The sequence below is a fragment of the Chenopodium quinoa genome, unplaced genomic scaffold, assembly GCF_001683475.1.
Source record: "Chenopodium quinoa cultivar QQ74 unplaced genomic scaffold, ASM168347v1, whole genome shotgun sequence".
Classification (NCBI taxonomy): Eukaryota; Viridiplantae; Streptophyta; class Magnoliopsida; order Caryophyllales; family Amaranthaceae; genus Chenopodium; species Chenopodium quinoa.
Window position 1 is genome coordinate 270,244 of NW_018742393.1, and position 71,395 is coordinate 341,638.

General features: G+C 38.1%; 6 protein-coding genes and 2 pseudogenes across 6 annotated transcripts; 2 read left to right on the top strand and 6 right to left on the bottom strand.

Moving 5' to 3' along the window:
• Positions 1 to 11,262: 11,262 nt before the first annotated feature.
• On the bottom strand, positions 11,263 to 13,651 carry LOC110702207 (pentatricopeptide repeat-containing protein At4g01570-like). The gene is made up of 2 exons (XM_021879904.1): positions 13,267 to 13,651; positions 11,263 to 12,899 (listed from the first exon to the last, which is right to left on the bottom strand). Exons 1-2 carry the CDS (start codon positions 13,534 to 13,536, stop codon positions 11,901 to 11,903), a joined length of 1,269 nt encoding a protein of 422 aa, XP_021735596.1. The 5' UTR covers positions 13,537 to 13,651; the 3' UTR covers positions 11,263 to 11,900.
• Positions 13,652 to 14,188: 537 nt separating this feature from the next.
• On the bottom strand, positions 14,189 to 23,735 carry LOC110702216 (beta-adaptin-like protein A). The gene is made up of 11 exons (XM_021879917.1): positions 23,343 to 23,735; positions 21,852 to 22,368; positions 21,175 to 21,299; positions 19,870 to 20,068; positions 18,969 to 19,197; positions 18,690 to 18,856; positions 18,126 to 18,335; positions 17,731 to 17,841; positions 17,454 to 17,630; positions 16,065 to 16,496; positions 14,189 to 14,821 (listed from the first exon to the last, which is right to left on the bottom strand). The coding sequence occupies exons 1-11, from the start codon at positions 23,405 to 23,407 to the stop codon at positions 14,531 to 14,533; spliced, it is 2,523 nt and encodes an 840-aa protein (XP_021735609.1). The 5' UTR covers positions 23,408 to 23,735; the 3' UTR covers positions 14,189 to 14,530.
• A 932-nt stretch (positions 23,736 to 24,667) lies between these two features.
• On the bottom strand, positions 24,668 to 27,824 carry LOC110702221 (annotated as a pseudogene).
• A 1,886-nt stretch (positions 27,825 to 29,710) lies between these two features.
• Positions 29,711 to 33,026, bottom strand: LOC110702230 (putative disease resistance protein RGA3). The gene is made up of 4 exons (XM_021879934.1): positions 31,667 to 33,026; positions 31,088 to 31,216; positions 30,888 to 30,974; positions 29,711 to 30,511 (listed from the first exon to the last, which is right to left on the bottom strand). The coding sequence occupies exons 1-2, from the start codon at positions 32,989 to 32,991 to the stop codon at positions 31,210 to 31,212; spliced, it is 1,332 nt and encodes a 443-aa protein (XP_021735626.1). The 5' UTR covers positions 32,992 to 33,026; the 3' UTR covers positions 29,711 to 30,511; positions 30,888 to 30,974; positions 31,088 to 31,209.
• A 35-nt stretch (positions 33,027 to 33,061) lies between these two features.
• LOC110701697 (putative disease resistance protein RGA3) lies at positions 33,062 to 35,030 on the bottom strand. The gene is made up of 2 exons (XM_021879327.1): positions 34,511 to 35,030; positions 33,062 to 34,413 (listed from the first exon to the last, which is right to left on the bottom strand). Exons 1-2 carry the CDS (start codon positions 35,028 to 35,030, stop codon positions 33,062 to 33,064), a joined length of 1,872 nt encoding a protein of 623 aa, XP_021735019.1.
• A 5,127-nt stretch (positions 35,031 to 40,157) lies between these two features.
• LOC110702238 (GTP-binding protein At2g22870-like) lies at positions 40,158 to 44,030 on the top strand. Its single transcript, XM_021879944.1, has 4 exons — positions 40,158 to 40,865; positions 41,984 to 42,053; positions 42,665 to 42,827; positions 43,274 to 44,030. Exons 1-4 carry the CDS (start codon positions 40,328 to 40,330, stop codon positions 43,490 to 43,492), a joined length of 990 nt encoding a protein of 329 aa, XP_021735636.1. The 5' UTR covers positions 40,158 to 40,327; the 3' UTR covers positions 43,493 to 44,030.
• LOC110701706 (60S ribosomal protein L37-3-like) lies at positions 44,026 to 46,278 on the top strand. The gene is made up of 4 exons (XM_021879333.1): positions 44,026 to 44,046; positions 44,539 to 44,674; positions 45,738 to 45,839; positions 45,934 to 46,278. The coding sequence occupies exons 1-4, from the start codon at positions 44,026 to 44,028 to the stop codon at positions 45,975 to 45,977; spliced, it is 303 nt and encodes a 100-aa protein (XP_021735025.1). The 3' UTR covers positions 45,978 to 46,278.
• Positions 46,279 to 46,365: 87 nt separating this feature from the next.
• On the bottom strand, positions 46,366 to 55,394 carry LOC110702244 (annotated as a pseudogene).
• Between the last annotated feature and the right edge of the window lie 16,001 nt (positions 55,395 to 71,395).

Genomic DNA, 71,395 nt, shown 5'->3' on the forward strand with positions numbered 1-71,395 from the left:
CACATTAAACACTCTCACCTAGAGAGACCCAATCACTTTAATTTCCGCATTAATTACTCCTTAATCAAGTACTAACTTGACCGTTGGAGGCGGAGCTCCCACCACCAGGAGTCTCCGTTGTTTTGCAGGTACAGGCGTCCGGTTCCAGTCTCGGAATTGTAACTCTCCCGCAGGACATCAGAAAACCCCGAAACATTTGGCGCCGTCTGTGGGGAGAGTACTTCTGAGATGGCATCCAAGTCTGTACCTACTCCTGAAGAGAGGCGTCCCCTAGACGACCCTCAAGTTCAGTCGGACCACGATACTGAGAGTGAATTTGAAGTTGAAGCTCACACAGCTTCAGACGGGACCCTAAGGGCCCGACGTACCCGTCATACCGAAATAAGGGAACGGGAACATCTTCAAACTGGAAGTGAGCCAGCAGGCGCACCGCCTGTTCGGCAGCAGCCGACTGATGGATCTGCTCCCATCACAAGGAACGAACTCATGACCTTCATGAGGGACTTCAAGGGAGAAATTCAAGAGTTGATCAACAAGAAGCCGCCTGCTCTGGACAAGGAGCAGTCGGCTAAGAAACCTTCCACTTCACTGAAGAGGAAGCCAGTTCAAGGGCGAGAGGCGACTCCTCATCCTAAATCTAGGAAGCGGGAGCCGACTGCCCTTGATTTCACAAAATACCGTTTTCCTACTCCAGGAAATAGGAAACCTGTTTGTCATATTCAGGCGGACGGGTCGAGGAAATCATACACAGACGCGGCTACTGCTAGAGCAGAAGAAGAGTGACCGATTGTCAGAGTCGGCCTCTACTTCAAACTTCCAAGACAGTCTGCGAAATACCTCAATGAGGCATACTCAGTCGTATCATGAGAGTCAGTCAGGCGGCACCTCCCGTCAGTCCGGCTTTCATAGCGACCAGGCGGTACCAAACTTACCGTTTGTACCGCAACAACAGTATTTTTTGCAGCCACCTCCGTTTGGTGGACATGCAGCAAAAAACGTCCAACCTATGGACTGGCAGCTACGGTTGCTTAGACTTGGTGAACAGCCGTCGGCCTTCTCCAAGGAAATTACTGAAGCCGCTCAGCCGGCCAAAGTGAAAAATGTATTAGTAAGCGCCTATGACGGCACTACTAACCCAGAAGACCATCTTATGGCCTTCACCAACCTGATGTACCTTCAAGGGTTGGATGATCCCACTTGGTGCAAGTGTTTCCCAGCGACTCTCAAAGGAATCGCACAACAATGGTTCGGCAACCTGCCGACTGGTCGTGTAAATAGCTTCAGGACGCTTGCTTACTTATTCACCTCCAACTTCGCCATGAACATCCCTGCGAAGAAGACGACCCTTGATTTAGGAACAATTCAGCAGGGCGAGAAGGAGGGGCTTCGTTCTTACATCAGGCGGTTTAACCTGATGAGAATACAGATTCAAGGGTTACCGGATGAAGTAGCCTATACTGACTTTTTCAGAGGTCTCAAGGACGGGCCGACCTTCAAATTTGATTTGGTCCGAAAGAGGGTGGCGACTCTTCAAGAGGCCTTGATTGAAGCGGAAGCCTATATACAGGCGACTGATCTTTGTACGGTAAAACAGTCGGACGGGAAAAGGTCCGACAAAAGAGAAGGACGACAGAAACAGTCGTCAAACAAAGACGAGAAGAGAAAAGAGGTCTGGGCGGCTGATCCCTCTAAACAGCCGGCTCAGAAAAAGAAAAAAGAATTCAAACCATACTCCCCAAAGTATGCGTTTAACAAGGATAACCAGTTTATCCTAAAAGAAATCAAGGGACGGATCTCAATTGAGAAGCCGGTCCCCATGAAGGGTTCTGCAAACAACCGGAACCAAGATAAATTCTGTGCTTATCATGAAGATGTTGGTCATCACACCAATGATTGCATCAGTCTCATGCGGTATCTGGACCGCCTGGCTGAGCAAGGTGATCTTGACACTTATGTCAAGAAATCTACGGGGAACACTTCCTCGATAAAGCAGTCGACCAAAAAGAATCAACAGGCCGACAGCTCCGATACAGATGATGCAGTCGTCTACACCATTGCAGACGGCTTCTCAGGAGGCGGCCCCACTATTAGGGGCAACAAAGACAATATCAGACGGTTAGATGTAAATTCCGTTCACCAAGAACGGCCCTCCAAATATTCATTTCCTGAGATTGTCATCACTAAAGAAGATCTAGGAGGGGTAAGAGGGCCGCATGACGACCCTATCGTTATTGAATGTAAAGTGGCCAACCAGAGAGTTGGCCGAATCCTCATAGATACCGGAAGCTCCTCAGATGTCATCAGTAGCAAATGTCTGTCGAAACTAAAATATCAGACTGATTGCATACATCCGGCCTCCCATCCTTTAGTAGGGTTTGGAGGAGGAGTCGTCCACCCAGTGGGACGAGTGGATTTACCTATCCGCCTGGGCGAAAAAGGGGAAGGACGACACATGGTAGTCCGGTTCCTGGTAGTAGAAGAACTCTCGGCCTACAACATGATTCTGGGACGACCAACCCTGAATAATTCCAAGGCTGTTATAATCCCATCTCTTATGTTGCTCAAGTTTGAGAGGGATAATGGAACAGTCGGCTCCCTAAGGGGAGATCAGAGGATGGCCCGAGAGTGTTATCTCTCGGATGTCAAGCCTACTGTTATGGCCACTGGGTCGACTGGTGGAAAAACAGACCTTGACAAAGTCAATGAAAGTGCGCCTATTCAGAAAGCAGGCGGCAAGAAGAGAAAGGCATCCCAGACAGGGGCCGCAAGAAAAGACAAAAAATAGCAATCATTGGCAGAGGAGCGGTCGGATGAATTCCGCCCTCAGCCGGCTGGTGAGCATACGGACTTGATCTTAGACGACTCACGTCCTGAGCGAACAGTCAAAGTTGGGACGACTGCTCTGAAAGACCTTGGTGACGACTTTCACAAACTATTGAAAGAATACAAGGACATCTTTGCATTCGAAGTCCATGAAATGCCAGGCATTAGTCCTGATCTGGCGGTACATAAATTAGCCGTGGATCCGAAAAAGAAGCCGGTACGGCAGAAGAAGCGGAACCATGGCGAAGAAAGAAGTCAAGCGGCAGCCGCCGAAGTTAAAAAATTACTTGATGCAGGGTTCATTCGGCAATGTTACTTCCCAGACTGGGTTGCAAATGTGGTGCTTGTTAAAAAGCCGAATGACACCTGGCGAATGTGTGTAGACTACACAGACTTAAACAAGGCGTGCCCCAAAGACAGTTACCCTCTGCCTAAAATTGATAACCTGGTCGACTCAACAGCCGGCCATGCTTTGATGAGCTTTATGGACGCCTACTCTAGTTTCCATCAAATTCCTTTGTGGAAGAAAGATCAGGAGAAGACGGCCTTCGTCACTGATCAGGGGTTATACTGTTACACGGTCATGCCGTTTGGTCTTAAGAATGCCCCGGCTACCTTCCAGCGAATGATAAACACTGTGTTCTTTGATCAGATTGGGAGAAATGTCGAGGCATACATTGATGATATGATTGTCAAGACTAAACTTCAGAAAGATCATCTGTCGGACCTCCGAGAAACTTTCGCCACACTCAGGCGGCACCATGTCATGCTCAATCCCAAGAAATGTGTATTTGGGGTTGAGTCTGGGAAATTTCTCGGATTCCTTATCAATCAGAGAGGAATAGAGGCGAACCTTGAGAAGGTGCAGGCGGTCATTGACATGCAGTCGCCTCGTACCATCCGAGAGGTTCAGAAGTTAACAGGTTCTCTGGCGGCCTTGGGAAGATTTCTAAGCCGATCAGGCGACAAATGCTTATACTTTTTCCAGGCAATTAAGAAAAAGGCAAGGTTTGAATGGGGGCCGGATGCTGAGGCCGCCTTCTAGAAATTGAAAGTTCACTTGCATTCCTTGCCGAGGCTGGTCAGCCCTTTGCCCAAAGAAGTACTCTACATGTACCTGGCCGTCTCTGATCATGCGTTAAGCGCTGTTCTCCTTGCTGAAAGAGACGGCTGTCAGCTCCCGGTCTACTTTGTCAGTCACGTGCTGAAAAATGCCAAGTTGAGGTATCCCTTAGTGGAGAAATTTGGTCTTGCACTCTTCATGGCTGTTAAAAAATTGAAGCCCTACTTTTTGGCACATGCAGTCGCCGTGTATACAGACCAACCTATCAAGCGGCCACTGACCATCATGGAGTCGTCAGGCCGAATGATCAAATGGGCCATAGAAATTCAGAGCCTCGAAGTTACTTTCGAGTCTAGAAAAGCAGTGAAGGGGCAAGCCTTTGCTGACTTTATTGTTGAGATGACTCGTCCCCCTGACTCTCAAGTTCCAGACCAAGTCTGGAAGGTATATGTGGACGGAAGCTCTACTTCAAATGGTTGTGGAGCAGGCGTCATATGTCAGTCGCCGGAGGGCGACAGGTACGAGTATGCTCTACGCTTCAGTTTTCAGGCCTCAAACAATGAGGCAGAATATGAAGCTTTACTAGCCGGAATCCGCATGTGCAAGGCGGCAGGGGCAAGAAAAATAGACGCCTGTTCCGATTCACAATTGATAGTGAGTCAGTACAATGGCGAATACGAAGCAACCCATCCGGCCATGATCAAATATTTACAGGCGGTCCGACAAGCAGTCGGCTCCCTTGAGGATTTCCAGCTGATCCAAGTGCCGAGATCAGAAAACAACCAGGCGGATGCACTGTCAAAATTAGCATCATCCGCCTCCTCTAATACTCCTCGAACTGTTTTTTGGGAAGTAATGGAGAAGAGAAGCATCGAGGAAGAACCTATTGCAATCCTAGACAGAAGCTCAACCTGGATGGATCCAATCAGGGCATATCTGACAAACGGTACCCTGCCGGATGATCATCAACAGGCGGCAGCACTGAAAAAACGAGCAACCAGTTTTGAAATAATAAAGGGAGAACTTCACAAAAAGGGGTACCTTCAACCCTTTTTAAAGTGTGTTACTCCAGAAAAGGGACGAGAGATACTAGACGATCTTCACTCTGGTTACTGTGCTTCTCATATAGGCGGTAGGACGCTTGCTCACCGGGCAAGGCGGCAGGGCTACTTTTGGCCTACTTTGGCAAGCTAATTCACCGTCCGGCTACTGACCTCACTACCATTCATAGCCCACTACCGTTTGCTAAGTGGGGCATGGATATTCTGGGTCCATATACGCCTGCTACAGGCGGAAGGAGGTACATACTTGTTGCCGTCGACTACTTCACTAAATGGGTAGAGGCGGAGGCTGTAAAGGGAATCAAGACGAAGGATGTAATTTCATTCATTTGGAAAAATGTCATCACTCGGTTCGGAGTTCCCATGTCTATGGTTTTTGATAATGGTCCCCAATTTGAGACGCCTGTTCTCAAAAGCTGGTTGGGTGACCAAGGTATTGCACACTACTATGCATCTGTCGGCCGTCCACAAGCAAACGGCCAGGTAGAAGCCTTTAATAAAATCATCTCAGACGGTCTCAAGAAAAAGATCGAACGAGCAGGCGGCCTATGGGCGGATGAATTACCACATGTTCTCTGGGCCATTAGGACGACTGAAAAAGGGGCGACTGGAGAAGCTCCATTCCTCCTAACTTATGGTGCGGAAGCTGTTCTTCCAATAGAACACTACGAGCCGACTATTCGAGTAATGCTATATGACGAAGAGGCAAACTGGGAAGCCATGCGCCTGACATTAGACTCACTTCCTGAAAGGAGGGGCAATGCTGTCTTGCGCCATGAAATTTACCGCCTGAGAATGACTAGATCATACAACAAAAAAGTACACAGGCGTCCACTCAAAGTGGGGGACTTTATACTTAGAAAAATGGAAGCAGTTGGTAGGGCTAATGAGTCTGGCAAACTAACTCCCAACTGGGAAGGACCCTACCGAATCTGTGAAGAGATCAGGGACGGTACCTACCGGCTGGAAACACCAGACGGACAACCGTTGCCTCGAACTTGGAATGTAGATAATCTTAAGAAATATTTCTTTTGAATGATGTAAATAATCAAGGGCTACTTAATAAAAGTTTGCACTTAATATTCAATTTTGTACTAAGAGGGGCACGCCTACTAACAAATAGTCGGCTACTCTCCATGTTTAATTTTTATTCTTACTTAAGAGGGGCATGCCGTCTGTACCTTTACAGTCGGCTACTCTCCATTGAGAATTTTACTCTTTCAGAGAGGCATGCCGTCTGTACCTTTACAGTCGGCTACTCTCCATTGAGTATTTCACTCTATCTTCAGAGGGGCATGCCGTCTGTACCTTTACAGTCGGCTACTCTCCATTGAGTATTTTACTCTATCTTCAGAGGGGCATGTCGTCTGTACCTTTACAGTCGGCTACTCTCCATTGAGTATTTTACTCTATCTTCAGAGGGTCATGCCGTCTGTACCTTTACAGTCGGCTACTCTCCATTGAGTATTTTACTCTATCTTCAGAACATATAGTCGGCTACTCTCCATAGAAGAGGGCCGACTGGTTCCAAACACACAGCCACCCCCCTTATACTTAGCTAAAAAAGATTAGGGCCTGACCGACCCTGTGCCTAACAGGCGGCTACCCTCCTTTTACTTAGCACCTACGTTCACCAAGAACTAACCAAGGCCACTGGCCGAATGATCAGACCAGGCGCCAAGCCAACTGATCCAATCTTCAAAACTAATACGACCTGTCCCAACATCATAGCAGGCGTCCGGCGGCATCCCTCCGGATGAAATTCGTCGCAGAGAGCAGCTCCCTTTTGGGTGGAACATTGCTCTATAAACTAATTACACGGCACCTATACGACTGCCCCCAAGGGCAACCACGTAGCCGTTTTTGAGACAAGGATAACTCTATCACTAACCAAACTAGTGGTAGCAGTTGACATCTGAGTCAGATGACCGCCTGTATTACTTAGGATAAATGCAGGGGGTACCTCTTGAGTTAATAGCCAACAAACATTGGCGAATCAAGGGGTCTAGCCAGCCTCTGCCGCCTGGTACCTTTACTACTAAAGCAGGAGTGACGGCGATTGAGTAACTCCAAAGTTAACTCATAGTCACTCCCTCAAACTTAGTATGGAGCCTAAAAGGTATGAGTCGTCCGCCTGTTTTTAGCAAACAGGGGCTCTCAACCAAGGGTTGCTGCTAAGTTAACAACTTATGAGTTAAAAGCCAACAAACATTGGCGAATAAAGGGAAACAACCAGTACCCACCGCTTGATACCTCTACTACTCAGTTCCTTGGCAACTAGGTAACAATCATGTTTACTTGGTCAGACCACTTTCCTACTTGGTTAAATTTACAAATGACAGGACCGCCTGCCTAAAAAGGATCCAGTCTTTAAAATAGTTCGAATACCGATTGGATAAATGGCCGACTGATCGTCTGGAAACAGACAACCAGTCGTCCAGGGGCATAGGCGGCGTGACTAACTATCCGTACCTGTCTGCAACTATCGGCCATGTAAAACAGTCGGTGTAGTGAACAATTGGATATCAGAATATTCAATACTTAGACAAATTTGAAGCAAAACAAAATTCATTAAAAAGAAGCCGGTCATTAAAGACCGGCAAAATATTCAGAGCCCCGGCCCCCTGGCCGGGTAAATACAAAACAAACGGCACGCAGGCCGTGGAAAGAAGACATAAAGCTTAAGAAGGGGGCAGATCTTCAATATTAGCAGCTGCCGCCTGGTCACACCCTTCTTGCTGGACTCGGCTTCAGCTGCATCCTTTTTTGATGCATTACCCCCAAGCGGCACAAGCGCCACTACCGGCTCCTCCTCCTCCAACGCTTCCTCCAACGCCTCTTCCTCAGCAGCCGCCAGGATCTCTTGATTATATGTATCAGAACACTGGCGGTACGTTTTTTCCCATGAGGCAAAGTCGGCATTGGGGAAGAGGCGGCCCCAAGTCATGCGCTGGATTTGAGCAGAGTCTTCCATCATCTCCCGGACCAGCTCTTTCTTTTCTTGCTCGGCCTTTTCCGAGAGCTCCTTAGTAAGACTCTTCTCCTGGGTCACCAGGCGTTCCTTTACGTTGGCCAAGGATTTCTCCAAGGCTTCGTATGAGTACATCTTTAGGCGAAGAGGTTTAAGCTCGGCCTTGAGATTGATGATGGTCGCCTCCAGCTCGCCATTCCTCTTCTGGGCCGCCTCTAACTGAGCCCGAATAGCGGCGGTAGCTTGCGCCTGATAATAAAGAATATCAATGGTCAGAACTTCATTTTGGGCAATTTGAAACATTGCCTTATCACAGTTGGAGGCGGCCATGGCTTTTGCAGCCTTTACCTCTTTGTTCTTCCGGTCAAGCGGCTTGCGAAGGCCGTTCACTCGGAGCAGGGCCTAAGTAAAAAGGGGAACAGGCGTCAGTTTCCAAACAAAAAGAAAACAGGCGTCCTGGAATTCAAATACTCAAAAATATGCTAAGTATACCTCAGCAAGGACCCCTGCAATCCCGTCTAGGTCAAGGGTGCCGACACCCCTGACCGCCTCCCTTTCAGCTGGAGGAACGACCTTGATCATAGACTTGGCCACCTCGACCAAGTCAGGCTCCTGAGGGCCGGCTGCATCAAGCATAAACAAACGGATTAGACCTAGTAAAAAAGGGAGCAAGTCTAAAATTTACAAGGACAACTTCATACTTCTAGGCGGCCCAGCTAGAGTTTTTGAAGAAGTGGCCGGCTGTTTCTCAGCCGCCGCATGTTTCCTGGCAGAAACAGGAGTGCTCGCAACAGTCGTCCTCCGGGCCTTGGGGTCCGGCTGTTGGGAAGAAGAAGCTCTTGGAGCGCCCGTCTAAAAAAAAAAAAAAAAAAAAAAAAAGAAGTCAATATATGCATAAACAACTCCAAAAAGAGGGTGAAAGGTTCGAAGCCCACCAAGGGTGCCCCCTTGTTGGGGAGTCGGTTGAAGCTTGTTGCATGATGGAGGCCCGCAACATGGCCGCCGCAGTCTTGGAGGCGGTAATTTTGCTCATGACGTCCGCTGCAAAAACAAACAGCAAAGTTAATAAAAGTTGTAACAAAATGCACGGAACAACAGAGTGTTCGACAGGCCGACTACCTCTTGAGGACCGACTGCTGAGGCCACAGGCGGCCAAAAAGTACTCGTCGTAGAGCCATTTGAAGCTCGGGACGCAGTGCAGGGGTACTTGCTCTCGTACCCCTGAAGTAGAGTCGACCCTCGACTCTACTTTAAAGAGTCTTTTATCCAGGATCTCTTTCTTAGCCTTGGGGGGAACAGGCGGCATGCTGCGGCCGCCTGCAAGAAGGGGCGGATTCCTGTTCCACCTGTTGAGGCGCTTGTTCAGCTCTGTGTCTGAACTCTCAATGATGAAGAAGGTGCACCGCCAGTCCTTCCATTTGTTTGCTTTACCTCTCGTCATGAGGTAGCCCCTGTGGCTCGTCAATTGATACCAGCCGGTACCGCCTGCCTTAGGGGTCCGGCTGAGGTAGTTCATGTGGGCGAAAGCCTCGAAGCTCGGCTCCACCCCGTGCAGTTCGCACCCGGCCACATAGCCGAGTACGTTGACCCAGGAGTTCGGGGCTAACTGCCATAACCCCAACTCATACCCATCCAAGATCCGCTGAACAACCGGATGTAATGGGAAGCGCAGCCCAGCCTTGATGGCCGCCTCGTAGCAGCCAAAGCAGGCGCTATCATAACTGGTACCAGCCGGCCAGACGACTGTGTCTTCTGGATCCGGCACAAACACTAAAAAACCGGGGCCTATTGTGTGGTTTGCGATAAAGCTCTCCACTTTCTCTTGCATGGTCGTGATCCGGCCCCGAGGTACCGTGCATTAGTAGGGGGTATTTTGCTCTCGGTAAGAGGCGGATGGCTCCGCCCAATTGTCCCCCTTCTCAACTGCGTGAGAAAGCCTCGCCTCTTGCAGGCGACTGTTTTTCTCTTCTGTGTCCAGAGAAGCATGGCCAGAAGAGCTAGTCTCGGAATCGTCCTCTGACGAGTCCGAAGAGGACGACTCTTCCCCTCTCCCGGAGGGGCCCGCCTCCCTTCCTTTAAAAGGAGCAGGAGAGAATGAAGAATTGTCAACTGTGAAATGGGAAGGGGTCACTTTGATTCCTCCCTCAGAACAGCCGGCTTTCAAGCCGCTTTGTTTCACTTCCACATCTGGCGCCTGGTCAGATGTTTCACTAATCGGCACCCTGTGGGAGGAGCCGTCTGAATTTGAGATCCTAGCAGTCTTTTTTGTTCTGGCCATCATGCTCTGCATAGACACAGATACAGTCGGACTTTGTATAAAGGGCAAAGATGGGTCCGGAAAAGGGCAGGCGGCACTCCTAGTCCTAGATTCAGCCGTCCCCGGTGACCGGCTGATCACTAACCTAGGTCGTGTCGTGTGCTTCTGTGGTGCCATTTCAAAAAAGAATAAAAAGAAAATTAAGAGTAAGAGAACCGACAGTTACCTGAACGAGTGACGATTGATGAAGTGCTGAAAATCCTGTGCAATCGGCTTGTCAGAACAGGCGGTAGGCAGAAAGGGTCCAAAATGTCAGAGCAAGTTCAGGGGTCCGAATGTTCTCTCACAAAGTTCTCAAGTGTGAAAATGACTCAAGTCAACACTCCTTTATATAGGCGAAGTGAGAAGGCGAAGGGTCACTTCCAGAATTCAAAATTTGGGCGGGAGAAGGTCGTCGCCTGTTACAGTTCGACACCTGTCACAGGTAACACGTGACCAGTCACGTGCCACCTGTGAGGGGCAAATGATTAGGGGATTTTGCTCCCACCAATCACCATCTGACAAGTGGATCAATCAGGTTCCGCCATGTGTCCGTCACATGGGCCAATAGGAGCCTGCCACATGTCAAGCAATGATCCGTCCACCTTGGACCAATTACGACACGACACGTGTCCTTCCCATGACACCTGGGATAACCGGCCACCCAGGCCCAACTTCCGAGGGAAGCCCAATCAGCCCTAGGTTAACCTAAACCTAGGATTGACACGTTTCCCAAGGTTATAAATATCTCCCTTAATCCTCATTAAGGGGGGATTACACGGAGATAATAGGCTGATCACACTAACAAAGCAGATTACGCTAAAAACTCACATTAAACACTCTCACCTAGAGAGACCCAATCACTTTAATTTCCGCATTAATTACTCCTTAATCAAGTACTAACTTGACCGTTGGAGGTGGAGCTCCCACCACCAGGAGTCTCCGTTGTTTTGCAGGTACAGGCGTCCGGTTCCAGTCTCGGAATTGTAACTCTCCCGCAGGACATCAAAAAACCCCGAAACAACTGCCACTCCTGTGCATATCAGGTTGTTATATTCTATTACTAAGGGATAAAAAAAATGACATAAACTCAAATGAAGATTCACCTATTTGAAACTAGAAGCAGCCTCGTATTGTAAAAGCAGTCATTTAAAATTTCTTCAATTTGGCAAGGCGCCTTCAGTATACACATGTTACAGTTTGTCAATTCAAATTATCAAATGGTTCCTTACATGCCAATCAGTAACTAAGAATGATCAACTCGTTAATGAAGAAGGAATGTGAAAAATGAAGAATTCAATTTCAATTTGAACATGAAGCACATAAAACACTGCCACTTACCAAATTGTATGTAGCAGATCAGGCTTTCAACATTACAATTGCTTAAGCTAGCAGCTTTTCAGCCTTATCAACCTCAGCATCAAATAACAGCTTTGATTGAAATCTGAAAGGTGAAACCATGCCTTTTACAAACGAACGGAAAAGGACTTCAGAAAATGGAAACCAGACCATATGCTGTTAGTTCGAATTCTGCTGAATTGAGTCAATAACCTCAGAAGTAGATCTACTTTTGGTAATTATTAATTAACAGAGTAAAAGATGTTCCATGGCCAGGTCTCTGGTTTAACCTTGAAGCCCCCAGCAGAATTTCTGCTGGGAAATGAGGTGAATGACATAATGCAGGACTCATGAAGTTTCACACAGACCCAATTCCTTCAGCAACATGTTCAGTTTTTCGGATAACCCAGCTTCACCATAACCAGTGACCAACAAATCGTATGTTGATTTTGTGAACTGGCACGAGCCCTTGATATGCTCCAAAAATAACTCCAGCCTGTCATATGCTGCTCGCCTAAAGTAAGATCGGATGATCACCTTGATATCATCAGCTGATTTGAATGTAGACCCTTGTTTCAACATTCTCCCAACGGCATATTCCATATCATCTAATCTATCTGCCCTTGCATGCATACCTATGATTCCACAATGCACTCGTGAAAGAACTTCTGGGCTTTCCTTTGATGCAGTTAAGATTCGGAGAAGCTCTTCAATTCCCTCAATTTTTCCTAATTCAGAACACAGACGTGAAAGTCTGTCTGCTATATGTGGACTAATTGCCCAACCATTATCAATAATGCTGAGCAAAAACTGTTTAGCTCTACCAATATCCTGCTGTTCACACAAACCATCAATCATTCTGTTCAAGATGTGTATGTTAGGAATAAATCCTGATGATATCATTTCTTCATAAAAAAATTCGGCAGTATCATATCGTTTCGCTTTAACACAGCCGGAAATTAGAGATTCATACAGCTGCAAATCAGCAGGAATTCCAGAAACTCTCTTAGCTGAGGCCCATGCTTGCATAGCCTTAACATTATCAGACTTAGCATACATCGAAACGAAAGCATTATAAGTTTTAGCATCTGGTTTATAGTCTTCCGATCTCTCCATAACCTCAAACAAGCCAAGTGCAGTCATTTCATTTCCCACACGCAAAGAAACCAAAATCAACGAGTTAAAGATATCAGATGTCGGTTTCAACCCAACGGACTCCATTGCCATAAATGTACGGATAGCTAACTCGAGATTCCGTGTTTCCCCACAATGAGAAATTAGCTCAGTAAACAACTCCTGATTTCTTTCATTGTGCTTCAGCAGTTTCTCTAATCTCCACTCCAAAGCCTGGTAAATCATAACTAGCCATAAATACAAGCCAAAAGCACTAGAAATCTAAAGTACCAAATATAATTTTCAGTTTTTTCACAAATACAAGTATACTAGCACAAGTCTGTATCTGTAAACTAACACCATTTGATAGTGGTAAAACCATATACAGTATAGCATAAACCAATCAAACCCCAAACAGAAGAAAACTAGTGATATCTATCTAAATTTCTTAATATCCAAATTCACAACTCACAAGGCTTGCTTCCCATAAATAAAAAAATAAAAAATAATAAAAAAAAGAGTTATTGCAAATGGGTATTAAATATATTAAGCATCCAATCAAATATAAATTCAGATTATATACAGGGTTTGATGAATTTACCAGGTTTGCCTTGGATGTAGAAGAAGAATTGATAGCAGAAAGAAGAGCATCCCAAGAAAAACCAATGCTTTTGAGAGTCGAATTTTCTTCAGAATCAAGAATGATTTCGATGCGTGATTTTGGTTCTTTTATCAATTTTTGCAGCAAATTGCTGGAAGTTGAATGGTAATTGCAAAAGGGTAGTTGAGATTTAGGGGGATTGATTTGAATTTGATAAGTTAAAGATAAACCCTTTCTAGTTGAAGCTAAAACCCTACGTACAAAGCTCATGTCCCCTGCAATTGTTTTGGTTTAGTTTTTGATGGGGTAATTTCATTTTAGGTAGGCATTTGCTTGGAATTTAATATGGCTTAGTTCAGTGGTAGGCTATGACTAATGTCATATAAATTACAACACATGTACCACCACAGCCATTCAAGGTACCATCGTAATTATTAGAAGTTGCGCAAATTATATTAAAAAAAAATGCATCGTCATATTCACCAAATAAATATGTGAATGGACTATTTTGTTGATCTCTGAATTCAAAGTGGATTGTAAATAATCATACGAGTATGTATTATACACTTTCTATGCACAAATTCATTAGTCTTGAAGATATACTGGTCTTATTTTATGGAGAACATGCATCCACAATATTCATATGGTTAACGTTCATGCTTTGTGCAATGAGACTATGAGTGAATTGGTGACTTCAAATTTGAAACTAAATTAATTTTATAGGAAGATCCATTGATAGATGGCTTTCACTAAGACATGGTTTGTACTTTGTGGTCGAACTTTGATAATATACAAAGTAAATCCCATTTGCTTCTACCAATCTTTATACTAGTATTTCAAGTTTCATGTAAAAATTACTCTTAATATGCTTATTTCCCCTTTTAGGAGATCAAATGCTCAGTTCAATCAATATAGTGATGAATCATTAGTTCAGCCAACAGCTTAACTACTTCCAATCTTTCAAAATATTGACAAAAATTACTCAATTGTACAAAATATCCAACACAATGAGCAAAAAATTATTCCTGTAAATCTCAATCTACTTATGAGTACCGTGTATTGAAGCTGGACTGAAGGCTAAAATTGATGAAAGGTTTTTTTTTTTTATATATGTTACACATTGTACAACAATCTACATCTACAAAGAGTCACTAGGAAAGAAGAAAAGAGCAACGAGGGTATGAAGAAGAATACAGAGAAAATTGAACATGATTTCTCATAGTGGCCCATAAGCAACATAAAAAAAATAAATGATGGGCGATATTCAGGACATGCCGAATTTGGACAAGGCTGACTGAAATATTTCTGAGAAGGCATTAGATGAACTTTGGTCATCGGCTTTGATCTTTATTTGAGCTTTACATGCTGATGTATTAATAACACACTCTACCAAAAATGTGGATGTATCCTCTGCTTTCTGAGCAAAGAAGAAGTATTTAAAATTAGGTGATTGACCGCCAGATGCAATGCAGTGTATGGAGTTTGCTAGCATGTGCTGTAGAAGGGACTGAGGTGTGGTTAATGCTGCAACACCTTGGGGAGTCACTTGTATTTCCTGCACAAATTAACAGATACCAGATTCCATTTATCATAATCATGTAAAAGAAACATCAGAATGTTATATAATGTAGCTAAATTAAAGACATGTCAGCAACAAGACAGCAAATGACAAATGACAAATGACAAATGCACAACATACATCAATATCAACAATACCACAACTGTTAAGATGATCTAGCCTAGCATAGTGCAGGGTAAGAGAAGAGGGTCCAAAATATGCAGCTTTAGCACTGCAACAACAAATATACTGTTTCCATTGCGTCCTTGGTTCAAAACACAACCATCTTCTAGTTCATTAAAAAAAAGTGCAAGTACTTGAAAACAATTTGCTTTGGTCCATTATAATGCCAACTTGCTAAGCCAAAATGCGGCGAATCTTTCAGCTTCATAAAAAATATAAAGACAAATTAACTTGACAAAATAACTCAAATACTAAATTTACTAGTGGTTCATTAAAGCTCATCAAACAAAACTAGACTATTCTCTAATCTCAACTAGCTCAAATTCGTGAACACTAACTAGCAGCTGTCATATAACTTCAACCAAGTGTTGCTAAGCTAAACATAAACAAAACTCCGACATATTCCCAGTCCATGTAAATGTGTGCTAAGGGCATCCGCCGTAAGTTATTGATTCTCATGAACAGATGCTGCAGAGCGCAAGAATGAAACTAATAAAAGAGGCCTTAAGCAAGAAGCAATGATATTTTCCCATACTAGAGACACCAAGAACTATAATTGCTTATGAAAATTCTACTCAGAAACTTCCCTGCCCGTCCTCATTGCAATCTTCTTTTGACACACTATTACTTTGGCTCAAGGAAGTAGCTGTTTCATAGATATGTATACATTGTGCCTCTTCCGACTCAACCAGTCAACCTTCCCCAGCCCCTCCCCATCCATTAAAAAGGAAAAGAAAGGAGATGAAGAAACCTTTTTTTTTTTATTTTTTTTTTATTTAGTATTTTTAATTTTTACAAAAAGGGATAAAGAGGGAAAAAACAGAATCATATATATCATACTTTTAAAATCTTATTTTCTCTGGAACACACTATAGGTTACTTGACCTTTATATAGAAAATAAAGATAAGAACTGATATCATCCACAGTAAATTTCTGTTATTCAACAAACTCAATTAACTTTAAGCGTCCCATTTCCATACAATTAGATCCCTCAACCTTCATATAAATATGGGTGCAAAACTGCATAGTAAAACAGCAGCATAGTGTTTCACAAACCTGTGATAAGGACAAGGGTAACTGACGCCATTTTTGCTGGAAAGTGCCTGGATCTATAACAGCTTTTGCATTAAGTTTCAGAGGAGGTGGAACAAGAGCAGAGGAAGGTGCAGGTGCAGCGAAGCCTAAGCCAAGTAAATCATCAATAGCCATGCTAGCCTGTGCATCTTGTACTGCTGGCTGTGTATCCAAAGCAACCAGAGGTCCTGAAGATGCATCAATAAGAGGGGCACTATAACCAGCACCGTTAGTACTAATAGCTCTACTATCTTCCTTCTCTGTTGTACTAAGAAGCAGATCCTTGTCATTAGCATCAACTATCTGAGCAGGAACCACACTGTTGGCAGATTCTGCTCCTATGGATAAATTCCCAAGTTCATCAGAAAATTCAAATGGCCCTCGGTGTTCCTTGTCAGTGAACATGAAAGATGGCTGCAGAAGGAAAACCATGTGGCCATCAAACCAATTATTCTTACTATTAAACCCATAATCATAACACAAAGTATTTAGGAAACTTCAGGTTCTAACTTCATAGTTATACTATTGTTAAAAACAATATGTGATGCAAAAATATTTTGAGACAGTAATAGCCTAATAGGCACGGATTATATATGCATAGGGTCAATTAAAGAAAGGAGTTGGATTATTTGAACCACAAACCCAAGCAATTGATATGTGAATTGGAACTAGCAAAAAACAAATTATAAATGTGAACTGCTGGGTTGGCTGCACTTCCCATATCCCAAGTTCTAATAGCAGTAAAAAAACTAGATCTGACACATTGGTAACCATCCCTCCCCAAAAAGCTGGGACCTGGAAGATTGTATTGTTCACGTTCAATTGGAGGAAGAATTGTTGTTAAAAGGTCAATGGACTATAGAAAAGCAGAGGTAAAAAAAATAACCTTTACACCACATTAATTTTTCTATCAAATGCAAAATTTTCATTTATACGTAGTCAGCATATTAACCATCAAGAAATAGAGATTCTAGGAGCTAGACTGCAATTTCTATCAAATAATATTGTTGCCTTTAGGACGGAGTAAACCTATATCGCTGCTTCCATTCAAAAGTAATAAGGCCCGAATTTAGGAACAGCACTTGACCATTACATATCATTCCTCCCCCAACTCATAATTGTGAAAGGAAACAAAAAAGGCATCATTGGCAGGGCCAAAAACCTTCAGAACTATGCACATATTGCACAAACAGTATACTTACAAGAAAGTCAAAGGCCTCTTGCCTTTTGTAGACACAAAACCTTTAGATCTTTCTCTTTCTTAAAAATCATTTTCTGGCAGCAATAATATGAAAAAATACAGCTGAAAATTGAAAGAAGAAAAAGCTACGACGCATGATAATGTGTCACACACAAAAGAATCTAAGCTACCTTCTGATATACAACGGATAGACTGTTGAATTCATCAAATATACGATCTTTGATTTCACTGCTTTGAGTATCAGCAAAGACTGACACAGCTTGCTTTGGAGGATTCACCACCTTCTCAGCTATAGATGTACTGTGTTGAAGAAGCCTATAGTACAATAAGGCTCTGTCATGGACATCCTGCAGAGAATTGTATGTTTAATTGAAAGTGCACAAACTAAAAAGCTATAATTGTATATTACTAGGTTTGTGTGGCAGTGTGGCCAATAACAACACAAACCTGGTGAAAATCAGCAATTCCAGCTGCCAATGCTGCTCCCAATGACTTTTGAGTTTCAGGTGGCCTTCTAAAGAAACACTTCATTGATGCTGTTAACAGGTGCAAACGAACCTATGTAACAACAGAATGGTCAGCTCAGAAGAATGGAAGTAAGCAAAAACATGGGTAATTGGGTATTTTAACAATATAGAGGTCTCAACCAACAATTGAATATTTGAATGCTGGCAATTTCATTTAGATGTGATTCACAACTTTGCATGAGAAAAAACAAGCAGGCAATTGCAGTGTGCATCAAAACCTCGAAATTAAGAGTATTTGAGGTATCATGCTTGTAAAGACCAGGTCGAATTGGATGAAAAGATGAAAATTTCTACTAAACAGCATATCCTCCTTACCTCAGCAGAATCTTCTTCTTCCCAGTTCTCAATCATATTTTCCAAAATGTAGGGAGCATCTGCCACGTCCTGTGCATACTCCCCAAGCATCCAAATTAGAGCTGCCTTAGCCTTTGGTTCTTGAACATTCTTGCTACTGATGCTTCCAACAACTGCAATGCAATCATGACTCCATTGGGGATATTTGCGCAGCAAATCTTTGATAAGAACCTGTAAACGTCAATTTTGATTGATTTTTATGACTCGATCCAGCACCCCAGTTAACTGACATTCCAGTGGTAATACATTAAGAACGACAATTAGGGTACAAACATACATTCAAACCAAAGCCAGTATGTATTCCATCATTTTGAATGTACCATTATGAGTACAACTAGCTTGCTTATTATGCTCACTTAAACCTTTCTTGAAGCATGTAAATACAACTGGCACATATTTTATCCCATTAAGGCAAACACAACAACCAAATAAAAGATGAAAAGTGCAGATTCATGTGTGCAGCCTCTCATATTTTCATTTCAAACAAATAAATAAGGTATATGTGTGAAGGAGAGCTAAACTCACAAGAGTCTCAGCTGTCACATAGTCCTTCTCCATTTCTAGAAACTGAAGTAGCCTGTCAACAATTGCATTCACATCATACTGCTGCAGGGCTATCTTTCCAACAGCTCGGATAGATTCACGAGCAATCGGGATGTCAACATTGGCAACATATTCACAAAGCTCCGTTACTGTTGCAGACACAGGAAAATTGCTCGTAAATGATACATCAAAATTTTACATTTAATCTATCAACAATGTTAATCCCACTTTGCTTAGTAAGAATCTAGACTTGTTATTTACCAATCTCGTAAGTATTATCCTCATTTGCAACTGCAGTCAACATTTCAAGCTTCAACTTTTTGACATAAGATGGCTCATTATAGTGGCAATAGAAATGTTTGTAATCTGAAGAAAATAGCATTGGTGCACGCATCACCAACAAATGAAGATGGCTTAGAACTGCATAAGACTGTTCAGAACTTCCTGTGTTGGCCAGGGTGATAAGTGGTGCTTTAATACGTTCATACACCTGAAAAGAATATGCAGAGAACCATATATTAAATAACCCTAAAACAAAATGTGACCCTAAAACAAATATTAAGCAATAGGCTGCAATACTAGAAAGAATATATCTAGTATCTATATTATAGAGATGGCAAGCTTTTTAAAAATGCTTACAACATATTCCGTAATAATATATCAGATCACCACAAAAACAATTAATGAAGAATCGTTATACAAAGACACTCCTAACAAATTGAAACTAATTCGTCCCCTCCTTAAAACCTAGAAAACTAATCAAGATCAAACAGCCAAATAACTGCTCACTTCAACAAATAAAAATACTACACAAATAAACAGAATAATATTCCCGCCTCAATATCATTCAATAGGCTACATTTGGTGAAGAATCATTTAAAAGGAATCAGCTTGAAATCAAATCCTAAAAGTATAAAGAATATTATGGGAAAATTCATAATTATATTTGCTAGAAATGAAGAGTAGCCTATTATTTTAGGGTATTCTCCAATATAAGCAAAACTCAGTAAAATAAGAAAGGATATTATAACTGCTAGAACTAATAATTATGAATAAGCATCCTAGCTCAGGTTATATAGTAGAATCTATGTATAACTGATTATGAATAAGCATCCTAACTCAGGCTAAATAAAAGAATCTGCGTATACCAGGATAAAGGTACCTGTTGATGAACATCAGTCATGGACATGGTTAACTGCATAAACACCTTGATAGTGGCTAAAACAACTGCACCATTAGCATGTTGAAGTCTATCCTCGAGAAGATTCATGATGTCAAATACTTCACTGTTATCAGATGGCACATATTTGGCAACCAACTCAAGCAAAAGACATTGAGCCCATTCACTGAATTCTCTGATCCTGAATATATAAAGTTGAGGTATGGATTAACAATTAATATTCTAGGTAGATCACTAAGAAAAATGATAGCATAATTTAACTAAACACAAGTTCTAAGTTCTAACGTTTCTCCATTTTCCATCACTCCACAGTAAGAGAAAGGTTGTCAAAGATAACATATGGAGAAATGAGAATTCTTTGCAGCAGGAGAATTTTACTCTCTACGTCCTAAAATAGTTTGAACACTTTCCATTTTCATCTATCCCATAACAGTTTGAATACTTTCTTTTTTTTGGTATGTTCCTATAAATTATCTATAACTCCTTACCTTTCTTTTGGACACACTATCTCCTTTTCACACCTATTTTTCCACTAATATACTACCAACTGGCCAAATGGCCTCTTGGGGTCTTGTGGGGTCCATGGGAAGCACCTTGGCCTCTTTCCTTTCCGAGCCCAAAAAAGTTTAAAATTGCCCAATACTGAAGGCTATAATGAATGTCTTCGGAAAATTTCGGGAAATTTTTCCAAAATTGAAGTCAATGTAAGGAGTGTCCCCTAGGGTCATAAAAGTTAGTTTGAAACCATAACAAGCCTATTAATAGGTTTATAAAGTCCCGAAAAATGAGTTTAGTTCAATTATATGGCTATTTCAAAATTCAAGCACAAAGAGAGCCTGAACAAGGCAAATTCAAGCTAGAAACTTGCGGGCTATCGAGTTTAAATGTATGAAGATCTTGAAATTGTAAAAATTCTGAGCTTTAATCCAACTCCTGAAAACCCTATTATAAAATTCAAGTGTATACAGGTCACACAATGTCAAAGTAAAGATACATGCTACCTTGCTTTTGTTGAAGTAGCATACTAGGGGTTAAAGGCATATGAAACAGTTATATCCCCACAACGAACAACCCAATATCAACTTAAAGCTCTTGAACTAAATTTTTTAATAAAAAAAAAACATATAAATTCCTTTCAGAAAAGAGCCTGCTGATCAGAAGCAGTTGACTGTTATATAGTGCAGGAAAAACACTGGAGCAATATATATCATATAAAATCAGCTAATGTAGGTCAATGTAATGCAAAATAAATTTCACAATCAAATAAACAAAATACCAGTAGTTTACCTATTCAAAAAGTAATATATAAGTGGCTTGCTAAGCAAAGAATCTCTCTCCCTAGATGCTTCTTCAGAAGAACTTGCTTCAGCACTCCATATTTCTTGCAGTGCTAATAAACAATTAGCAACAACCTGAAAGAATTGTGTCAAGCAAGAGGTACCACATCATCAAGAAACAGACAAGGGAAGATAAATCACCAAAGCCATGGTAGTCAACACAAAAATTTAGAACAAACTGCTACAAAAATTAACGTACTCATTGATATTTAAAGGGCTATATATAATCAGCAAAGCGGAGTACGAAGTAGTAGGATAGCTCAAAATAAAAAGAACAAGGGTATTCAAGTTGATTATTGGCTCCCATATTATTTGGAACATTAATCTCAAATACCAGATTGCTGCCTCAGAACTTTTGAAGTACATGAGGCAATTAAGTGAGATCTTTCCAGGAAGCAAAAGGTACAGTTCATAATATCCTCTTCAAAAATCAAGATGCTGATACATATAAAGAAAAAACAAACTTTTGTTCCAAATGGATTGACAACAAAAAATTGAAATGAAATACGCACAAGATCAAAAGCTTAAAAAACAAACAAACAACTTGGTAAAGAAGCCACTAAAACTCTGTCTAAGTTTGTACAGATATCCAGATGAAGATACAAAAGAATGAATAATGATCCAAACCTGGGTTTCTGGATCATTGAGCATCAATTGCTTGAGCATAGTGGGAAAATCAGAATCAATGCAGGTTGAAGGAGAAATGTGATACAATTTCAAGATGCCCATGACAGCTACCATTCTCACATAACTGCTACCATCTTTCAACCCAGAGCCCAAAGGCCCAATTAAATACTCGACCAAATTCGGAACACGCAATGAACAAAGACTTCTCAAGGCGAGCCCACGAATCATTGGATCCTGATCTTTGCAATCCCTTTGAAGAAAGTTAATAGTGAGCAGCGCAAGATCAGGGTTGGACTTGGCATAATTTCCGACATACAGATAACACATTTTCTTCAGAACTATATCAGAGGTGGCAGAGCACATGACCATTTCACTAAAAACTGACGAAACATCAATGCCAATTGTCATGTAAGAGATCACTTTCTTGTAGAGCTCGCGCTTAGAATCATCAACTCCAGGTGCACGACTGCCCGCAAGTTGCCGTAGCTGTAGCCTTAAATCTGAAACTTCACTTTTCCTGCAGATACAGATAGTCAAACTCTAATTCACTAAACTAATGACGTGTTTGGTAACTTTGGTCTTTGTTTCTTGGTAAGAATAGTTATTGACAGCAATTAATGATATACTAATAGCACTACCATGAGAAGTAGCAAATAAAACACAAAAAGCATTTAAAGTGCCACAACACAAAATTAACAACCAATATGTTTTCATATTATTTTCCGTACTTGGAAATTTACAAGTATCTACATGTTAATCAGATAAATAAGAATGCAATCGGCTAAATTGATATGGGCTTGCTTACATTCACTAAGTTCTCTTAGTATACCTTCTCCAACAAGATCCAGTGTTTGAATCAATTCCCACAAATTCCTCATATAAAACAAGGTCTTTAGGATCACAGCAAATAGCTACCACCCAACTAAATCAATCAAAATTCCACACTCCACAGCAACCAAAACTAACAACGCCATTAGTAGTGAGTTAAAACAACGCATGCGATGGACAATCAATCAACCAGCGCACTCTAACTAACAAAATTACTCCAATAAAACCGTCCATTGCTAAATACAAACCCTTTCAATGAACTACAAACAAGATTTATTAGTCATTGCACTAAAACACAATGAAAAACAATATGTAAGTCGTATGGAACCCAATTGTTCCACATACCAAATAAACCCAAGAATCCTTCAAGATCATTACTTTAACAATAAAGTTTATCCACACCATCTCACTCCAACACAAGCATTATATCTAACAATTGGCTAAAAGCAACTAGATTTACAGCTATCCGCAACAATTGAGCACGATTTAAACCTCTAATTCACCAAAATTGATGTAAAAACATAAAATTTCATTACAACTGCATGAATTAGAGCAGCAATGGAGAAAGTTCTGACAAATTGCAGAAATCAAAATGCAGAAAAACAAATTGAACAACAAAAGGAAGAAAATTGACATGAAACAAAATAAAAAGATAGAAATTACCCTGAAGGTTGAGAAGGGGAAGAAGAAGATCGCTGAGATTGATAAGCAGGAGGAGGAGGAGCCATGGTGTCGCCGGCGATGAGAATTCGCCGGCGTCGGAAAAAAATTAGGGTTTTTCGACGATCGATAGATTGAAAGTACGTGAGGATGAATAATTGGAGATCTGTTGTCGGGTTTTTCCGATCTAATGACGTTGAATGCTACAAAGAGAACGAGTTGTGGTGCGTCTGTGTTTTGAGTCTGGGAAAAGAAGGAAAGTGAAGTTTTGTTATATTGCCAGGGAAAACGGTGTCGTTTTTTTTTCTTTAATTATTATTTTACAAGAGAATTTAGGCCTTATTTAGGTCAACTTATTTTTACTTATCTGAACTGATCTTATCTTATCTGATCTGGTTTGATCTGATTTTATTGTCTTATTTGACCAAAGTTTGACCTTAAGTGTACGATAATCTGTAAATCGTCTGTCTCACTTTATATACCACTTCATCCTATTGGTCCATGTCATTTATATCTTATGAGGTATATTTTTTTTTAAAACTCAAAAAGTTTTATTTCATTTGATCATTGAATACAATTCGAGGAAAATATATCATTGGTAAAGCTTTCATCTTCCATGTGATTAATAGCCAACAATAGCATTCATGTTCGAGAAGTCAATGACCACTAACGACGTTTATCTCGAATGAGTTAAGTCATGCCATCAACATTCAACTTTGGCGAGCCTGGAGGAGGAAGGGGAGAAGGTATTAGTGACAACGATGGTTCCCGGAAGCAAGCTTAAAGTTTTTAATAAGCTTGCAAGATTGAGCTTTAAGTGATTCTTGAAGCATGGTCGTCTTTCCCGTGTTAAGCTGGAGGAGGAGATTTGTTATGGGTCCGGATCAAGTAGTAGTAAAATGTGTATTCTTTTGGTCCATCTATTTGGTCAATCTAATAACATTTTACTTGTTTGGGTAAGTTCAATCTTGGGACTTAACTTTGTGGCTTCTTGAGTAAGCAAGCCTTGTGCTAGTAGCCCTTAGTGAAAATAAGGGTAGTTCTGATCCGTTCCGTAAAAAAAAAAAAAAGGAAAAAAAAAAAAAAAAAGGTTAGTAAGGACGAGTGAAAGCAGCAGCTAATATACACACACAAATTGATGGACTAAAAAGAACACACATTTTTACTACCACTTGGGCAGGACCCATAACAATTAGCTGGAAATAGGGAAAAATTAAATATAAATGATTAAAACAATATATATATATATATATATATATATATATATATATATATATATATATATATATATATATATATAGATTAGCAGGATAAAATAATACGCGAAGTGAAACAAAGGATTAAAAGCGATTTCAATTCGAATATTGAATAGCAATGTTCATCAATTACAACTCTAGAACCCAATCCTCCCAGCATCCCCTAAATTAATGTAATGTAAGCTTAGATTTCCCTATGAAATACAGAATATAAAATTGGATACAAAGAAGAAAAAATCATATGGAATTTGTTTACAAAAATGCTTTCCAAAAATGAAAGTCAATCCATTCAAATACAAGTACCTACAAGCATTACAATTGATACAGCACAATCTGCCTATACCCAAAATGACTGACTCAAAATGTGAAAAATGTGAGAACAAGCATCAGGCAACCAGTTTTTAAACACTCTTCAGGCAATAGGATTAATCGATTGCAAGAAGTTGAAGTAAGCATATTTGATATCGAATTGCATATCATACCCTGCAAGAACAAGATGAACCTTAAGCATATGTAATCAATTATCTAATACTAGAAATCTAAAGATTAAGGAATTGTGGTTCAAAGTGCTTCTTACAATAGTTGACTGCAATGGTGCGTGGGCTTTGCTTCACATAATGAAACCACATACTAGGCCTGCAATATACACAAATGTCCCATTGCATGAGCAACAATGTTAAGAACCTAATAATGAGTTCTACAGATGTCAACATTTAAACAACTAAAACAAGTATTAACCAAGAGATCTAATAGCTACCTTTGATCAATGAACAATGGGTTGCAGTATTAATAGCTATTGAGACTTGGGATAGGGGCACTGACAGTCAACTAGGCACTGACAGAACTTATAAGAGATACTTCTCAAGGCTTCAATTAGGTGAGGAATAAAAAGAGAGAAATCTTTCCAAAAATGGTTCAAAAATGCCCTTCATAGTTCATACAGAGAAAGGAAGTTTATCACAGATTTCAATCCAAGAATGCATCGAGGGTACCCTTCATTTTTAAGGGGGTGTAAGAAGGAAATGATGGTGATCAATAAGATAACCTGATTATAAGATGCTGTCCTTTTGGGATCAGTACAGTCAACCATCAAGCACTGATCAACAAAACATGACAAACCAATAGGCAATAAAATTGAATGTAGAAGGAAAAAAAAAAAAAAAAAAAAAAAAAAAGCCTTATAGTATAACTGTCAAAAACTCAAAACAAGTTTTAAGAAATAAACTTTCTATTGGAAACAATTATGGATCCATTCTCACTTATTTTGGAAAAATAAGCTCATGCTTTGTAGGTTAACTGGTTAAGATAGGTGAATTCCATGGCCAATAAGTTAAAAGTATGGACCATTAATAGCCAATAAGGGCCACCCAAGCTCAATTCACAAGTACAGTAAATTCAGGGCTCATCAAGCAGATGGTGAAGCAAAACTAGTTAGCTACATGTATACCAAGGCACATTAAATTAAGTAATGAAACTTACAGGTATAACATCTCCCCAGCCTTGACTGTACATTCAAATGGCTTTGGCCCGTTAAAATATAAAGGAAATTCATTGTGTTCCTTCTCCTCTCTTCCTTTAGGTGGATAAGGATTCACACTGCACCAAGGGACATGTCTAATTGGATCATCGAACTCCAAATTGAACTCTCCTGTATCCTGCAAATATAAAACCAAACTTTTCACAATGGTCTTTGTGGAAGGAAGTCTCAGACCGATTGTCACCAATTGATAAATGATATACAAGAAAGTTTATTAATTAATAGAAACCTGAGAATAGGAGTAATTTGCAGCTGGGTACTGACGAATATACAGGCGATGAACATCAGTAGGTGGCAACAGAAGGAAATGTTTCTCACCAGAAACAACAGCATATAGATTTTCATAATGGTCTTTGTGGAAGGAAGCCTCAGACCGATTGTTACCAATCCAAAGGTTGACAGCCTCTGGAAGACAGCCTAGAGCTTCAGAGGCCCAATCAATGTGTGTATCACAATCTGAACCCAAAACCGAGTACTCAGTCCGAAAGCAATCATTCTGTTGCTGAGCATATGCCACAAGACTTCCACTCTATTCAGAATCAGAGATGAGATGGAAAGCATCAGGGAAGGACATGCGTTCCACATGTGCAGAAGCAAAGCAAAGGGAGGAAGAGTCTGCAGGATGAGGAACTAAAGAATCAGCTCGGCCATTCGGAGTTAAATGGACAGAAACCTCTGCTGACCCAAGGGCTTGGCAAAGATAGTCATCAGAAGACCATAATGAAAGGGCAGGCCAGTGATCAAGGGCATTGGATATGATGCAAGGCTTGTTAGGAGCCACAAAGTTCCTAAGAAATTCAAGAGGTGAAGGAGGAGAGTTAAGTCGTTCCACCTCAGTAGATGTACCGAGGCTTAACTCCCTAACTTCCTCCCATAATGTTTCTACTTCTTCTGTGCCAATTCTACACTTTTTCACCATGGGTAGTCAATTCTACTGATTGCTCAATTAAAGGGTTACTAAAAACGACGATTTAGATAGATCATATACTTAATAATAATCGAGTCCCAACATACTCCACCATAAACAGCTTCCTTTGCAAACACTAATTACCTGCAGAAATTGGGCATAGTAATTACATGACTTATAGGGAGTACATTTGTAAAACATTAAAATCAAATTACTTAAACCACCAAGTTATTCTAAAATAAAATATAATTATATAACAATCTAAAACTCAATTTCAATAACAACTCGTCTTACGTGCATCGAGTGCAGGCGCCCTTATGCCTAAATTACTCATTTATGTTTTTAGAGAAGCAAAACTTGTATCAAATAAGCAAAACAAGTTCTACTAATTTACTAGAGTTTGTGTGATTACATACAAGTATAAACTAAGCTATAATTTCCAGAAACATAGAATCAAACAAACATACAAGATGATGATATATCAGATTTCAAACCAACTACAGCAAATTCCAAAAATTTATCAATAACTCATAAAAATAAAGTGAACTAGGTTGGGATTGATAGAATCAAGATAATACAAACTGTAATCAACCAAATTAGATACCTGGACCTGGAGGAGGGGATACGATGGCCGGAGGACGGAGCGCCGGCGAGAGAGATTGAGGGAGTATTGGAGTGACCGAGAAGGAGAAGTCGAATGACAGTGAGACAGAGTCGGAAAGAGAACCTCCTTTGTCAAAGTCTCAAAGAGCAAGTCTGCAAGTCCCTAGGGGCCGTTTGGTTTACACGGGATAAATGGAATGAAATTAATAAAGGGAATGTAAGAGATCGGAGGTTTTTAAGATTAACTTATTCAACACTAGATTAGTTCTTGTCAGGGGTGAGCGAACTGAGTACCCGGTCAAAATTTTAGGACCCGGATACGGAATTGGTTGGAACCGAGTCTCAAAATTTGGAACCAGAAGTGGAATTGGTTCAATCGGGTCCTAAAATTTAGGACTTGGAAGTTGGAATTGGAACCACTGGATACCGGGTTTTGGTTCTGGGTACCCCACTTAGGTATATAATTGTTAAAATATAATATAAATTATAATACTTATATATTTTATTCTATTTTCATTTTTAGCGTTTAACACTTGTATTTATATATGCATTAGGCTATTTTATTTATGTTAGGTATTAATATATATATATATATATATATATATATATTATATATATATATATATATATATATACTAACTAGATACATTTAACATAATTTTATTTTTAAAAACTTATTTAGTGTAAAATATGTATGTTGGGTAACCGAATTCCCAACCGGTTATGGGTCCAAAAAACCGAGAATTGGAATTGGAACCGGTTACAACCGGGTCCTTAATTTATTACCCGAAATTGGAACCACCTGGTTCAATTCCGTTTTGTTCCTAACCAGTTCCGGTTCCAATTCAAGGTATCTGGAATTTTTGCTCACCCTTAATTCCTGTGCCACTAAGGCGGTAATTTTCAATAAACATTTTTAAATTATCATTATAATTAATTTTTTATACTAACAAAATAAAATCTGAAAATATAGTTAACAAATTTTGATCAAATTAAAGGATTACGAAAGATATATAGATACAAAATGACGTAGAAAATTATCAAAATTATATTAAGAATGCTTTTTAAAGCAATACATTTATACACTAAATTAACATGAGTAAGTCTTGTATGTGGCTAGCCACACGGTGTGGCCACATTAATTTATAAGAATAATTTTTATTTATATACTACCTCCATTAATTATTCTGTGCAACAAAGGAATATTTTATGTTTCATAAATAATACCTCTTTGTTGCACATAATAATTAACGGATGTAGTATATGAGTAACCCTATTTATTCAAAGAGTAACCTCATTTTGTCCATTAAAGTAACTCCAATTCATTATATGAGTAATATCAACTAATTTAGAAATAGGTAACCCTTAACTCCTATTTTTTTGTTTTAAAAATTGAAAGAATGATTCCACTTATGTAAGAGAGTAACCCCTTTTTTCATTTAAGTAACCCACATACGTCAAGGTAACCTCATTTACTCATCACCGTAACCCCCTATTACTTATTTAATTGCATTACATGTGAAGTGGCCATACCATGTGACTAGCCACATATAAGAATTTGTGAATTAACATTATGCCAATCAACATTGTAGGTAAGGAACTGTGCCAGATGCAAAAGGTTTGATAGTTAATTAGTGATTAAAATCCAATTGAATACATATTGACAAAGGTGCATGACTGAGTAATGAAGAGAAGAAAAGGGATTGGAGGGAGACCTGTCAAGACCTCTTGTTAAAAACACAACTGAAAAGATTGGAAGAAATAATGGGGTTTATGTCCATAAATTCAAAGATAAATAGAATAGCTTCTCAGATAGTGCATTAGTAATGCACATACTTAAACTAAATATCTTTCTCTCTTTCTCCTCCCTACCAACCCTCGAACCCCTGACCTTGATTAAGGTTTGGAGTTATCCTAACCAACAAGACAGAGGGAGGGCTGGTCAAGTGGTCATACTTAAACTTCACATATCAAGTAAATAAATCCAAATAAATCGATCACAATTACATTGTAAGTTTGTTTAAAGGCGGTAAGCAAATTAAACAAAGGAAACTAAAGGGTTGAGCAGCTGACAGTAAATTTTCTACTGAAGTTAGTCTACATTACTCAAAAGCAATTAGTTATACATACAGCCAGTATTATTACATAAGAGGTAGATTTACAGCGAGCAGGAATTGATATCTGCTATCTACTGAGTGCTGATATATAAGATATAAACTATACTGTAACAGATTGAGAGGACAAAGGTTACAAATATCACCAGAAAACAGAGCTTCTGTCCAGCTTTGTTTCCTGACAAGCTGGACCTCATATACACGATCATGCCATCTGAATAAATGCCCCATGTTCCCAAAATGCTGACCAGATTTAAGCACAAGCGCAGCACAACAATCCCAACACTAGCCAGTGATTAGCATCATTATGTAAGCTTTTCCCACCTTCTAGGAAGGGTTGAAAAGCTCCACAAACCATATGTTCAGCCTCAGGCCAATCCAAGTCTACTACTGAAATTATTAACATAAAAACAAGGGCCTTGATTTACTCCACACGCACCAAAGTGGTTAACTCAGGAAACAATTAAACGGCGTGAAACAAAAAATTGCACCCCTGTGCAATTGCATTCGGCTCAATTCTTGGTGTATCACCGGTTGCATCAATGATGTATTGATGCAGATGGCCTAGCATCACTAAGGAGCAACGAAACAGTCACCATATTCATTTTAGTACAGCATGCTACATAGCATCTCTGAAGGAAGAAATCTCATTCCTTGCAATGTCAGGTAAAAGCTTGCTCCCTTGCTTGATTATGTTTTACCTTTTCCCCCTTCAATAACTTGCTGCTTAATGCACCCCAAAATCTTCAATATCCCTGAAAGCATCGAGCAATAATAATAAATTATGACATATCTAGGAGCAGGAGTGGTAAAATGCACAAAGCACTTTTAATGAGTTCCAAAGCTGTACTCAAGCAGTCATGCTTCTCAGCATCTAAAAAGTTCTTGGTAGGATCGTTTTTATATTCTGTATGTACATTGTCACAAAACTAACACACAAGATTTTCGATCCTCTTTGCTTGAAATCTGACTTAGAGTGGCACAAGGGTAAACATGAACAGCAAATCTTAATTTCTCACTCAGATAAGCTTAGTAACCCAAAATACAGATTCATAAAATTCAGCTTATCAAAGGAAGTATGCATAATAATTCAAGCCTAAAATTTTAGAAGCCTATAGTTTGCAAAATCACCTTTGTGAGGTTAGCATGGCTTAGTTCCTCTGATTTGAGACTATTATTCAACCGTACAATTCTGTTGTTATCAGTATATGTGAAGAGCTGCAATAGATAATAGCAGTTAATGATTTATTTCAGAAAACATATCTACACGAAATTTCAAACGACAAAATGAGTAGGATGAGAAATTGAGAATGCAATTCAATTAAACTTACAGCAGCATGGAATTGTTCATCAGAAAATCATTGTTCTGGTAGGCATCAGTCGCGTTAAACCAACAGAAAAGTGAAGAAGCGGACTTCATTTGGTGCTCACTTATCACAATAGGCTATAACGCCTAAAAGCTGCCCAAATGTGAAGATATGATTAGTGTTGATCCTTAACCAAGAACAAACTGTAGAAAATGCATCACCTACAAAGCAAGTCTGACAATTGTGTCCTTCCTTCTCTTCAGTCAATGTCCTTTCAATTTCATTTAACAATATAATCTAAACTTAATATCGAATGTGCTCATCAATTCAACTTGCATACATATTATGTTTTACATTGTAGTTAAAAAAGTCATGCATACCTTAATTGAAGGAAGTCAGTTTATTAATTATTCCCATACCAAAAAATGCCAAAAGTTGCATACTACCTCTGTTCTATATTATTTGCAACGATTTGACATAAAGTAAAGAGGTAAAATGTCTAATCGTTGCAAATAATATAAAACGGAGGTATTTAAATTTCACATTAAACACTCAATTAACATAAAATTATATAGAGACAAAATGCAGGTTTCAGAAACTCACAATATAACATTGGGAATATGTTGGAGAAGGTGGCAATCTTGGCCATTTGGCATCTCATATCTTTCTTTCAGATCTGGACAGCTGCTTATACAAAGCTTCTGTAAAGAGGTAAGGCCAAATAATGATAGTGGAAGTGACACCATTTTTGGACAATCAACAATCTTCAACTCACGCAGCAAGGAGAGGTTGCTCATCTCTTCTGGGAGTTGTTTCACTGTGTTGAAACGACTGATTTCAAGTTTCTGAAGCGTGGTTAAGCAAGCAATGCTTTGAGAGAGCTCTTCTTCCAAGTCATTACCGCCGCCCTCAATTATCAGTGTGTCAAGGACAGAGATATTTCCCACTGATATGTTTTTCAAGTGTTTGCACCCATTAATATGGAGATACCGAATGGGATTTGAAGATTCTATCATCAAACTTGTCAGTTCGCCGCAATGGCCTATATGTATACTCTGTAGATTAGAGAACCTATTACTGATTGTCAGAGAAGTAGGTCCATCTTCAATCGTAGAAATATCCAACTCTTTTAATGAAGTAAAAAGATTAGTCGAAGAAGAAGATGCTTCCTCATCATCAACTGATGTCAGATTGGATTCAAACACCTTCCAATTGATTACTTGAGCCCTTAATGACTCCAGCTTTGGCGCTAGAGGCATTGACATCAACTTGGAGAAGTGATCTACGTTCATTTTCAAAAGACGAGGAAACAGCCAGTGCCTTGTCTCACCAACATCATCACCCTTTGATGGTCTTGTCCACCCCTTTAGAGACGTCAAACCCAATAATTGCAAGTTTTCTAAGGATGGGTAGTAGACATTATTGTGAGCTCCAGAATCACACTTTCCATCACCAACCGAAACATCATCTTCATCTTCTACATACTCCAAGCTATCAAATGAAGAAAGATAAAGTTCTTTGAGATGAGGCTGCTGACTCATGTGAGGGAGAACTCTGCAATTACTGCAATACTCAATACGGATGAAAACAAGCTTAGATAACCCATCTAACCATCTACGTGGCATCTCAACTCCTTTGTACTGCTGAACAGAAATGTTTTTAAGATTTGGAGGCAGTTGCAAGGACAGTAACATTCTATCCATTTCACCGAAATCTGCAGGAGTAACTTCCATGGATCCAAACATTAATTTAAGACGTACCAAATGCTGATTGTCCTTCAAATTTGCCCTCTGTGCTTCCACAACAGCATCACTCCGCCACTTGCTGAATTCAATATCCACATATCCAGTAATATTCAAGGGTGGCAATGAATCTATACCATTGTTTTTCCCAACTATAAATACATCTAAGTCTTTCAAAGCTGTCATATTCGCAAATCCTGTTGGCAAATCTCTTAGACCGCTAAAAAGAATTTCCAAGTGCCTAAGGCTGTCCAATTTACAAAAAATCTTTAGGCAACTCTCTAAGATTAAAGCATCTCAAAAGATTCAGTGTTTGCAGGTTCTGTAATCTTGTTATATTATCAGGAAGACATTTAATAAGATCATTTCTTGCAAGATTAAGGTATCTCAGGTGTCTCAACTTCCCTATAGAATTTGGAAGCACAGAGATCTTCTTACCCTCTAAGTCTAAGGCACGCAAAGACTGAAATTTCAAAATCATCATTTCAAGAGATGATGATTTGATAGCAATATTAACATTGAGTCTTAACAGTATCAATGACCGTATCTTCCTAGCAGCAAGCAACGACACTGGAGCTTCCCATCCACCATCTTCTGGCTTTTCCAATTTAGCACTCACATGTATAAGTTCATCAGTTGAAGATATCTGGTCTAAAGGCTCGACCAATTGTTTCATCTCTTCACTAGCTATATCTTGAGCCAAGTCATGCACTAAATCGTGCATTTTGCATTTGAAATTCCCTTCAGCATCTTCTCTAGGACCTTGGAATAAGCTCCTCCCCAACAATTTCATAAAGTATTTCTCTCCAATACCTGTGCTTGATTGGTCAAAATATCCTTGCGCCATCCAGAGTTTTACCAAATGATTCTTACTGTATTCATAGTCCTTTGGAAACAATGAACAGTAAGCAAAGCATTGCTTTAATGCCGGTGGCAAGTAGTCATAACTCAACTTCAGCACTTTCATGATATCATCTTCTTCCTTCCCCTTTGCCTTTGTGTCTGCCATCCCCTTTGCCTTTGAGAGTCGAGCATCTCTAATTTGTCGCCACGCTTCCTCACTAATGTCAGGAAGAAGGCTTCCTACAACCTTGATAGCAAGGGGAATATTTCCACAGCTATCAACGATCTCCTTCCCTAACTGAGTCAAATAAGAATTACTACTCTCTTCTTGCTCTGATCGGAATGCTAATTTTTTGAAAAGATTCCAGGACTCTTCTTCAGTTAGAAGTCCCAGATTGTGGGCTTCTGTTGTCCCAACAGCTTTTGCAACGTCAGCAGAGCGTGTTGTTACAATAACTCTACTTCCAGTTGCACCACATTTAAGTAAACTTAGAAGATCCAACCAGCTAAGTTTACTTTCATCCCATATATCATCTAAGACAAGAAGATACTTCTTATCCTTTATCGATTCTAGGATGCATGATTCAATCGCGCTAAATAGGAGTCTATCAAAATCCTCTTTACCGGTGAAGCATTGGTAAACTCTCCTAATTACAGTGTTTTGATCACCTACCTCAGGTACACAGACCCATTTAGTAAGATCAAAATGGTTCTGAACACCCTCATCATTAAAAACCAGTTGAGCAAGAGTGGTTTTTCCAAGACCTCCAAACCCCACAATTGGAATTACAGTAATCCTTTTCCCATCAAATTTTGGATCAAAAAAGCATTTCAGTAATTATTTTTTTGTCATTTTCCCTACCAGTGACATATTCTTTCACATGAGAGCCTGATTCTCTATTCCTCATGAAGCGAGCCCTTAGTGATTGTGGTTCACCTCTATGATCATGATAGGCATTCAAGTTTAAGCCAGCAATATCTGAATTGATTTCATCAAGTTGTTGTCGAATAGACTTGATTTCTCTAGATATTTTCCAGTTAAAACAAAGAGTGCCTGATCTCGAGAAAGGAATACAAACCTGCTTGTTCATTTTCATCTGTTGTTTCTCCCGGTCAACGGTGAGGACAAGATCAAACAGGTCATCAACTTGGTAAAGCACTGTCCTCAGCCTCCGAAGCCACTCTTTGATGGCACAATCTCTGCCTGGCTCTTCCTGGTTCCTCTCAGCATCATGAACTCGAGCTTGGATCAACTTGATGGTGTTCTCCAGCTTCTTCAAATCGTCTCGTGCACCCCACCAGGACGCAGCCTCTTTTATGGCTGCTTTACCCACGGCTTCCAACACTGTTCCAGCTAAGTTGAAAAGAACACCCTCTGCCATTTTCCTTTTTTTTTTTTTTTTTTGGTTTGTGTTTCACTCCCTTTTCTCTCTGCCTCTATGAGGAGTTGTAAATCTTGTAAATGTTGATGATGGACAAGTTATGGACTTTGTTCTATTGTATATAAAATAATATGTGAATGTTCACTGGTGAGAGCAGTGTGAAACCAAGAAGGCTATTTATTTCAACATCAATAACATATACAAACTATTACAAAGTATTATCAATTTGAAGTTTTGAACTAGTCTTTGGGTTTGAGCTACACACCGGATTAGATTATTGCATGAGCTATTTTTGTGCATAAATGTTATGATCGATATCTCCTGTTAGTTCATTTATATACTGTTCAAGCTTAGAATATTTGATTATTGAGATCACAGTGCAACTTTTCAAATGAGAATTTTTGAACTACCAAACTATTAGACCAATCCTGAAAGATGCAATTCAAAGGAACATAACAATTAAACGACAATAGATGCTATTTCATTGAACTTAAGAGTAGTGCGTGAACAAAATGATCCGGTTATGACTATAAATAGTGTGATTGGTGTCGTATAATGCTTACCAAGGTAGACAGAATGATCCACTTTAGGCTATAAATAGTGTGATTAGTGTCATTTCTTTTCTTATTTTCATCATTCATTCTTTTCTTGGTCAAATTGGGATGGTAGAGTTTAAGGGGTTGATGCGCCTTCTCTTGTCATGGTAAGGCTCTTCATGTCAACATTTCCAATCATGGATCTTCAAATTGTCAAACTTTTTGTTGAAGACAATGAAGAGTTATTTGGTTTCTATCAAGCTTTGGGTCTTTATCTTCTTTTGTAACTTCATTGAGAATTTGTACTTTATTTTCTTTCTTTTTTTTATTAAATAAAATTTGGTTCTGGCTGTTGGTCTTTTCCAAGAGATCTTTATGTTTGTATACCTTACCTTTGCTTATAATATCTTTGGTGTGAAGATTAAAACCACAGGACTTGAAGGAGTCCACCCTTTTATTCTTTTATTATAATTACTTGAAGGTAGCAAAATCTAACAAGTTTCACAAAGGGTAACAAACCACCAACTACATGCAAGTACATATATATGATATCAACGGTGAGAGGAGAAAGGTTACAAATATCACCAGAAAACAGGAGCCAGAGGTTATGCTCGTATCCACGATCAAGCCATCTGAATATACAAACCAGATTTAAGCACAAACGCGCCTGAACAATCCCAACAACAGCCTGTGATTAGCATCACTGTGTATGCTTTTCCAACCTTCTAGGAAGGGTTGAAAAGCTCACCAATCATATGCTCAGGCCAAACCAGTTCAGATACCCGAAAATAATAATAATGTAAACAGGGTGATATCAGGGACTCATTGTTCCAGTCAGCATTAAGTTGCGGTATTTCAACAGAATAAACAGAGCAGGCCTAAATTAGGTATCACTATTCACATAGGCTATAAGCTGTCCAAATGTTAAGATATGATTAGAAGTTGTCGATCCTCCTTAACCAAGAACAAACAGTAGAAAATGCATCACTTAAAAGGCTAAAAAGCAAGCCTGAAATTTGTTTCCTCCTAGTCAGTTTATGTCCTTTAAAATTTTCAACTTACGGTGTAACACACAAATAAAGTTTCATAATTTTGTAGTAAGAAACAATCGTTCATACCTTAAAGTAACTATCGCTGCTGTATTTCAGTTGTCAATTGATAGATTGACATTTTACTAACAAGGTATGATCGTATGACAAAAGTGGAGCTGATCAGGTGAAGCACAAGTGCAGCTCAAGCCAGCATAACCGTTTTTTTTCTGTTCTCTGGGATATACAAGTTATACCCACTGATACAATGGTATAAAAAACCATACATCGCATGTAAATTTGTATTCATATTAGTAATGCCATAGTAAAAGTAAATGGTGCAAACAATAAGAACCATAACTTATCAAGTAGCGAATTGAAACCTGATTGTGAGTGATGAGAAAGATGTCCCCTATAATCAAAGAGCTAAAATAACTTCTCGGAGGTAATGTAGAAAGAACATTAACAATGCACAAAACATTTCTTGCAAAAGGTGTAGAAAGTACATTAGCAATGCATAAAAAATTTAGTTAAATTACACAAAAGGTGTAGAAAGAACATTAACAATGCACAAAACATTTCTTGCAAAATAAAAGAATAGAGAAAGGAAAACCAAAGGGTTGACAATAACCATTCTACTCGTACTTAATCTAGTTAAATTACACAAAAGCTCAACTTAGGGCGGCAATGATCAAAACACGTGAGACTAGTCTTGCATCCATTGGATTGTTAGATGTCTCACAAAAAGCACATTCATTAGGTCGTAAATCGTATGAATGTTAGCTCGGGACTTAGGAATTCGGCATCGGCATCGGCAGACCACCGTGAAATATACCCTGGGGAATTACTACCGTCGACGAAGAAGCGGGGGAGTGCGATGCCTTCAGATGAGCCGGTGGTAATGGCAGACCCCCGTGAGAGCTTCCATGGGGGATTATCGCCGTCGGAGGAGAGGTGGGTGAGTTGAGTCCAGAGGTGGCGCCACCGCTTTGATAAGACGGAGGTTGCGGCGGCGGATTTCAGTGGGAGAAGTGACAGAATTTCGACCAAAAGGGCGCCTGGGAGTGCGCTTATTCTGTCTTCTTCACCATTCTTGTTAGCCATACTTGGGGTGATTTTTGGGATGGAGATTTCACAAGTTTTGTAGGTTATGATTTCTCTTAATCTACATTAGCTGCGAGAAAGAGTATATGTCTATATATACAACCTAATATAAAAAAAAAATACCCATACGAGAATTTAAGGTAAAAATTCAAAAACACGTGTTCCATTCATGGACAAAAAAATTAAATGCCAATGAGGAAAATTAGATAAAATCATCTTATTGATCGGGTGATTAGATACAACTATTAATTTCATAAGATAATTTTTTTTAATAATTTAAATCTTAAATAAAATCTCATAAAAAATAGTAGGTATAGAAGTCCTATATCTAGAGATGATTATGTTAAAAGATAATTTTTAGTTTTTTAAATATATTAAATCCAAATAAATCAATATTCTTTGTTTTTACTTACGTGGAAAAATTCTTAAATCTCATTCGTCACTTTTGTTTAGGTGGCAAACGGATTTTTTAATTCCAAAATAAAATAGGAAACTAATTTTTAATTGATCGAAAATATACCTTTGCTTATGTGGCGCGCCGAATGCTCTTAAAAAATGCCTACTTTATTTATATATATATATATTATTTTTTCTAAATATTTCAAATGAGATAAAATAAAATCATAATTTATTTTAAAATAAAAAAATAATAAATCATGAATAAAATTTAAATTTTTTGTCATGTAAATATGTAATAATATACTCCACTGTTTTTTTTTTTGTTTTTTAAAAAAAAGAACAACAAACCATGCGTGCAACCAAGCTAGGGAAGAGGTATGGTCTCATGAGTGTCGAACTTGAGTCCGATTGCAAAGTCGTCATGGATCGTCTTGAAAAAGCTTCGACGTTCTACACTTATTTAGCTTCATTTCTTTGGCCCCATGTCAAACGGGAAGGTAACTTTGTAGAATTGTAGCGCATCATTTAGCTAGAATAATTTCGTTTGGTGTGGAGCAAGTTTGGAAGAATCATTGTCGAAAAGATATCTCCCCCTATGTACTTTCGAACATTTTATCATCTAATTAATGAAGCTTTGCTTTGTCCTCAAAAAAAAAAAAAAAAAAAAAAAAAGGTGTATTCGACATTTTTTACCTATAAGAAAATATTATATTTATAAGGGAAAATGAAAACTAATAATCCCACCTTTGATATTTCTGCTCAGATCAAAACAATCCCACATTTTTTAAATCGGGAAACAATCCCACCTTTGACCCCTATCAGCTCAAAACAGTCCCTAAACCGGTTTGTGAAATTGGTAACTAGTTTTAGAAGGTGACTTGCCATGCATCACCTTCTATTTGGTTTTTTTAATTAAAAAAAATTTATTAAAAAAAAAGAAAAATTAAAAAAAAATATTCTTCTTCCCCGATTACCTCCCCAAGCCGCTAGGGGTTGGAGGGTGGTGAGAGGGTCGGGCGACAATTTTAAGTGGAGGGAGAGTGGTTTCTAGGGTTTTGGGTGGCTGGTGGAAGGTTTTTGGGGAGAGGTGGGGGAGGTGCGACGGGTTTCGGCAAGAGGTGGGGGAGGTGCTTCGGTTCCGGCGAGAAGTTGGGGTGGTGTGGCTAGTCTGGTGAGTTGGCTGGGTGAGTTCCGGCGAGTGGAATGGTGGTGGGTATGGTGGCTAAAGAAAGGGAATGAAAAAGTCAAGGGGGGGTAGGGTATCAAAGTAGACTAATTTTGGGTAAACTCGAAAATAAAATGGGTAAAAGAAATGAAAAAAGTGACAAACAAACTACAACAAAGGAAATGATATCACCAGCTCATCCCTTTAGCAAACTTATTCATCCCCCTCATCCTTCTCAATTTGTTATTCTAGTTGATACCCCCTTCAACCAACATACCATGAGGTGGGTGTTGGAGGTATTGCTACACTTCTAAGGAGTGGTAAGGGGGCTTCTTACTGAAGTCCAAGTTCGAAGATGCCAATTTTGCTTAGTTTATTGCTATTTTAGTTGCTACTGCATGGGTTAAATGTCAGAATTTGAGTGATGTGAACACATGCTCTGACTCTAGAACTGTTGTTACAAGTATTGTGGGTGCTCCTAAAATTAGAGATAAATATTTTAACATTGCAAGTGTGTGCAGGGAGTTCATAACAAGGACACAGGGGCTGAATGTTCAGTGTCTTCCAAGAGGCAAGGTAATTCAAGCCCACCTTCTAGCGTCCCAAGCTGGTCTGGTGCCTGGTGGGCATGAGGTGTTGTGGAAGCCAGCTGCTAATCCCTTCCCTCTAGTATTCAAAGCCCGGATGTGGGTATTATTAATATGTTATGTATGGAACATATGTGTGTAAACTTTAACTATGCTGAACTCCTAGCTCCCCTAATTGCTACTCCTACTGCTACTACTGTGAGCCTTGTTGGGCCTTAATAAATATATTTACCTTTTTAACCCAAAAAAAAAAAAAAAGAGGGGGGGGGGGGGGGGGGGGGGGGGGGGGAATGATATCAGATCATTTTCATCAATTATTAACGTCAACGAAACGACTCTTAACAGGCCAAACTAAAATGAAGTAATGAACCCACTCTTGTCTCTGTAATCTACACCACCCCATTTCCCTCATCTTCTTCATTGCACAATCATATTCTAAACCTGGAAAACAAAGAGAAAATCCAATTCAGAACATAGGATGATAATATCTCATCTCCCCAAACTTCAAACCCAATTTCTCCTCCCTCTAAAACCCAAAACCCCAAAACCCCATTTCAATCAATACCTCTTTCAATTTCGCCAGTCCCCAATTTACTCTCTTTTCTCTTCATTATCCCCAGTTCTCCCTACCCAAAACCCTAAATCCCCAAATTTAATCCCGCAACAATCAATTATTGATGATATTGATGATGATCAACCCCAGATTGAGATTTCTGTAGATAAGCTGTTTGTGCCCCCAGAAACTGACATTTCTTCATTAATATCAAAGGTTTCGGGTTCGGTTTCGGCTTCGAGTGCTCGAATTTTGAAGGGGTCTAACATTGTGCTTAGCAAGTATGCTAGTAATGCTCAAGTGATAAACGCTGAGTTTGTCAAGAGTAGTGCGAAAACTGAGGAATGCCCTTCTGATGGGTTGCCTGAATTTGCCCTTGTTGGAAGGTCTAATGTGGGTAAATCTTCGCTTCTTAATTCCCTTGTTCGGAGAAAGAAGCTTGCCCTTACTTCTAAGAAGCCTGGTTAGTTGAATTTCTTAGCTTTTCTAAATTCATAGTTTCCTTAATTTCTTTAATTTATTGCACATTGATAAAGTATTTCGTGTGGATGTTAGCTAGCTTAGTTGGTTAAAGTCCCGGGGTGGTACCCAAGACCTCGAATTGAATCCCTGCTTTGAAAGTTAAGAATTTGGTTATAATTTGTATTGCATTGGTATTCTTTTATAGTGAGGAGTCATATGAATGAAAGGGACTCAAAGGAGTACATAGTTGACGTTGTTGCTTTTTATAAATTTAACTACGGAGTAATTCAATTGTTTGTTTCGTATGTGATTCAATGCAGAAATGATGAATAAAGTGTTGTTGCAATGAGAAATTAGCAGGGATGTGTTGATTTTGGGCTTACTTTACTAGAATAATAGAACCTAATTTAGTCATTGAGTTATCAGTTCACTTGCTGGGTGAAAAAGTCTTGCTTTAACATTGTTAAGACCCAGTATTGGTGTGCCTAATACCTATGATATGTAACTTTCAATTTTCTTGGGTATATTTGGTGGGCAGCTTAATAAAAGTCTATGGTCAGACCGTCTGAATATTAGGCGATGGTGGTGATTCAATGGAAAGTTGTTTCCCAGAGATAGCAGTGTATGTAGCTTTGTTGGTGGCAACTTAAATTCCATCAAGTGCACATCTTTATTGACTATATAGCAACTTTTTCAATGCAGTTTAAAAAGAAGTACTCTGTACTCGAAGTGTTTTATTGCATCCTTATGTGTTTTTTTTTTTGTGGATGAAACATTCATGTGATTAATGAGCTCAGATCCTCAAATGTCTAGTACTCAGGCCAGCAGCATGATCCTGAGCTTGTTAATTTTATGTCGAGTCTCCATCTGTAAGACTTCTTGTTTGGAGTAACTTTTCCATACAATAGTTATCCTATTAACTCTCTTTTCTTCAAAAAGAGCAAAATTTTTACCCTAGCTAAAACAACAATATTGATATGTGCAGATTTACTCGAATTATGCTTGCACTTTAGTTTGTTCTACTTAAGTAAAAGTTAGATTTTGAATGTTTTCCCATTTGTTTTCTTAGACTTTGAAAGTTCATGTGATTCTAATGTTTTTGTTCATCATTGTCTACAGGTAAGACTCAATTGATTAACCATTTTCGGATCAATGATAGCTGGTATCTGGTGGATTTGCCTGGATATGGGTATGTATTGTGTAAATGACTTTCTGGTGGATTTGCCTGGATATGGGTATGTATTGCCTGGATATTAAACTTTTGGTAATATCTTCCCAGCTCCACCTCAGTACTCTTGACAGTTGCTATTGTGGAATGCTATCATTTATCTTTTCACATTTATTCCTGGCATAAGCTATCAGTTTGTGCCCTTCCTCCATGGCCACATTCTCTTTCTAGGAATTCCAATTTAATACTCACCTTTTCAATACTGCTAGTGTGTTCATTCTGTTGACGTTTACATGTCTTCAAAATGTTGCTCTGTGCTCTGCTGCCACCAATTATGCTGGTCAGTAAATGGCATGTTGTGCTTTCTATGTGTTTAGGATTTTTATGCTTCCTCATATGCTGATATTCATATACCTGTGTTTCTCTAGCTAGCCTGATGATTAATCTCACAAAGTTTTACTAAGATGAAGATTCCAAAACCAATGAAAAGTTACGAGCATAACCTCAGATTCCAAATTGTTGGACATTTATTTTGTCCTGCCCATTACTTGTAATCCTGTTTATAATGAAATAATGACAGTTTAAAATGTGCATATTGGTTATCTTTTTTATGATTTGTGTATCTTAAACAGGTTTGCAGCTGCCCCAGGGGAAGTCCGAATAGAGTGGGACAAGTTCACTAAGAACTACTTTCTTCAGAGATCAACCTTGGTTTCAGTATTCCTTCTCATTGATGCAAGCATTCCTGCCAAAAAGATTGATCTTGAATATGCGAGTTGGTTGGGTCAAAATAAGGTTGGTCTTCCTATCTCATACTTTAAAATAGAAAAGTAAAGAAATTGGTTTTATTCTTTCATAGTGGAAGATACTCCTACAGTTGGTATCTTCTCCTGGAATTCTCAAGAAGGATACTTATCGTCATTATTAGCTTTTCAAGAAAGATCTTCTGACGTTCAATGTTCAGCTTGGGGCTCTATAATCATTTCCCTCTGTTTCTATGGTGCTTTACTGTGTTTAGTTTCTTCAAATGTCAATTTAATTCCTTTGTTATAAAAAGTATGGAACATTGCACGTTATTGTTATCAAATATCATATAAAGACAACAACTAAGTGATGTGTACAGGGCTGAGGCATCTGGATAGTATGACTTCGACATACGTTTAATTTCCCTGCCACAGTGATTTTGATTATTGAGATGATTAAAGCTTATGATAACTTACAGTGTCTTCATCCATTTCCAGATTCCAATGACAATAGTGTTCACCAAATGCGACAAGAGGAAAAAGAAGAAAAATGGGGGTAAAAGGCCAGAAGAGAATGTACAAGATTTTCAGGAATTGATACGTGAGTTCTTTGAAGCAGCACCTCCTTGGATAATGACCAGCAGTGTCACCAATCAAGGCCGAGATGAAATATTGTTGCACATGGCACAATTACGGAACTATTGGCTGAAGCACTAAAAATTGAAGATGCATTGTCATCTCATCAATAATTTGTCATGGGTATAGTGTTGAGGCGTTGAGCCAGGATCTATGATGGTTGAAACTTGAAAGATTGTTTAAGCAGCATGGCTTGGATACACAAAACTAAGTACTTGCTCAAAACTTGTTTCCTTCAAGATTATCACTCTGCGGGCACTTATTTTCCACCCAAAGCATGGTCCGTTTAATTGAATATGCTGTAACACACCTGCCTTCTCATTCTTGTATAACAGCATAAGCAACCATCTTTAATCAATTATAAAGTTACATAGAAGTAGCTCTGATACCATAGTATTTGCTAATCCTTTAGACTTGTAATTTCTCATTACACTTTTTTTTTTTTTTTTTTTTTTTTTTTTTTTCTAGTACTATTTTCTCTTCATGATATAGAAATAAGAATTCTTTACGAAGTATTTTTAGGTTACTAATTTTGCACTCTTGCCTTCATTGGGTAACTTTTAGAGGATCATTTTGTTGTGAATTGCAATGTGTTTGTGCATGCAACTATTGCTATGAACAATGTGAAGTACCAAGTACATTGTGTGTAAGGCCTTGTGAGTTTAAACCTCTTCATAGTTTTATCATGTCAGATTACTTCAGAATAGATAGCTAATCAATTGTGATCTTACTACCTTTCGTTTGACCATTTATTAATTCCAAGTAGATGAGCAAAATTAAGTGAAAAGTGCAAAGCAAATTTACTTATTTTTGTGCAAATGAATAAATATGATAAACGGTTGTACATTACTTACATTCGACGTTTTTTCATGTGGTTTATTCAAGGTGAATTAGTTATGGAATTTTGTGAGGATTAATTAATATTTAAAAAAAAAATCATTTTTATTAAATAACGGAGTATATATTTTTTGGACACGTTTATCAATGCCCATTTTTAATTGTAGATTTACATATATTAGTAAAATTTGTAAAACTTGATATTTCTAAAGTACTAATTAAGACCACAAGTCAAGACATGATTTTTTTTTTCTTATTTGCTGAATTTGGTTTTGGATTTGGTTTTGTAGGGGAAGGGAACGGGGAGTTTTGGTAAGAGGAGGAACAAGACTCACACTTTATGTGTGAGGTGTGGCCGTCGCAGTTTTCATCTTCAGAAGAGTCGTTACTCTGGTTGTGGATTTCCTGCTGCTCGCAAGAGGAAGTGTTAGTTATCTTTCTTCATGATTTTCATTTTGTTTGATTTTTTTGGGAGTGATTTTGAGCTTTAATTTGCTTGATTTGGTGTCGAATTATGCTTACTTGTGCATAATTTTGCGAATTCTGTGATGTTTGTGTAATTGATTGTATGATTGATTAAGATTTTAGCTAATTTGGGTAGTTTGATGTTTATCACAGTTGAGAATCATCCAAGTTTTGGAACAAATTGATGAGTATCAATCACATTTGAGAATTATCCAAATTTCAGGACAAATTGATGAGTATTTGAGTGAATTGTTTGGGAGGCAGGACTGTGGAAAAGTGACAATTATGTATGACATTTGGGAATTAGTGCTTTAATGTTCTCCGGAGTTGTTGATTGCACCGATAGTGTTGTCACCGGAATGCGGAACTATTGTCCGGGTTGGTTTGAGATGGTTTGTTATGGTAATCCTATTTTCTCAATTGAGTGTTGCATTTTATTTGTCTTGGACATGATGGGGAATTGAAGGCACTATGCTCTTGTGCTGCACTCAATAGTCGCGGGGTATTGATTTTTTTGTATCCGAAGTGTCGAATAAACTGTAGTGTGTGTTGCTAGCTTATTCAGTTACCGGAACATGGAATGCTTCCTTAGATTGTTTGGATTGAATCTGTGATTCTATTTCCTCAATTATAAACCCTGGCATATTGAACTTAGGAATTAGTTTGTTGATGTTGGACCAAGTGAAAGCATTGTTCTACATGTGATCATGTTTAATATATGGTCTTTGTTTGCTTGCTGGAAAAGTTTAGGTTTCATCAGCTTCGTGCTCCAATGTAGATGTAAATCGATGATTTGGAATGTGTGGATGACTTTGGAATAGGGTGGTTTGACAAATATATTTGTTCGGTTGCTTGTAAGTTCTGAGTTGGGAAGATTGTAGTCCCCTGAAATTTGTTTGCTTGTTCCTTTTGTCGAAATTAGTGATCAATTTTCATCCAAATCTAGTTTGATATTTGGTGTCTCAACTTCAACCTCTGTTTTGCAATGTTTTCTTAACTTTGCCCCTTTTGTGTTGCATTGCAGATAACTGGAGTATGAAGGCAATCAGGAGAAAGACAACAGGAACTGGTAGGATGAGGTACCTTCGTAATGTCCCCAGGAGATTTAAGACTGGTTTCAGAGAAGGTATTGTTTTCATCTTAGCCCCAAAAAATTTCCTATATGATTATTTTGTTACATATTTCCTCCCAATGGCTTACTAATCTGCTTGTCAAACCAGGTACGCAAGCAGCCCCAAGGAAGCAAGTTGCTGCTGCCTCATAATTTTGGTGTGTTTGAGATTTTATTGGGTTGACATTTGTCTATGGTGGTGTTTTTAGATTATAGTTCAAGCGTGGGATGGCCGTGTTTGCATTTTTGTCGGAGATTTGCAGAATTTGTATTGGTAATGAGATGTTATTAATTCTGGGAAGTTTTCAGTTGCATTTAGCTAAATGACATCATATTCCATTCCAAAGTTTCAATCTCAGTTTAGTGATAGTTTTTAGGATTGGATCTATCTTTTGCTTTAGAGATTTGTGATTGTAAGATCCATTTGTCTTCTACTCGTATATATATAAGTTCAATTTTATCAATGTGTTTAGCATGCGAAGGAAAAACATGAGCATTCGAAGCCAAGTTCTTACATGAGCTTTAGCTTCTTTTTTTTTTTTTTTTTTCTAAAAATATTTGTAATCATGCTGAATAATTTCTGCCTTACAGATATGAGAGTAAGAATGCGGGTTTAATTTGCCTGTGAAATAATGAATGCCGATTTTGTACTCTTATCATTTCCCCGTTCATTTGGAGCTGTTTCTGTTAGAAGGACCATTAAACTGGGACAAATCAGTCCCGGAGAGAGGGAATTGTAATTTTTCTAGAAGTAAAGACAAGATGACTTGAGCACAAAGGTGAGCTCATGGTTCTTGTGTTGCAGATGAGCATGTAAGTACAGCATCTGCGACTGATGTGAAGATATAATCCTCTCCAATTAACTTGACTAACCCAGATGAATGGAGTTTGTCAACTACGAATTGCACTGGACTTCCTATTACAAGCTGTTGCAAACGCGAAAACACATAGATCATTAAGATTAGTTCAAACTAGAGCTTTGTGCATGGATCATTAATTTGATGACATCAAATCAGAACTTTGCGCCGTGTTTGTGTGTTTACCTTCACAATTTTCTTTTCAAGGGTCTTGTATAACTTTTCAAGGGCATGTGTACCACTGGTATCAATATCTGCAACAGCTGCAACCAGTAAAAATATAAAAATATCTTCAGAAATACTCCTTAATTGAAAGCCAGGGTAAAAGAAGTTGTGGAACAAGATATTCGGGAGTTTTATCAGATGTTTACATGACATATCAATTATAAGATGTTTGATTTCGGGGAGGTTCTTGTCTGCAAGCTGTTCCTCCTCCTCATTCAGCCATTTCATTATCCTGTGTTGTGCGACAGCGGAAGCAAAGGTCGAAAAACAAACAAGAAAACAATAAAGAAATTCAATGCAAACAATAAGAACAACACCAAGAATTTACGTGGTTCACTATCGATGTGATAGCTACGTCCACGGGCACCGAGATCGAATGATTTCACTATAAACTGCAAAGATTACAAAGATGATTCTTGTATTTCTCAAGAACGGCTTTCACTCTGTCTCTCTTCACCCTTATACTAATATTAGGGAGGTTTTATATTAATCCCTAAAATAAAAGATACTTGGGCAAAAAGATAACATAAAAGATAACTTTAAATCGTAAAATCCGCGTCTCCGCATTTTTCCTTCTCCGCCCGGTCAGACCGGGCAAGGTCTGCCCGATCGGGCGCGAGAAGAAAACTCCATACGAATGCTTCAACGTATCCAACCCCCACCGCCCGGTCAGACCGGGCAATGTCCGCCCGATCGGGCGGACAAAGCTACGAAGTACGAGTCACCTAATACTTATCAACAATCTCCACCTTGACGAGAACTCGTAGTCAGCAAACGACCCCATCAAGACATAGTGGAAAAAACATCTCAAGCCAAACCCGATGCAAGACTCATGCATAAGCCATACATCCCGATAAGTCTTCAACCAAGACCCATCACATACTCGTCTCCAAGTATAACAACTCATAATGCTCCACCTGCATCACAAGCCCCGGGCAAGCTCCACCTTTAAGGCCAACACACCTACACCAGGAGCTCCCCAACTTCGCCCCTCAGGGCCTACTACATCACGTAGTAATCAATATTTAGCAAGTCTAAGCAATGTTTAAACTTGCTAAACGGAACAGGCTTAGTGAAGAAATCAGCCGGGTTGTCAGCAGTCCCAATCTTCTTCACCTTAATCCTCTTGTCAGTACGCAAGAAATGATACCTGACATCAATGTGCTTCGTCCGATCATGGTGTACTTGATCTTTAGCTAAGCAAATCGCACTTAGACTATCACAATACACTGTAGCAAAATCCTGTGCAATACCCAGTTCACCTACTAGGCCTTTGAGCCAAATAGACTCCTTAGCTGCAGAAGTTAAAGCCATATACTCAGCTTCAGTAGTTGACAACGTAACTGATGACTGCAATGTAGACTTCCAACTAACCACAGAACCACCCAAAGTGAACACATAACCAGTCACAGACCTCCTGGTATCCACATCAGCTGCATAATCAGAATCACTGTACCCAGTGACCAAGCATTCCCTACCATTCCCGTACACAAGACCAATATCAGTTGTCCCTCTCAGGTAGCGAAAAATCCTTTTCACCCCTTGCCAGTGTTCCCTCCCAGGTCGAGCCATAAACCTGCTTACAACACTAACAGCATGCGCAATATCCGGCCTAGTACAGACCATAGCATACATCAAACAACCAACCGCGTTTGCATATGGAACTCTAGACATATAAGACAACTCCTCCTCTGATTGAGGTGACATAGACAAAGACAACTTACAACTAACAGTAGTTGGCGTACTTATAGGCTTCGATTTTTCCATCCCAAAACGAGACAAAATCTTTTCAATGTAGCTTTTCTGAGTCAAGAAAAGCTTACCTCTAGCCCGATCCCTGTAGATCTCCATACCCAAAATCTTCCTAGCTGCACCCAAGTCTTTCATGTCAAACTCCGAGTTAAGCATCTCCTTTAATCTAGCAATATCAGATTTATTCTTTGTGGCAACCAACATGTCATCAACATATAACAAAAGATAAATCATGGAACCATTATCCAGCTTACTATGATACACACAGCAATCATATGAATTCCTGTCAAAAACCTTGTGAAACCATAAAAGAATCAAACCTTTTGTACCACTGTCGGGGGGATTGCTTAAGTCCATACAATGACTTTAGCAATCTGCAGGCATAGTGTTCCTTTCCAGGAACTTCGAATCCTTCGGGCTGCTTCATCAGAATCTCCTCCTCCAAATCGCCATGAAGGAAAGCCGTTTTAACATCCAACTGCTCCAGCTCAAGATCAAAATGTGCTACAATTGACAATAACACACGGATAGAAGTATGTCGAACCACAGGTGAGAATATCTCAACAAAATCAACCCCTTCTACCTGACTGAACCCCTTAGCAACTAGCCTAGCCTTAAAACGTATTTGCTCAGTTTCCGACAACCCTTCTTTCTTCTTGTAAATCCATTTACAACCCACAAGCTTCCTCCCTTCCGGTACCTTTACCAGTTCCCACACTCTGTTCTTGTAAAGAGACTGCATCTCTTCACCCATTGCGGCAAGCCATTGCGCAGACTCACTACAACTAATTGCTTGTTTATATGTGGCAGGTTCAAATGACTCTACATCATCAGCTACACTCAATGCATAACCTGTCATCGCATCAACACAGCAATTTCTTCCCTCCATCTCTTCAATCAATCTAACAGGCTTCTTGATAACTCGTTTAGGCATCTCAAGAATGGTGTCAGGTTGACTAGATGACCCCTGATTAGATTGCTCCACCTCATCCCCAGAGTTAGAATGAGTAGGAGTAATCTCAGGTTCAGGAGTACCCGGCACTGGAACATCAGCATCATCATCAATATATTGTACCCGAGGTAAATCAGCAATGGTAGACTGATGTACCTCAAGTACCCCATCTGTCTGTAATAAATTGTCTCCTTCCCTTCTCAAATCTGAAATCTCTGCATTTTTAATTGAATACATGGTGTTTTCATCGAAAGTAACATCCCTACTAAGAATGACCCGACCCTCCGAAGGTGAAAAAATTCTAAACCCCTTCACACCATCCCCGTACCCAACAAAACACCCCTTCTTGGCTCGTGGATCCAGCTTACCCTCAATAACATGATAATAAGCAACACAACCAAAAATCTTCAAATTCGAAAAATTAGGCAACTTACCACTCCAGATCTCAAACGGAATCTTGGAATCAATTCCAGAATGAGGACCCCTATTAATGACATAACAAGCTGTTAACACAGCTTCACTCCAGTACCTCCTCCCAAGCCCTGCATTAGAGAGCATGCATCGGACTCTCTCTAGCAGTGTCTGATTAACCCGTTCTGCTACACCGTTCTGCTGTGGTGTCTTCCTGACAGTATGATGCCGACCTATACCCTCATCTGCACAGAACTGATTAAACTCGTCTTTGCAAAACTCTAGCCCATTGTCCGTTCGTAGCTTCTTGATCTTCCTTCCTTGTCGATTTTCCACCAAAGCTTTCCATTGCTTGAAAACTTTGAAGGCCTCATCCTTTGACTTAAGCAACCTAAGCCATGTGTATCGGGACTTGTCATCAACAAATGACACAAAATAGTGGTAACCTCCCATACCTTCAACTCTAGATGGACCCCAGCAATCTGAATGGATGTAATCGAGCACTGCATCAGTAATGTGAGCACCCTTGCTGAACTTTGACCTGTGTTTCTTACCAAACACACAATGCTCACAAAATTCAAGGTTGGCAACCTTGACCCCGGATAGAAGACCCCTCTTGGACAATAGCTGCATCCCCTTCTCCCCCATATGACCAAGCCTCATGTGCCAAATCTTAGTCATCTCCTGGTGAGATACAGATGCGCAAACCGCAGAACTAGGCAGTGTAACACCCTCAAAAACATAGAGGGTGTTCCTTTTGATACCCTTAAGTACCAACTCAGAACCTCTGAAAATACACAACTCCCCATCTGAAAACACACCATTGTACCCCAATTCATCCAGGGTACCCAATGAAATCAGATTCTTTCCTAAAGCAGGAACATGCCGTACATTAGTCAAAGTTAACCTCCGCCCATCAACAGTCCTCAACCTCATGGAACCAATACCTGTGACCTTACATGGAGCATTGTTACCGACTATAACCATACCCCCATTGCGAGGTTCATATGTATCAAACCAATCTCGACGTGGACACATATGGAACGAACACCCCGAATCTAGAACCCAGTTATCAGATAAATCATCAGACCTAGCAGAACTGACTAATGCTAAATCTTCCTCTGAATTATAGCTCTCATTCGGTTTCTCTTCAACTACAGCAGCCTGGGACTTGTTTTTCCTCACCGGACAATTATTCCTAAAGTGACCCGGTTCTTTACAGTAATAACATGTTTTAGTAGTAGTTTTACTAGATCCATCCTTGCCGTTTCCAGCACCCGACCCAGCATTGTTCCCCTTGTTAAACCCCTTATTCTTTTTAGACTTTCCGGACTTAACAAATAACCCACTACCATTATCCCCATTATCACTCGTAGCTTTCATTCTGAGTTCCCTAGTATGAAGTGCTGCCTTCACTTCTTCTAAGGTTATAGAATCCTTACCAACAACAAAAGACTCTACAAAATTCTCAAAGCTAGACGGTAGAGATACAAGTAAAATCAACGCAGCATCCTCATCATCAATTTTAACATCTAAATTACGTAAATCAAGCAAAATAGAGTTAAGTTTTTCTAGATGTTCCCGTAAGGAAGTACCTGACTGCATCCGGAGGCTAAACAACCGCTGTTTCAGTAATAATTTGTTGGTCAACGACTTAGTCATATACAATGACTCCAGCTTCAGCCACAATCCAGCCGCCGTTTCCTGATCAGCAACCTCCGTGATGATTTGATCATCAAGACTAAGTAATATGGTAGAGTGTGCCTTCTCTTCCATAACTTCTAACTGCGAGTCAGTCGGTCCGTCTCCTGACTCCGAAGTAGTACTCTTTGGAGCCAACGGACGCCATATCTGCTGTTGTTTTAACAGAGCCTTCATCTTAATTTGCCATAGCCCGAAACTATTTTTCCCGGTAAACTTCTCAATTCTTATTGTTGAATCTCCTGCCATTGTTATCTTCAAGAAACTCTCCAAGGATTGAACCTGAGCTCTGATACCAATTGTTGTGCGACAGCGGAAGCAAAGGTCGAAAAAACAAACAAGAAAACAATAAAGAAATTCAATGCAAACAATAAGAACAACACCAAGAATTTACGTGGTTCACTATCGATGTGATAGCTACGTCCACGGGCACCGAGATCGAATGATTTCACTATAAACTGCAAAGATTACAAAGATGATTCTTGTATTTCTCAAGAACGGCTTTCACTCTGTCTCTCTTCACCCTTATACTAATATTAGGGAGGTTTTATATTAATCCCTAAAATAAAAGATACTTGGGCAAAAAGATAACATAAAAGATAACTTTAAATCGTAAAATCCGCGTCTCCGCATTTTTCCTTCTCCGCCCGGTCAGACCGGGCAAGGTCTGCCCGATCGGGCGCGAGAAGAAAACTCCATACGAATGCTTCAACGTATCCAACCCCCACCGCCCGGTCAGACCGGGCAATGTCCGCCCGATCGGGCGGACAAAGCTACGAAGTACGAGTCACCTAATACTTATCAACATCCTGCATCAGTGGACTAGCTAGATAATTGACCCTAAGAAAGTGTTTGAAATGACTAAACCATGTTATATGATGGCGGAATGTGTAGTTGTGTACCTGTCTCTGATATAGTTAGAGTTGGCGAAGTAGATTGCTGAGTCAACTTTGATAATTAGAACACCTGGAACCATTCTTGCCTCAGAATACTGATGAATATTCTTATACTCAGAAGAGCCAGGAAGCTTTCGGAGTACTGTAGTTTGTGGACGCGTCATCCTGAACATGATCTTGAAGATTGATAGGCAGACCTGATTACAAAATTTCTCTTAAAGCTGAATAAATTTTCATCTGGGTGAAAAAAATAAATTTATTGATGTATCATTCTTACTGCTATCAGCAGGCCGATCTCCACTGAGTGAAAAATTACGCCGAAGAAGGCACCCATACAAGCAACAAAGTCAAACTTGTCAATTTTGCATATTCGTATGATCTCTTTGATGTCAATCAGACCAAGCACAGCAGATATGATGATAGAAGAAAGTATGGCATTTGGGATATACTTGAACAAAGGCGTTATCACCATGAGAGTCAATAGTACTATGAAGCACATCACAATGTTGGAGGCTGCTGTCTTACAACCAGCCATATAATTTACTGCAGAGCGGGCAAACCCTCCTGTACGCGAGCAAATTTAGCTAGGTGCTCAATAAAATTTAAAAGAAGGGATCAATTGCTATAAGAGCTGATGTTTGCTGATCAAAACTCATTCTGAACTATTACAATTTTCTTTTTTTGGAAGAAATTCTTACCTGTGACAACATAGCTAGATGTCAAGGAGCCGACTACATTTGTGGCTCCGAGTGCTACCATTTCTAGGTTTCCATCCAGCTCATAGCCTCTTATATCTGCAAATGTTCTCCCGATAGCTAGTGCTTCCTACAGGAACAAAGACCGAAAAACATGCTGACTATGCAGTAAACTGATTTTATGATATGTATATGGAGTGTCTTCTACACTTATAGACAAAAGATAGTATATATATGTATAGGCTGATTGGAGATGCTTACAGCTAGCGCGATTACACCAACAATAGCACCAATTTTGAAGCCTTTAGCAAGATTGGTTCCAGAAAAATATATATCGTCAACTGATGATGGGTTAACACCCTTAGGTATATGTCCTACCTGAAAAAAATGAATCAAAAGGGTTGTGTTACCAGATAAATGTACAGAGATGAAGGAGTTCGGGTGCTTAATATGATTAATTGGTTGATCACTTACAATTTTAACACCATGTTTGTCAGCACGGCTGATGTAAACAATGAATGTGGAGAGGATCAGAGAGACTAGCGGAGCAACTGCTGAAACCCAAAACAATTTTTTGTTCCTCTTTCCCTAAGTAAATACGAATTACTTGTAAAATTGATCAAAAAGTATAGTATAAAAAACAATGAATTAAACAGCCTTAAGAGCCAAGAAAATCTTACAATGTATTTGGCAGCAAGAAGGAATGCCACAAATGATACTCCTAGAACGATTGTTCGCCAATCCCACTGTCAAAATGACCAAGAATCAGAGAAAACTAGCTCTATGAATGCACTAATAAATGATAGCAAGAATTATAAAGAAGTTAGTCCTATCAATTAGACTTACTCCATGTTCAACTACACTCCAAACTGAGTGCATAACAGAGACAATATCTGTCTTTTAAGTAAATTTCTTTATTCCTAGTAAGCCTTTAAGCTGTTGAAGGGCTATAACTATGGCTGCTCCAGCCATGAAACCAACTGTTGCAGCATGAGATAGATAATCCACTAAGAAGCCCAACCTGAAACCATAATAAGAACAGGTCAATATAGTACTCCTTCCAGCCCTTAAAGATATATGAATTACTCGCATCTAATCTCCTTATAAGTTGTGGCCTATATTATAGGGATGCAGGGAGTATGTTGAATTTATCCAAAAACTGTTAGCTTCTGCTTCAACACATATCATTCATATAAATAAACAAAGATCATGCGTCATGAGAACAAATGCATACCTTAAAAATCCTAGAGCAGATTGAATGATGCCTGCAAAGAATGTAGCTGTGAATGCAAGACGTCGATAGTCATCAGCTTCTTTGACAGGATCAAACTCCTTCTGCAGAATAGTCCCCATAATCAGAGACACCACTGCCACAGGTCCGATAGCCAGCTCCCTTGAGCTTCCCATCACAGCATATATCAGAGGAGGAACAAAGCTGCTGTCTGCAGTACAGTATGCAAGATAGCGCGATTAGAACTTTTCTTTCCTGATTAAGTTTTTCTACAGTATGATTAGCAACAGAAGGCAAGTAGGTAACTCACATAAACCATACTGAGGAGCCAAATTCGCGAGCTTTGCGTATGCAATGTCCTGTTTATTAGTTATCAAACAAGAAAAACTGTCAAAATTTATAGTACAAAACAAGAGTATCTTACAAAGTTACAAGTCATTTTCTAGTGGAAAATTGATTCTACCTGAGGAACTTGCATGCTAGCAATAGTGATTCCTGAAAGAAGGTCCCCTCGAAATTTCGAAAAGTTGTATGATTTTGCCCATCCAAGGATAGGGAAAACAGCTTGTAAGACTAAAATAAACTTCTTAAAATGTGACTGATCACCCTTTAAAGAATTAATTCGATTACTCGAAAAAAAGGTTTCTTCAAAGCCATCCTTAAACTCCTTGAAAAAGTTTTGTTTAGATTGTAATCCCTCCTGTTTCATGTTAGAATGTTTCCCATTTGAGGGATTTTCATGTGATGAAGACACACTTTTAGAGTCTTTTATGTCAAACTCACACATTATTTAGATTTCAGAATACACAAAAAAGATTGTTAGATTACTTCAACACTTGAAGAAATCTAGGATTTTTATAAGAAAGGATGGAATAAATTTGTAGTTCTAGTACTTAACTAGCCAATACGAAGTACACTTGTATATAAATAATGAAAATAATCCTATTAGAGTCATCTCATGATTAGAGGCCCTCTACTAGAGGTAGAGACTAATTTTGTAGAAAAAAGATAAGAGTATACAATTTTAACAATTTTAAATTACCAAAATATAGACGTCATGAATTTTGAAAGTTACGCAATTAATAAGATCATTCACATTCGATAATGAACTTTTATTTTTATTCATGTCATGAAAAATCCACAAATGAGAAAATCTCTTGGATTCCAATCATCCCCACTCATGAATTAATGTTTCTTGTCAATCATGTCATGGAATAAGCCAAACAATACATGCATGCAAAAAAACATTTCTTTAGTCATTAATGAGGTTTTTTATTTTTTATTTTTTTTTTATATAACATTAAAATAAATAAATAAAGTTGCAATACTTGGACTAAAAATGTATGAGAGCTTTTTGAACAAAGTGTTGCAATTTTATGAAACACTGGAATTATTTTGTTACTCTTCTATCACATCTTTTCAAGCTACGAATTTGACTCAATACTTTACTTTTAAAATGCTTTGACAAGATCCTGCTAATTTACTCCCTATTAATAGAAAAAAAAAATCCTTATTAGTGAAATTTTATGATTAAGAGAGAGGTATTAAAGTTGAAAAGCTTAGTAAGCTTGTAAGCCACTTGTGCTTATTTCTTACGCTTCTACCAGTATAACAAATTCCCCAATGAATGTCTTGTAGAGAGAAAAAATTGTACACCACATACAATCTTATTATTGTATTTAGATTATTTATCCGAGTATGTTACTCTCTCTATTTCTAAATAAATCTATCATTTTAGTTGGCACAACTTTGACCATGAGTATTATTAATTTTATATTAGTTTAACTTATAATAATCTGATATTATGAAAATATACCTTGTAACTAATCTAACAAAAGTTTACATTATAACATTTGGTTTTAATATATTAGCTAATTAAAAATCAAGTTAAAGTTAGTATTTAAATAGTGTAAAAGTCAGAGTGATAAACTTATTCAGATATAGTGGGAGTATAAATTTCAAATATTGTAAGTCTTATATATGGCACAACAAAAAAATGGGCATGGAAAATATGCTTTTGAACACCTACAACCTACGAGGCCACAACTTTTGTGATAACGCAATTTTATCTTTCAATGACCCTTACAATACTCATTTCTAGTATCAATTATCTAGTCACATTTTATTGGCTAATTATTAGATATCTAATAGTTATTGACATTTTTATTTTATAATCGACATGCAAACAACTTAATATCTTACCCTAAAAAAATTTATTACCTGTTTGGGTCCAATTTCATTAATTCAATTGGGCCTAGTCCAAATAACTCAAATTACAAGCCCAAAGCAAAAGTCAACATCCTCCAAAATCATGCTAAGGTCAGTCAACGGCCCAGTCAACTTGGCAAGCCCAATTGACTTCCGGCCCAATCCATACTCCATAATGTCAAGGTATAAAAGCCATTCATTTGGTCCATTCTCTCTCATGCAAAAAAAGCTTCAAGCAACTAATATCTTGCATAGCTTTCTCTCTCTAAAATATACTGACTTTAGCATCGGAGGGGCCTTCCTCGGCTACACCCCCGGGGCTAGTTTACGTGTATTTGCTGTGCAGGAAACCCTCGGCTCCGCTGCTAATTGGACCGAGACAGACTTTCCCCTCTAGTTTGGACCTTCTTAAGGTCCCATTGATTTCTAACCGAAACATTACCTTTTCTTCTCGCATTATAATACGAAGACTTTACACAAAGTAATGTTACTTGCCCTATACTCAGTCACTTTTCTGATATAATATGGAACATACATGCTACAAACTATCAACTATCAGTATAGTACAATATTAGACACTTGCATTTTAAACAAACAATGCGGCGAAAAAGAACTTTATAATGATAAAGAAATTTAGAAACTTGCATTATTATAAATATATTGTACTTAGTGTAAAAGTTCTACAAATAGTATTTAAAATGCAGTCAATTGGCAACCAACCATTTAAAGTCTCCTAAGCTAGTAGACTATATAGATTTATGAATGTTTTATTCCACTTGAAACTCAGTGACCTCATCTAATAATGAATTGATAATCAACCCTCCAAATCTACAACATAAATGTGAATGCTAACTAGTTTCGTTGATAAAGATTCGCGAATCATACCTATAGTGCTCTAGAAGGATTTTTGAGTGCTTATGATCGTGTTAATGTCCCTGGGGTTTCAAACACCCAAAAATAAAACAAAAAAAAAAAAGTTCCTATTAAATATAGTTATTGGGTACTTGTTAGAGCAATAAAGCCAATGATATAGCGTCAAGTAGTCGAGCATCAACTTTGGTACTTCGTAACGTATAAGACCAAATATTTGGAATGTGTCATACGAAAGTCTATGAGCTACGAGTATTATTGTTTAATGCTAGTAGAGAAATACTTCCTATTAATTTGAGGTGGCAATAATTGGAAGGAATATTTGCTTAGGAAGCTTGTCCAGGCAAGAAATAGTAAAGATGTTTTATGGAGTAGTACCATTCTATTAGTTGATACATAATAATAATAATAATAATAATAATAATAATAATAATAATAATAATAATACTTCGTAATATATAGCGATAGCAACAATAAGATTTGATTTTGGTTAGAATCAATAACTTAAATTTTCTTAATTAAACTTTTAAAAAGTTATTGATTTTTGAAAAATTGATTGGCCAATTGTAAATTGAATTGGGGTGATTGTCGTAATTGTAACTAATAATTGACTTTTATTTGATTTTCTTGGCAATTATCAAAAGATTCAAAACATGTATGTTCTCATTAAAACTAAGTATATGAAAAAATTCTACTATCTTAATTAAGCTTCAACTTCTACTTCAAAAACTTTTATCATTAAGATGGCTGATAAGAATGGGCCATTGCACAAGTTTGCATTAAAAAAAAAAAAAAAAAAAAAAAAAAAAAAAAAAAAAAACCTACATGCATCATTATGCCTTGGAGGATTCTAACCTAAAACCAATTGTAAATGGTCGAGGTAGATGTTGGATCTTAGATGTTAGTCATCATTTATATGTTATGAGGTCAAACACATGCATATGTTATGTTATTTATGAAATGGAGCTATTATATATCCACCATTATTTGATAAAACCTACTCATAATTTTAGATTGTAACAAAGTCAATACAATTGAATACTTCAAGGATATTGCCGAACATGTCTTAAACCTTTTTTTTTTTTGACAGGAACATGTCTTAAACCTACTCCATCAACAGCTATTGTCAAATAGAGACTTATAGCATTGCACATTCAAGTTTGACAATTTAAATCCTTTTAATTAACCATGATAAGAATCTGACGACATGCAAGTTCACCAACTCAAAACTTATGTAGTTACTGGGTATATGTTAGTCACCTGACCCTTTGTTAATTTACATGCGACTCTTCATAAACAAGTCCCCTCTTATAACATACTTGAAACATGTCAATAACGTCTTAAGAACTTAAAATAGATTGTTTTTCGAATTAAATGCCACTAGGCCACTATATAACGCAATTTGATCCAATGGTCAACTACTCCCTCCGTCCCTAAATATAGTTTCCATTTTCATTTTTAGTGTTCCTAAATATAATTCTCATTTCCTTTTTTATCATTTAATGTTCCTTGAAAATCACCCATTTGCCCTCCTTTTTTTTTTTTTTTTTTTTATATTTATTAGGTAAAGTGCCAAAATTACCCTCTAATTTTTCTTATTCTTTGTGCATCATTACTCCACTTATTTATTTTAGTATTTTTTTCTCATTGAAAAAATTTAAAAACTACATTTTCTTTCTCTTTAAAATAATCTTTTAGGAAGAAAATTCAATTCAATTGAAAAAAATTGAAAATGATGCGAGAGCTAAATGTAGAATCATCAATAACAAAATACTAAAACAGACACTAGGAACGACACGTGTCACTTCTTGGTGCTGTTTTTTTCCCTCCAAGACTCCCCCTCCTTTTTTAGCAAAAATCTTTTATTTTTGGAATATTTGTATGATACAATTATAATAATATTATTCCTAATTTTATATATGTAGTATTATCTTTATAACCAATTGGTTGTTGGTGCAGTGGTGATTGAGATTGCACTTGGGAGGACCCGTGTTCGATCCCGCAACAACAATTGGGAGAGGACTGGAACCTAACCACCCAAAATTGATCCCCGAATCCAGATTAACCCTAAGGGTGAATTGGGTAGAACACCCAAAAAAATAAATATCTTTATAATAATTGTATTCCTTTTTATTTTGTGTTTTATTACTTCAAATAGTTACACAAGATTTTGAGACCTTTTAATTAAGGGAGAATAAGCTATAACTTAGAAGGTTGAAATATGGTGGAGAGTATAAAATAATGGAGCCAAAAATACAATGGTGGGGTTCATAGGAAAAGAAAAAAAACTTTATATTCATGGTGTTGATTTGAAATCTTATGAATATGTATAATTGAATTAGTTTTACCAATTGGTTGTTGGTGTAGTGGTGATTGAGGCTGCACTTGGTAGGGAGGACCGCGTGTGCGATCCCCCAGCAACAACAATTGGGAGGGGACTGAAACCTAACCACTCAAAATTGAGCCCCGAATCCGGATTAGCCCAAAGGGTGAAGCGGGTGGAACACCAAAAAAAAAAAATTGAATTAGTTTTCTGTCAAATAATATTTTTGTAATAATTTAACAACTTATAACTTTTTTTTTTCTATCCTTCAAAAAATCTATTAACTATTACTCCCTCTGTTTTTAAATACTTGCTCCATTTCTCCTTGGCACGTATGCCGATACTAATCTTTGATCAATAGTAGCTTTAGTTATCAATAAGTTTAAATTTAACAATTGAAAATCTATTAACTATTACTAAAATAGGAAATTGGTGACATCATCATCTCCTATTGCTTTCTCATAATTTTTTTTTTATTATTATTTTTATCTTTTTAAGGTTTTAATGTTATTTTGTGTATGTGTGTGTGTGTTTTTTTTTACTAAGGATTGTGCAAGCAACCTAACTATGAAGTCATGTACTAATAATATGGATGTTTGTTATACGAAAATGAACTAATGTTGTCGGTAAATGTTTTCATTGTTTTGTATTTACAAGGTGTTTCTATTTATTAAATTACAAGTATTTTTAATTTGTATTTCGAACTCTTAGATGACATATAAATTCGTATGCATATGGTTTGATTAGATCAGATTGGTTGACTTTCATTTATATATTTTGTTACTTATGTAATTTATGATGATAGATATGTTTTTATGATTTAATTTATAAGTGTGTCCGGAGAAATAAATAACATAAATAAGTTATTTCATTCAAATAATTTTTTTGATCTGTGCACCGCACGGGCCTAATCTAGTGAAGAATCTAAAGGTTGACACACAAGAGAAGAGAGATGAAGAAATGAGCACGTGGATTGAGGCAAAAATTAAAAGAGGGAAGATAAAGGAGAAATGTCACGTGATTGTCATCACTTTGTTTGCATTTCAATAATTCACTCTAGAGAGGGGAGATGATACACATACAACTGTTGTATATTTGGCCCACATACAACACCAATCAAAAAATGTCAACTCACCATTAGCTAAAAAAATGAGAAGGAAAAGTGAGTGGGAAAAAAATTGGTTTTTGGCGCCATGTATAAGAAATAGGCGGAATTTTTTATGTATGAATTTCATTGGCGCCAATCTAACTATTATGTTACTAAAAAAAAATACATTACGTTACTAAAAAAATACCAATTTGTACTAGATATAACATCTTCCTAGTCATCGTCATTAATGAAGAGAGATGTTTTTTTATAAGAATTGAATAATATATCATTCGACGATATTATACAAACTACAAATCAAAAAATTATTATAAAAAAACCAATGAAATTCTTTTTTAATGTTTTTTATACAGACATCCATATCGATATACTTTTGAAAATGTTATGAAATTGGACAATTTTAACCTTACTATAGTTTGTGTTATTATTAATAAGTGTTAGTATTTAGTCGTTATTGTTACTAAAAAATTTTCATATATACCCAAAATTACAAATTATAGTTTTATTTAAAGTAATCGTATAAAAATTAATAGGTGTTAGGTACAAATATATAAAAATTAACCTTATTTTTTTAACCTAATATTTAAAAAATATTTTGTGATAATCTCTTGGTTTTATTTGATTATGTGACTTTGACTGAAATATTGAAATTTGAATATAAAAATTGATATTGAGAGTTGAAATCAGATGTTATACTGATTAAGTCATACATTATTAGAGGGATGAATTCATGTGTTGAAGGGTTTAAACCAAACAGTTGTGGGTTAAAATGAAATCAGAAAGGGTTACACAAAATTATTATCATTTACTGCTAAATACTCTCATGTGTTTATAATTTATCTCTTTAAACATAATATTGTTACTAAGAAAGGGCTATTTGACGAATTTTTATTTGATTATCACATAGAGAAACCAAGTAGCAACAATGCAGTTTTATGATTATTTTACAGTATTTATTTCATTATTTTGCTCATGTATGACATATTACACTAAATGATTATTTTAATTGCTAACAACTTATCATTGCTAAATTATCCATTGTGTTTACAACTAATTTCATGAATCAGCATCCCCTGTTACTATAAAAATAAGTTATATATTCTAAATTTTTCTCTAACATGTATACGACTACAAATTAATGTACTAACTTAATGAACAAATATGTGTGTGTAGGGGGGGTCATAACAACAACAACAACAACAACAATAATAATAATAAGCAATTATGTTAGCTAGATTTGTCTCCACCTTTATTGGATGCTGATGAGGACCATGATTTGTCTGAGCGTAATATTAAGCAATATAAGAGAAAGATTGTGACGAACATTACACTGCTGCGGTTAGGGTTCTTTCATCTTCTGGTCTTGCCCCTTACAATGATGCTACTCTTGCAAATTTACAAGCTAAGCACCCTTCCTTTTCGGCTCCTATCTTACCGGATATCCCCGTTGATCATCACCTTATTGTTACTCCTGTCGTTGTTTTGGACCAGATTAGGAGTTTTTCGCGTGGTACTTCATGCGTTAGAGACAGCTTGCGTGCTCAGCACCTTCTGGAATGCTTGAGCGGTGCTCCATCCAGTTGCTATTTCAGATGAGTTGGTGGACTCCATTACGCTGGTGGTTAATATCTTTCTCGCTGGATAATGTCTTGTTGTGTTGGGAGAATATATTGCTGGTGCTCCTCTCATGCCACTTGTTAAGCCTGGTGGTGGTATTCGGCCTATTGCTGTGGGAACCGTTTGGAGGCGCCTGATTTTAAAGGTTGGGGCTGCTTTAATTGGTCTGAGTCTGGGAAGCTATTTAGGAGGTCTTCGGTTTGGTGTGGAGGTGCCGGCGGGTGGTGAGGCTATCCTTCATGCTGTTAATCGTTTGGTTGAGGCTCGTGGTGGTAATGTTGGCCTCTCTATGTTGCTGGTGGATATCAAGAATGCCTTCACTTTGGTTGATCGTTCGGCTATGTTGCGTGAGGTTCGTCTTTGTTGTCAAACTCTCTCTCGTTAGGTTAAATTCTGTTACTCTACTCCAGTTAGGTTGTTTTATGGGGAGCATACCTTTATGGTCATGTCAAGGAGTACAACAGGGTGATCCTCTTGGCCCTTTGCTTTATTTTTGCTTTGGTTCTCCCTTCGTTGGTGTGTCGTATCAGGGATTCTTTTGACTTATGTCTGCAGGCTTGGTATTTGGATGACGGCACTATTATTGGTGACACCTTGGTGGTAGGAAAGGTTATGGAGTTGATTTTGGCGAAGGGACCTCGTCTTGGCCTCCATGTTAATGTTGAGAAAACGGAAGTTTTCTAGCCAACGGAGGACCCATGTATCCATCTCGTGGGTGTCTTTCCTCCTGATATTGTTCGTCCAATACATGGTGTTAAGTTGCTTGGTGGTCCTGTTAGTGCGGATTCCACTTTTTGTGGTGAACTTGTTTCGCAAAGAGTGTCGAACCATTGTGCTAATGGATGTTGTGGCTAAGCTTGATGATCCCCAATGTGAGTTGTTACTACTTCGGGCGTGTACTGGGGTTTCAAAACTCTACTTTGCTATGCGCACTTGTCCCCCTCTTCTTATTGAAGCGGCCCAGCTATCTTTTGATGTGGCCCTTTGGGCTTCTTTGGAGCGCATTGTCACTGCTTCGAGCTTGGTTTTGGTGATTGGCAATGGCGATTTTCCACCTTTCCTTTTGCTTATGGAGGACTGGGTGTTTATTCAGCGTGTGATGTTCAGCACTATGCTTTCCTTGCGTCGCGTTTGCAGTCTACTGGTCTTCAGGCTACGCTTCTTCGCAATTCTGGTATTGTTGATCCGGGACCAGCCTTTGATGATGCTCTTAGTCTTTTTAATGGGATTGTGGACTTTGACCTTATGAGTAACCCTAGTGAGATCGCTGCCCTTAAACTCATGAAGAATTTGGCAGATATATATTTCACAAAGGTTACTACATCTGCAGTATCCACTTTCTCCTTATCTCCACGTTAGGTTGCCTTATAGAAGTCCAAGCAGGGGGGTCACTCCTCTGCCTGCTTGCGGGCGATCCTAATCTCGGGTTTGGGTTAGACTATGAATGGTAAGGCTTACCGTTGTGTTCTTTGCTACCGGCTGGGTGTTCCTTTATTCTCCGTTTTGACACCGTGTTCAGCTTGCTCAAGGGTTTTTCATGGGGATATTTTCGGGGACCATGCAGTGTCCTGTGCTGGGATGATGGGTATTAAACATCGGCATAATGTTGTTCGTGATATCCTTGTTGATATTTGTTTTCGATCTGCGATTTCTGCAAGAAAGAAGGTTGACGTTGGGTTGACTGGAGGGAACGACGGAGCTCTTCAACCTGCAGATGTGTTACTTTGTTCCTGGGACAGAGGCCTTGATGTGTGTGTTGACTTGACGGTGTCTTCTCCTTTAACACAATCTGGGTTGTCTAACTTTGTACCTGATCGTGTTGTGTCAGTTGCGACTCAGCGGAAGCGGGACAAGTATGGGGCGCGTTGCAGGGCTATTGGCTATGGTTTTCTCCCTTTCTCCTTTCCTTCATTAGGGGAATTAGAGAAGGAAGCTGTTGCATTGCTGAAGCAGGTTCAGGCGTTTGATAGGACTCGGGATATTGGTACTCGTGCAGCTGCTCACATCTTCAGCAAGATCGGGTTCGTTATTGCTAGAGGGGTGGGGGGCCAGATTGTATTTCGGCTGTGCTCCCCACTAATTTTTTGTAAATCCTTTGACTTTATAGGTTTTTGTTAAAGAAGAAGAAATATAATCACACTAACAACTACAATAAGAACAACAATAATATTATGACTTGGCCGTTGCCCGAGCTCATAATAAGCTTACAACTTTAATCTAAGTTGATTAATAAGGGCTCAAGTTGAACACTATTTCTAGGTGAAAGAAACTATATTACTATTAACCTATACTGTCTTTCATTATAAAATATAAGATATGTCGCCTTTAAATAAGGAGGTTATAAATGAAGACTTTATATAATGAAATTCACGTCAATGATGATTTTTTCAAAGAAACATATCATTATTGTGATGCTAGTAAGGATCTGAGGAGAAATAATGATTAATTAAGCTAGTTAATTAGTACTTAATTAGTACATTCTGCTGGAGCAAAAGAAACTTACTTAGCTTGTAAATCATACCCGACCTCGAAATTAACTTGAGCAAAATGTTCCCGAATATTGGAGTACTATCCGTAGCTAACATTGCCAAGCAACTCACATTGTCCTCAATTTGCCGAAATGTATTGATTGTCTATAACACGACTTCGGCCCCTTGAAATTGGAATGCAACGTTTGGAGGGCTAAACTGCCCTGAGGACTCTGTATTGTAACAGAGGTCGTAACCTTCGATTGGGCTCGGTATGGTGTTAAGTCCAATGGCATTCACCAAAGCAGCCCTTAAGTCGTTGTAGATGTTAGATGGGAGCATCGTCAGAGTGGTACCAGAGTCGATGATCACGTCCATACCTACTGGAATTTGGACCGGGTTATCCCTACCCTCGACGCTAATGCTGTCGAGGGTAAGGTGGTAAAATGTGGGGCGTTCTCCTATTTCGAAGGGAGTTGACACTACTTTAGACCCGGTTACATCGGCTCCAAAGGTAAGCTTGCTTGAGACGTCGTCGGAAGTTAAAGGAGCTAAGCAGTAAGAGAACTTGCAGTTGATTTTTATAGGCATATCTAACCAAAAGTTATTGGAATTTGAGGCTAGTTACATCAACGAAAGCTATATTAAGAGGCATAGCTACATGGAAGAAAGAGACATTGAATAAGAAGGTAATAATCTAGTTGATTTTCAAGCATTGTAATTCTTGTTAGAGCTAGTAACACATATGATGAGGGTTGGCAGTCGTACCGATTAACCAAACATATTTTTCGACTTTCAGGAAGCTAACAAGCTACTGGAAAATAAACTCGAACAATCGATGCAGTTATCCGTGCAGATCTCATTGACAGATAGAGATGCAGCAGCTGCTGAAAGCACTCAGTTGCTCAAAAGTATGCTTCATTTTTGCAGGCCTTTGAACATAGTTTACATTATATCAGAACATTACTTATTCATCTTATTTAAATAATACTGTAATGAAATATACTTGCATAATGTGGGACTTTGTAGATGGTTCTGCAGCTTCTGCTAGTGATTCTAAAGGACTCTCTAATGGTGATGCAGTTTCACAACAACAGTATGAGGTACGTTAATGATTAAAATACGTAGTATACATATCTGTTGTTGCGACTAGAGGAGGCTAATGGCCTGAACGAGATAGTTATTCCGAACCCATCCGATTAGGGATGGGCTACCTAGCTTGGGGATGGGTTATAGGCTGAAGAGAATAAGACTGTTGATTATACTTGGTTAGTAGATTCATAGGGACATGATGTGATACGAAAACAAGTCATGGTAACTCATAACTATTATATGTGTTCACCTGAATTCATCAATGTACTCCTCTCATTATGTACATTAGTACGTACGTGGGTGTTTGAAGCATTACGTGCCATGTTTTTCTTGTACGCTTTCGCAGCGTCTTATCTAGCTTTGGTCGCCATCGCTGCTGCGCTCACAGGACAGCATGTGGTCAGCAAGCTAATAACATTAATGGGGAGAGCATCAATCATCATCTTTATTTTGGCTGCAACTATTTTACTCACTGCATTCTGCTTAGGTATAAATTTGATTTCATCTGCTTTGATCATGTGTTAACTCTTATCGTACCATGGGTTCAATTGTGTCCAATGAATTTTTTACTTAAAAATTGCAAGTTTTATCATATAATACAAAATTACTTAAGTATAAGTACTAGAATTTATTAATTTACTAAAAGTATAAGTAGTTATATTGATACTCCAACACACAACATTAGTAAGGATTGAAAATTACTAAAAGTTACCATAAACTTACATTATTGGATGATTTGGACTAAGAAACTTAATTCAATTTTATTCTTTGTTGCAAAAATTTTAATTTATTGTACTATCAATATATATATATATAAACGGCTAATAATTTTGCATACAATTCTTGAAGATTTTGAGCTTATAAGCAGATATTTCTGGATTCATCATTCTACATGTTGATGGGTGGAATAATTTATTATATAATATGAGTATATTATATACAAGTGTACAATAAGATTTTTTTATCCCCCAAGTAACAGAAAAGCATGACAAACAAAAAGTACAGAGTGCTATTATTATGAAGCTTTTTTGTATTATTGTTTTAATGAAGGGCTTATTCTTCTCCCATCTAATCTTGTAGGAGGAATTGGGATTACTCACATGATTGAAAAGTTGGAGAATCATGAGTATATGGGTTTTGAGAGCTTTTGTCCCTTAACAAATGAAGTATAGTTTGAAAGTTAGAAGTCTTAGAACTTTCTTTTTGTATCTTACTATCTCAAATGTATTAGTAAATTTCTTTGTGGATGAAAATATGCTACACTTATAATTTTAGACCAAAATTTTGTAGTTGTCTTAATACTTATTCGTTCCTATCCCCCCAGGGGTTTTAGAGGTAGCTATCAGAAAGTAACAATTCGATAATTATTTTCCAATAGAGAGAGTTAGAGTCGGCATGAGTCCTGTAATCAAGCCTCATGCTCATCAAAGAGGGTCATGCCTAGAGCCAGAGAAAGTCATGTACTATCGGACTAATGCCAATCTTTCAAAATCGAAGCACAGTTAAGCCATGACCAGTATGCCATGTTGTGTTGGTGTGTGCCCACAAGCCCTTTGATAAGCCACTAAGCTAGTCAATATACACAAATTGACTTGTCATCCTCATGTCAAGCCCGTGCTACTGAAAATAATGTTCATGCATGACTCATGACCACTGGCGTGCCTTTCATGTGCCACTCTGGACTAGTGGTTGGCTTGTACCAGATCAAGCCCATGCCCAGCTATAGATAGAGTACGAAAACAGGCTAACAAGTGAGACATGCCTATATAGTGTTGGGATTGTGAATAATGAGAATGATTGATGTATTGTAAGTTTGCAACTTTTGTACTCCGTAAGATGTTGGATGTTACAGTACAAGACAGTAAAAGCTTGACTTGGAAACTGATCCAGTTCGCCATTAGGCTACATAAAATCCAACATATCAACCACATCAACGAAATTAGGCCTGCATTATTTTTAATCTCAACATTGTTCTGAATTGACACTTCCAAATTCTTCATAGTTCCTTTTTTATTTTCACAAGAAAGATAACATGTAATCATACTTTTATGATATTGATATAGATAAATTGACAAGCTTTAAAATTGCAAAATTATGTAAAATCATCTATGTCGACTATGTGATATATATTTAGAGGTAGTATTATTCTTCTTCAATTGTTTAGTAACGTACTACGGCCCTATTCTTTTGAGCTGCTCTGCTCTGCTCTGCTCTGTCCTGCTCTGCAGTATGTGGAAGCCCTACCCTGCTCTGCTTTGATCTGCTGAATCTGCTCTGCTAATCCCTGCTCTGCCCTGTCCAGAAGCTAAAAAAAACAGAGCCGTCCGTTTATGACATTTTGAAGGATATAAAATTATATATCATTACCATAATAATTAATAAAGAAAAATGTCCAAAATAACCTTTAAATATTACTCCATATAAGATAATATACATGACTATTAATTTTTTAATGTAAAATATCACAAGACTCGACGAGTCCTAATGGGCCAAAGAGCATCTTATTTTGGCAAGTAGTAAATCTTTAATTTTAGAGAATTAAAGGGTCTATGTGGTTAGTCCATGTGGACAACTTTAAGCCCGCACTTTTTACACGTTCTTTTACTACCAATATTTTTTGTAAAAACCATAAATATGGGGAATTATTTTGCCCTACAACTGTACCAAAGCAACTATACCAAGAAAAGAAAAAGGCCTAACCTTCTTTGGATCATTTGTCACTCTCAATAACAGCCCACATAATAACAAGCGAAGATAATCTTGTAGACAATGACTCATATGATCAAAATTTATTTGGAAAGAAGCATCAAAAAGAGGCTTTACTAAAAAAAATTCATATTAATCAATCAACCTTTAAATTTATTATCTTGCTTATATAAATTATTGAAGTCATCAATTGTTTTCAGTGATGTATCTATTAGTGGTTGAAGCCCATGTGTAATCTTTGGTCTTTTATGATTACTTTTTTGTAACAGAATTACTTCAGTCCGATCCAAATTACTAGTCGTGAAAACATCAAGAAAATGTTTTAGAATTTCACTTTAAAAATTCGAAACGTATTAATGTGATCTGGTTATTATGAAGTACGCATATATAACTTTTGGATGTACATAAAAAGACATTGACAATCATAGTTTGTGATTTAATTTCTTAATGTGCTTCTAGGTAATGGCCTAGGAAAGGTATATTAATTGATCATCATTAAAAAAATTTTGAAAAAAGAGTTTTTTTTTATGTAAACTATCACAAATTTGTAAATATTAAAGGTTAAGACAATATGACAGGTAGTCTAGATGACCAAATTATTTGATTGAAAGGATATATATCATGGCAATAAGAGAAAAAGAACCAATAAGAGAGGGAAGGAGTAGTGAAAGGGTATCTTTGTGGTAGGTTATTTATGATTGAAGAAAAGGGACTAACAATGGCGGTCCCGAAAGAGTAGATTGAGTTGATTAAGTAATGAACAATGATGATTATTGAATTGTCATTTTCATGCATAAACATGCGTAAGCAATAAAGCATTTTGCCCCAATTCGAGGAGTCTAGACCCTTGAGCTCTGGAAAAAGTTTAAACCTGGTGTAGAATTAAACTTCTTCCTACCCATGTACCATGAGGTTAAAAGATTTTGCAAGGATTGGTTGACTTTGCAAGACTACAACTTTTGATACGTATGCGCAGTTTGATTATAAGGTGTTGAGACAATATGACTATTATTTTTTGATAATGAAAGTATGGAGTAATCATTTCGGAACATAGATAGAGTATATTGGGGAAGTGGGGGTGGGAAAAGGATCAACAAGACAAGAAGTGTTAGTAAATGCAACAAATTTTCTAATTAGTTTGCATGAAAGATATTTCAGTGATGATTTAAGTTGGCGTATGTCCTTACAAGTGCAATTGATATATATTTCCCAAGTGTGTTTGAGGCCATAAAGCAAAGTAGAGAGGGGATCTAGAAGTTTAGAAAAAGTTATTTGTACTTTAATTAGTGTTGCATATGTTTGCTATCTTAGTGGTGAAACTTGAGACAACAAAACGTTTTAAATTTGTAATTTGATTTGGTGTATATTTGTAATGATGATGTTTTAGGCTTGATTATTAGGAGTAATGGACTTAAGTAAGCCAAATCCAAAACACATGAATAGTAAGTTGATCATTTCACATATAATTGAAACTTGAGCGGACAGTCGGGTCAAACAATTCCATATAAATAGAAAGTTAATCTTATTTTAAAAAAATAAAATTGTGTCAAAAGGAGTATTTTATAGAAATTTTTTCAAGCCTCTTTGCCATGACCCTACCCTTAAAGAGACATAAGAATTAAGCCTAGAAATATCTTAATAACCCTACTTGTGGACTTAGTGATTTTTCCCTCTTTTTTTTTTTTTAATCTTATGTATATTTTTGTAAAACTTTGGTAATTGAAAAAGATAATTATTGTTTTCCAACAAAAATTGAACTGAAAAAAGGTGAATTTTATTTTCTTGTTGGGATTAAAGATAGAATTAATCAGAAATTCACAACACAAAGAGCCCCTAAATTTCTAATTTCAGAATGTAAAGAAATTACAAATAAACCCAAAAATCTGTATTTTAGCTAATAGTAGAAACGAATAGAAGTAATAAGTATATATAGCCGCTCATGTAGTCATGTTTGTTTGATCATTGTATAGGTTGCTTATCCTAGTTAAAGAAAATGGCTAAGTTCTGGAACTTTCTTGTCCTCTCTAAACCACAGGTTTTGGAACAGACATTCAGTATACTTCCTCCGTTTTCTTTTAAATACAACACAATTTTTGGCACACACTTTTGAGAAAGAAATTAAGCAATGTAAACAGATAAATTAATCAAAATAATTTATATATGTAGTACCTAACCCTTCTCTAATCTTGGTGTTCGAATTATTTTACTAAAGTCATTCGTTTATCTACTCTTATCAACTCTTTAAAAAAGTGCCAAGAAGATGTGTAATAATAATAATAATAATAATAATAAGGATCAATCATTAGTTTGGACATTGTTGATTAGGTAATTATTTCTTTGGACAAAGTAATCATCTCAAATTGATGTTGACTTCTACCAGTCAACTTTTGAGTGTCAAGCTAACTATTTTATTCCATTTTCAACCAAAAATAGTAGGCATTTTAATCAAATTGTTATAG

Excerpts from the sequence above, each read along its gene's own strand:
- LOC110702230 (XM_021879934.1), bottom strand. The coding sequence starts at position 32,991 with ATGACAGCTTTGAAAGACTTAGATGTATTTATAGTTGGGAAAAACAAT.
- LOC110702216 (XM_021879917.1), bottom strand. The coding sequence starts at position 23,407 with ATGGCTCCTCCTCCTCCTGCTTATCAATCTCAGCGATCTTCTTCTTCC. Across the intron at positions 22,369-23,342 it reads TCCCCTTCTCAACCTTCAGG|GAAAAGTGAAGTTTCAGATT; the intron begins GTAATTTCTATC and ends CTGTATCTGCAG. Across the intron at positions 16,497-17,453 it reads TATCCGTTGTATATCAGAAG|CCATCTTTCATGTTCACTGA; the intron begins GTAGCTTAGATT and ends TTCCTTCTGCAG.
- LOC110701697 (XM_021879327.1), bottom strand. The coding sequence starts at position 35,030 with ATGGCAGAGGGTGTTCTTTTCAACTTAGCTGGAACAGTGTTGGAAGCC. Across the intron at positions 34,414-34,510 it reads TGTGAAAGAATATGTCACTG|GTCTTGGAAAAACCACTCTT; the intron begins GTAGGGAAAATG and ends TGGGGTTTGGAG.
- LOC110701706 (XM_021879333.1), top strand. The coding sequence starts at position 44,026 with ATGAACAATGTGAAGTACCAA. Across the intron at positions 44,047-44,538 it reads TGAACAATGTGAAGTACCAA|GGGAAGGGAACGGGGAGTTT; the intron begins GTACATTGTGTG and ends TTGGTTTTGTAG. Across the intron at positions 44,675-45,737 it reads TGCTGCTCGCAAGAGGAAGT|ATAACTGGAGTATGAAGGCA; the intron begins GTTAGTTATCTT and ends GTTGCATTGCAG.
- LOC110702238 (XM_021879944.1), top strand. The coding sequence starts at position 40,328 with ATGATAATATCTCATCTCCCCAAACTTCAAACCCAATTTCTCCTCCCT. Across the intron at positions 40,866-41,983 it reads CCTTACTTCTAAGAAGCCTG|GTAAGACTCAATTGATTAAC; the intron begins GTTAGTTGAATT and ends CATTGTCTACAG. Across the intron at positions 42,828-43,273 it reads GTTGGTTGGGTCAAAATAAG|ATTCCAATGACAATAGTGTT; the intron begins GTTGGTCTTCCT and ends ATCCATTTCCAG.
- LOC110702207 (XM_021879904.1), bottom strand. The coding sequence starts at position 13,536 with ATGAGCTTTGTACGTAGGGTTTTAGCTTCAACTAGAAAGGGTTTATCT. Across the intron at positions 12,900-13,266 it reads CTACATCCAAGGCAAACCTG|GCTTTGGAGTGGAGATTAGA; the intron begins GTAAATTCATCA and ends ATGATTTACCAG.